Here is a 72,089-nt window from a genome sequence, read left to right on the forward strand (position 1 = left end):
CACCACCACATGACTGCTGACTTTCATTTACCTTTGCTGTTAGTATTTCATTGATTGCTTCAAAGGACAGATCTTCCATTCCAAGATACTTCTTAGCTGCTCGTATGATGATATAGGTTTTTTGTGTCCTACTTTCTACTGTTGCTGAACAATTAATACATTCCACCACAAATGCAACAAATTTCCATTTGTCTACAATGAGGGTGTTGTCGTTGACATTGTGTCTCGGAGTTTGAACAAATGTTTGCGGTAGAGGCTGGGAGGCAGAAAATACTCGGGCGATGGGCTTTGCTTTGCTATTCACTTTCTTAATAGCTTCGGCGTAAGACAATTTCTCCTTTGCTCGCACATTCTGTACTTGCACTGCTTTTTTGTGTTCCTCGCACCCTTTATATGCCGCACTATGTTCGCCCCCACAATTACAGCATTTTATTTTTGTACCTTCAGCGCATTTGCCATAATCATGTTCGCCCCCACATTTGGCGCAGCGGGGTTTAGCACTGCATACCGCGGCAATGTGTCCGAATCTTTGGCATTTGTAACACCTCATGGGGGGGGGGGGGAATATATAGTCTAACGCTGTAACTGACATACCTAATTTTAATCCTGTCTGGCAATTTATCCTCATCCATCACCAGCATAACAGACAGACTTGCACTTTTAATTCCATTTCTTGTGATAGGTAGACGCTTCACTTTAATAACTCGTGCACCCCTCACATTAGTTTTAATCTCTTCTTCAGACATGTCGGTCGATACTCCTGAAATCACCCCCAAAACTTTTCCTCTCTCTTCCCACACCTGTGGTTTAATCGCTTTCCCCAAGAATATCTTACGCTTCATTAAACCTTGTTGCTGGTCTCTATCTCGACAAACAATCATTAGATTACCATCTCTCAAAGGCAAGACTGCAAGAACATTTCCGACCAGTTTGTGAACTTCTTCACTGGCCTTTATGGGATTGACAGTACACGGGGATTGAAATCAAAGTATTACTTTTAATTCAGTTGGTTTACCTTCCTCCCTACTGCTCTCGTCAAATTCAGATGATTGTCCCTTCCTTCTCTTGTTATGATTAACCGTCTGAAATTCACCTGCTTCAGTGCGTCTTTCATTAGCCTGTATCGGGTCAATGCCTTGCTCCATACCATCTATTTCTTCTCCCTCATCCTCGCCTGCCATCCTGCTTCCTCCCGGATCACACCTCAACCCCCCTCTGGATATGTTCTCGGACAACTTGAACAATTTATATTAGTGAATAATTACGAAAACACACACAGCACCAAATGTCTGCTCGCCCAGCAGCTGCCCCACAGCCGCTCCGCCTGTGACACTAGCGATGCATTTGCGGCTATTTATTTTCTCATCTCATTATCTCTAGCCGCTTTATCCTTCTACAGGGTCACAGGCAAGCTGGAGCCTATCCCAGCTGACTACGGGCGAAAGGCAAGGTACACCCTGGACAAGTCGCCAGGTCATCACAGGGCCGACACATAGACACAGACAACCATTCACACTCACATTCACACCTACGGTCAATTTAGAGTCACCAGTTAACCTCACCTGCATGTCTTTGGACTGTGGGGGAAACCGGAGTACCTGGAGGAAACCCACGCGGACACGGGGAGAACATGCAAACTCCACACAGAAAGGCCCTCGCCAGCCCCAGGGCTCGAACCCAGGACCTTCTTGCTGTGAGGCGACAGCGCTAACCACTACACCACCGTGCCGCCCGGCTATTTATTTTGTCGCACTAATTTTCTGAACATGTTCAAAATATCAGCGATGAAGGAGCGACACTTTGCGACTCATGCGAGGAAATTGAGAAGCCCCGCGAATGTTTCAAGACACTTTTGAAACTCTCTCGCGCATGACGTTCGCAATTTGTCGCAGCCCAGTGAGATACTGGCTTCTGGGTTGGGCTGGGATAGGCGTCCTCCACCCTGAAACTCCGCTCCAGTCCAGGTGGTGGCGGTAACGCGTCCAGTAGCTGCTTCTCCAACCGCCAGAAAACACTGGAGAAGAAAAAACCGCCGCTCGCCTGAGCCGCTTTAGCCCCTCGAGTTATAAAAATAAAAACACGTTATTGTGTCTGGCTCTGAGGATTTAAAACCCTGAGGTAAGTTAAACTGAAGGTGTGTGGTCGAATCCCAAATATATCTCCACTTTACTGTTTCAGGAACTACGTTCAGTATGAAATAATGCCGTGTGCACCCTAGATAGTGCACTATTTATCCACTCAGGAGAGAGTTGTAGTTTGGCTAACCTGTTTAGTTGTATATTGAAAGTATTTAAATCTTCACTTCAAGTTTATTTCCATCACGGGTTGTTTTTTTCCCCTCTTTCTCTAAATTGCGACTTCCTCGCAATTCCAACTTTTTATTTCTCAAAATTTCAACTTGATTTCTTACAGACTTTTTTTTCTCGGGGTTTTTATTTTTAAAAATTATTATTATTATTATTATTATTATTATTGTTAAGCTAATCAGGCAGAATCACCCCCTCTGCAGTGTGCTGAACAGAAAGCTTTACACACTGAAAATGAAAATGGATGAAATCATAGGGGACTGTTTTAGGCATGGTTTCCCGAACCGGGAGGTCTTGTTGTTGGAAGAATCGTATGGTGTTGAGCTCGAAGCCTCTGATCCCTGGAGAGAGAGAACTGTGTCTAACAATTAGCTCTGGCAGCAATGAAACCTCTTACTTTAACTCAGGGCTGGTTTTATACGCAGGGCTTTATTAGGCACTGCAAACTCTTCTTCTTCTGCGTGTTTCTTCTTCTTCTTAAACTTCATCTTCCATACAAATTTCGATTTCGAATAACCCAATAACTGTACATCGCACACAGAAACAATACATCAAAACGTGCGGCTCGATCGGACTAGGTGTGCTATTACTTTGTTCAGCATTCTACGATTTTTTTGCGACGTAGTCGCGAAAAAATCACGCAAAATTTCCCATTCATTTCAATGGGAATAAATGAAGAAAAAATCGCACATTTTCAACGTTTTTCAAACATCCGCTGCTCTGGCATGCTTTCACCTAGAGACATGATTCAAACTTTAAAACGGAGACAAATTTATCCTGTGTGGATCTGGCATTCAACTTTTTTGCTAGGTTGTATACTTTTTGATCAGTCGCAGATCAATCACCATGATCAAATCTGGAGAAATTCAGACTTTATAATGGGTGTCTATGCAGTCGAGCTAGAGTGTACACAGCTTTAAAAAAAATGCTCTACATTTCTCATTAAAACTGTGTTTTCAGCCACAAATTTCACTCTACCAGAGCATTTTTTTTAACATAGTTACTGGGAGACCAAATGGTCTCCCAGTGGCCATATTTGGTCTCCTAGTCAATGCCAAACCAGCTTCACAGGGAGACCAAATTTTAAACCAAGTTATGTCTTATCATTTGGTTCAATCAGTTGCAATTAATTAACCAAGTACCATGTAAGTATACATTTAACAAGGAAAATGAAGATCTATGTTATAAGATATACACACAAGCTCATTTTGGTTAAGAAAAACAAAACTAAAATTTGGTTACTGAGATGGCTGATGTCAGAATCCGATGTCATTACTGTGTAACTTTGAGTGTCATTGACATAACACAAGGGCAAATACAGCCCCAATTACATACTGTATAATGGCGCCCAAATTACGGGCTTGTCAAAAGGCCCAAAATAGAACTTACGAAAATCGCCCAAATTAGAAGAAAATATCCTGTTTCATAAGGGTGGAGAACCCAAAATATTTTTAAATTATTGTTAAATGTCATTTTTTGGCATATATATTTCAATTTGTTGTTCAGTCACTTCATAACATGAAGTGAACATGAAATGCATCTAGCGATTACCGTAAACCGTGTCTGAGTCTCTGACGTCTGAATGTTGTAAAATATGCTTCCTTTGTTCATGTTGTGAAATTCTCAACGATTCATGATAACACGTGGCTGTCGGTTTGTGATACTGTTGATAGTATACAGGGTTTTTTCTAGAAAAATTTAGTATGAGGGCGCTCACCATGGCGAGGGAGCGAAGCGGGGGGGATGGTGCCGGTTGCCCCCCCCCCCCCCCCCCCCCGCCGTGCAAAGCCTTTGAAAAATGCTCCAATGGGACATTCTGAGGCTATCTGAGAGGGAAATTGTAACAAATTGTCTGTCAACATTGAAAAAGAAAAAAGTAAGGCCAAAAAAAAAAAAAAAGTGTGTTTCTGGTAACATGAAATACTAAAATAAGGTCAGTAGGTAGGAAAGTTTTTTTTTTTTTTTCTTTTTTTAATTTTGTTCGAAAAAATTAACACAAGTAAACATCTTACAAAATAGTATTTTGGCACAGAATCCTTTATACCACACATCATAATAAAATAAGTGTTTTAAATCTTTAAACGAATAAAAAAAAATATCGCGAGAGTTCGAGTTATGATCTACGGAAGCGATATTTCATGATATTTTCATGTAATAACGTGAAAACACCTTATCAAGAAATAACGTGAAAATAACGTCCTAGGCTACTTCCATTAAAAGCAGACGGCCTAGCCCAGCCTACTGTAGAACTTGGGTCGAGCAAAAACATGGCTGAATCCTGAATGACTCCTATTTGTATAAATAGGGGACTACATAGGTGGCAAAATGTAGTGTTTTTCCCTGCCATGGAAGTGCACTTGTATACTGAAAAGTAAGCAATTTGCATTACAGCCTTGAATGAGGATTCAAAATGGCGGCTCGGCTCAGTTTATGCAGGAGGGCTGATAGAAGTGGCAAAACATTTTACTTTTTATTGTTTCTTTCACAACTTGAATGCATTGAAACAAAAAATTATGACAAACTAACGCCGCTTACACTAAAATATCGAGGGAAATTTGTAATAACTTTACGGTCGGCAATTTCGACGTGGAAATTCTCGATCGGTTGGGTTACCGGAAACACACTTTTTTTTTTTTTTTTTTTTTTTTAATTTGGCCTAATCTTCTTCTGCCCTGGACAGTCTTTGGCTTTCTTCCGCTTCGTGCCGCGGGATGACATCTTTAAATGCCCAAGTGTCAACAAAAACAACTCGCGAACTACTTCTGTCAAAAGCTCCCATGCCGGTGGGTGAAAGGTCATTCAGTCTCGAGAAATCTTGCGCTACAAGTCAGCTGACCTTGTATGTAACCCATGTCAAATCTCGCGAGAGCAGCCGCGACAAGTAAACAACTAAACAACATGGCGCCTCAGTCTGGAAAACGCCAATTTGGATTGTTTTTGCACCGTCTGGCGGTGTATCTACTATGATTGGAATATTTTTGGAGCAATTATAACGTATTTGATGATCAGACACATTGTCACGTAGTGTTGCTGGGATGTTTTCACGGAGTCGGTAAGGGGGCGCACGCCGAGAGTAAGAGGGCGCAGCGCCCCTGTTCCCCCGTTTAGACGAAAGCCTGGTATAGATTGCAGGGATTAAAGTATTCCGGCCCCCTGCCGGATTTCCGGCGTGCAGTGCTTGACGCGCAGTCAAACTTGACATGTGGGTGGGTTGTCCAGGAATGCATTCCCATTGTCTAACTTGTTTGACTGACAGCTACGCTCAGCCATTCCCTACTCGGATTTTGGCGGACTGTTTGCCGAGTGACCGATCCATTGACGGTAAACAAGGATCGAGTGGACTTCAGTGGCGACTATGATATTGAATTTACACTTTGTTGAATTAATTCAATATTATAGTCGCCACTGAAGTCCACTCGATCCTTGTTTACCGTCAATGGATTGGTCACTCGGCAAACAGTCCGCCAAAATCTGATTAGGGAATGGCTGAGCGTAGCTGTCAGTCAAACACAAGTTAGCCAATGGGAATGCATTCCTGGACAGCCCACCCACACGTCATGTTTGTGCCAAAACTGCAAGCAAAAAGTCAGGGAGCACAAATGAGAAAGCTGGAATCGCAACCAAAATAAATTACGTCAAACAAAGCTGAGAAAGACGCGGAACAAAAATAAAAGGTTTCTGAAGAGTAATAGACTGATATTTTGCACGATTACACGAATAATTTGTTTGCCAGTCTAAAAAAAGTACTTTTTTTCTTTTTGTGTATTTTGATTTGTCGTTTTTGTTTGATATTTCAAAAGTATTGTATGAATATTTTGGCACAAAATTGATTCCATAAGATTCTACCGTAACTGGATCCATTAACCACTTGCCCACAAAATAAGAGATTTTTCTTTGTCCTTTTTTCAGTGAGGTAATATTTTCAAGATTGAAAATATGGTATTTGGTCTTCTAAAACAGCACCTGTCATTTAAAAATACACTGAGTATATCAATAAAATATTTTTAAAGAATAAAGTTCTATTTCTTTGACCTATCTGACAGACATAACTCCCATTTTAAAAATCACTTTCATTATCCCTGTTGCTATCGTCAGTGAATTTCTGTCAGATGACCTGATGATAGACTCAGCCATTATGGATCTTTGGTAGTTATCGTGTGGAAGCAGACTTTATAATTTTTGGGTGTCGACAGATAGAGTTTAAATAAATTAATAGCGAAAAAACTATTTCGTTCACGAGAGAAGCCCACAGTTATTTTTAAAAAATGCTATCGTCAGTCTGTCAGTCAAATGCACCTGACGATAGCAAAATTCAAGCCCTCACCACGCACATGTTGACTGACGCAAAGAGGAAATTCTACTGCGCATGATTTTTGTGACAGCAGACATTTACTTCCGGGCAAGACTTGGAGTTCTGACAGCTAGATTTCATCAAATAAATCAAGGTAAGATTTTCTGTCAGCTATCCTGACGATAGAAATTTTTGACGATAGAAACATTGAGAATATATTTGTGCATTCATATTTAAATTTTTCTGGAGGAAAACTATCGTAAGTTGAGATAAATCAGAGCCACTTGAGACCCTTTCAGCCGACAGGCCATTTCAATGTGTTATTTCCCCGCAAAAGTGACACAGTCGTGTCTATCGTCACTGTTCTGACAATTATTGTTGATATTTCAATTTTGAAAATAAATTTTATCTTTTTTATTTCAATATTTTATTTTATTATTTGGTTCTAGTGATGAGGTATTTAATATTATTACTAAATTTGTCAGATTAATAATCAAATCAACAGTTTTGTTGCTATTGTCATCTAGAGTGTCTGTCAGAATATGATGGTAGACGTTAGTTTGTCTGTCAGATTTTGATGATAGAAACTGATGTGTTTCTATTGTCATTTAGCATGTCTGTCATGTCAGGCTTTTATTAATTAGTTACCAGGACTACTGTCCTAAAATTTACTGTGAATGTCCAAGACCCCAAATGCTACTAGAAAAACTTAATAGAATGATCAAAATAATCAATTCAGCAATTTAAGGAGATGGGACTTAACTGGCCTCTGTTATGGTAGAATCTGCCCATAGCCAATGCTGCAGCACTTGTCCAGGAATTAAAGGATGTGTTGCAGTCCTATGGTTTAGGGCTGCAGCAGGTGACCAGTATTTTACTGGATAATTGTGCGGTTATGCGGGGAAAGAAGGCAGGCCTCGAAATGGAGCACTTTGTGTATTTCTTTGTGAATCTAACTATCTGATTTAAGTTATCACTTCATGTAGAAGTTGATGTTTGTTATTTATACACTTGACTTTCTATTTTCTATTAATATCTGTGTATTTAATTTGCCATTATTTCTGATGAACAAAGTTAAAAGTTACTGAAATGTTGAAATTGTTTAATTATTTGAATTATTAAAACTGTTTAAAAAGTAAACCACTGTCCTTTTAACATACCCTAAATTAAATGGTTACAAAGAGTTTATTTTTCCAATGCTAGACTGAATTTCACATACCCTTGTAACAGTTCACTTTGTGATTGTAGGTCAATTTGTAACCTGTTAAGGACAAAGCTTAGCAGCAAAACTTGATATCAAAAGAAATCCTAAATGCTACATGTAGCATATTTTGGTGAGGTGCACTTATACCATCTACTGGCCGTTTTTGGTATTGCATTTTCAAAAGTCAAACTTAAGGCCAATTTATGCTGACAACGCAGTCCTCGCAGATGGCGTTGCAGATGATGTCTGCGTAGCCCCCCCACCTTCGCAGACGCTCTGTGCGCACCTCCCAAAAATTGTGACCACCGCAGAAGCCTCGCAGACAGCGTCACAGACAAGAGAGCTCTGATTGGTCCACTCTACATCCGCTGTACACGCACTTCCGCTTCCCTACTTTCCCGGTTTGGTTTGTTTTCACTACCGCCATTTTTAAAAACACGAGCGAAGATGGAGCAGCACGAAGAGCGGTTGATCGAGGAAGTACGTACATCTATACGACTCCAGTTCTAGTCATTATAAGCAATCGGAGGATAAACACTCCACTAACCACACCCACCAACTACTCCTAGCGACTTCGCGCCCCCTTGCGTTGTGGCAGTGAATAACATCGCGCACACCTATTACTCCCAGCTCAAAGATAAATTACAACTGTCTGCGAAAAGCTATCTGCGAAAGCCTTGTCGCAAGAGCATGCAGAGGCCCTTAGTCTGCAATCATTCATGCAATCTTTTTGACCCTGTGAATGTGTTCCTGTCACATTATGACCCCTGCAACCACATAAAACGTATATATATGCCTATATTGTGTGCGCCAACTCTTCCAACCGACCGGCCATATGGTGAATAGAGTCGTTTGCATGAGTCTAAAAAGTTCAGGCTCAGGATTTTTTTTTTGCTTTAATCCCCGAGATTGACAAGTGATCATCATGCTGGGTCATGGTAGACCTAAGACAACTGGTAAATCACATAATAAGAACAGCAGTTCATATATTCATGGAAAACGCACAATCGATGGCATTATTAAGTCTACAGGCGGGGGAATGGGGAGGTTTATCACACAACAGAACAGTCAGAAGACATCAGACGATATTGTTGACAAGGTCGAGGTCATTGACTTGTCGTCTGCAACAGCTGCCTAACAGTTGCCAGGTACGCTATGGATTTTTATTACATATTTTGTGAGACTTTTATGTAATCTGCTTTGTACCAGCTTATTTTTAAACTTGAGTGAAAATTATTGTTATCCCATTTATGCCCAAATTAATTTAAACCAAATTATATTGGAAGTTGAATTGAAATAGATGTGCGCCCAAATAGATGCTGTGATCATAATTAGGCTTACAAAATATTTTTATCTTTTTTATTTATTCAGAATGTTGGAGAAAACTTTTGACTTTTTAGATACAGCACGACTTTATACTTGCACATGATTATGTAATTTCTATTATTTTTATTGCTCGATATATTTATAATTGGTTAAAAAAATTACTAAAAATGATGCGTCAAAAATTTTCGGCACGCTATGCGCGAAAATGGTAAAAAAAAAAATTTTAGGCTCGCCATGGTGCCCAAATTAAAAACCTGTCTTTGCCCCTGTAACATTTGTGGTTGGTAATTGCTCTTGATAGCTGTGTAGTCACTGTAGTGCGTTTGTCTGTATGGTGATTGGTGAACCATTTTGCATCGCAGAATATGCCTCAGCGGTGCAACCGCATGGACTCTGGGGCCTGTGATTGTATTGCCCAGACCAGTTGGTCTCCTAGTGGAAAATCCTTAAAAAATGCTCTGCACTCTACACATTATTTTCTCAAAAGTTGGAGTCACACTTGTCTTGATTCACACAATGTGTCTACCTAAACAATAGGATTTACAGTTTTCACACAAGAAGCCTCAAAGTGACAGGTTCACAGCCCAACTGCTCCATTGACTCCCATTATAATCCCAACAGTGCTTTTACTACAAAATCAGAAATGTCAGTTGTTTTCAACTCGCTCTGTTGTCCACATTTTTTACACTAGGGACAAAAAAATTACATCAGTGTGTTCATGAGAGCCTTGTAGCGCTCAATGTGAAAGAATTTTGTGAATACCTCCTTTTGTTTTCGTGTAAATCACCGTTGTTTGAGGAGAAGGAAATTTTGAGAAAAGGCTCTCTTTGCCTGTAATCTTATGTCTATGCTCTTCACCTGAGCACAGTCACCAAGGCAACCAGCTCCAGTCAGGGAGCAGATGGGGGAGGGGCTGCTCTCTCTCTCTCTCTCTCTCTCTCTCTCTCTCTCTCTCTCTCAAACACACACATGATCATAGCATCATAGCAAGTCACACATTCACACAGTACAGTACAACTCCTGCAATAGCGACTGCTACGCCCACTGCATCACTCTCACGATTTCCCACAGGGGAATTGTCTAGTTAAACTTATTCATTCAGGGATGTGTTCTCTCTCCCTCACTTTTTATCCTTTATACAGGAGTGCCTATGAAAACAGGCACATTTTAAAATTTGCAGACGATACCGTCATTGTAAGTTTGCTACACAATAATGAATACAGCCATGGTCCAGTCTTGGAGGATTTTATTAGGTGGTGTGATCTTTCTTTCTTGGTGCTTAATACATCCAAAACAAAGGACATGATTATTGATTTTAGAAATCAGGCTCCAAACCATGGTCCCACAGTCATCAAGGGCCAATCTGTTGAACGCGTGGATAATTACAAGTATCTTGGGATTGTCATTGATGATAAATTGACTTTTAACAAGAACTGCGAAGCAGTATGCAAGAGGGGACATCAGCGGTTGTTTTATCTTCGGAAATTGTTCCGTTTTAACATTGATAAAACTATGCTGACCCTATTTTATTGTGCTTTTACTGAGTCATTGTTATCTTTTGCCTTCGTGTCTTGGTTTGGTAATCTGTCACTACAGGACAAAAACTCCCTGAACCAAATAAATGGGCTGGGTGGCTAATTGGGAAGCCTCAACCCACCATGTCTTCTCTTTATGACATAGTTACAACGTAAAGCTACCTGTATTCTTACAGATGACTCACACCCTTTGCATGGTGAGTTCCAGTTTCTTCGCTCTGGTCGTCGTTTTGGGGTCCCTAAGGGAAGGACAAAACGGTACAGAAAGAGCTTTGTACGAACAGCAATTGTATTGCTGAACAGTAAGGCCCAGAGGTGAATAATTTTGTTCATACTGAACAATTGATGATGAAGCACTTTTTAAAGATCACACTTTTAAGGATTGTATATGTTAGGATTAGGGATGGCGAAAACTAAAAAAAATCTTGACCGACCACCGAGCCTCATTAGCCGGTTAAAGTCGGTTAACCTATGCGTTTAAACAGGGATGCAAACGGCGCGCCTTTTGGCAGATGCCGCCTTTTTCACGGCTCGTGCAGATCCGATTTTTTTTTGGGGGGGGGGCGTGTTGGAGTGTCTGAATAATTTCATCAGAGTAAATTCTGTATTAAAATTACTACATAAGCAAATGCCGTTACAGTCCATGAAAAAGTCGGCATCTGCGCCTTTAGTTCGTGTGGAGAGATATGATCTGCAATAACATGCATTGTTGGCTGCAGACTGAAACATACTTTCAGAATGCACTGGCCAAGGCAGGACTAAACTCGATGTGTCTTCTAATAATAATTTAAAAAAACCAAACAGAATAGTAATTTGTAAGCTAAAAAGCCTGTCTACACTTTTTTTTTTTTTTTTTTCTTTCGCCGAGTGGCAGCTGTGTTCAACTGGGGCGGGACATGACTGAATGGGTGTTTCTGATTTGTCAGCTGTCTTTAACTGGGGCGGGACATGACTGAATGGGTGTTTCTGATTTGTCAGCTGTCTTTAACTGGGGCAGGACATGACTGAATGGGTGTTTCTGATTTGTCAGCTGTCGTCCTTACACCGCATGGCATGGCCCAAGTGTTTACAACACAGAATTCCAGGTTATCCGCTCCAAAATCGGCAGCTTCAAAACGATTGATTTTTTTTTTTTTTTTTTTTCACCGACAACCAAAACAAAATTAACCGGTTGACGTTGATTCGGTCAACCACCTGTCAAACGGTCATTGGTTAACATCCCTAGTTAGGATGTGTGTACTGTTGTTTTGTCTGTTACAATGTATTTTATGTAGCTGTTATTTTGTATTGGGATCGCTGAATTCCTGCCTGTACAACGAATTTACCAGTACTATGGTATGGTACAAAAAAAGAAACCTTGGACCCGCCCTCCATTCTCAAACTGCCGCTAGGCCATGTCCCCACTGCCACATACATACCCCCGCCGGTCGACTTGGGCCGAGGAGCCATCCATCCTGCAGTGGACTCCCCCTTCAGTGGAACAGGAAGTCTGCCACCACCATCTGTGCCCCAGCCTGTGGACCACCTCGAATGTAACCATGTAACCTCCTGGAGGGTGAGATACCAATGGGTGATCCGCACATTGGCATCCGTCATGCGGTGGAGTCACTGGAGGGGCACGTGGTCCGAACAGAGAGTGAAAGGGCACCCCAGCAGGTAGTATTGGAAGCTGAGGACCGCCCACTTGATGGCCAGGCACTCCTTTTTAATGGTGCTGTACATACTTTCGTGCATCGAGAGCTTGCAGCTGACTTACAGTTCTTTGCTCTCCACCTTCTGGTACAAAACGGCCTCCAGCCTTCTGTCTGATGCGTCTGTCTGTAAAATGAAGGGGAGAGAGAAGTCAGGGGAGTGTAAAAGTCCCCCCCCCACGCACACTGCACCTTTTACCTTGGTGAAAGCCTGTTGGCACTGCTCCGTCCACTGGACCGGATCTGGTGCTCCCTTTTTAGTGAGATTAGTCAGTGGGCTGGTGACATCTGAATAATTAGGTATGAACCTAGGATAGTAGCCAGCCAACCCCAGGAACTACCTCACCCCCTTTTTGGTCTTAGGCTTCAGGCAAGCCGCAATCGCAGCAGTCTTGTCAATTTGGGGATACACCTGCCCATGACCCAGATACCGTACTTCCACCCACCCACCCAATTGCACATTTTTTTTGGGTTAGCTGTGAGACCCACATGCCTCAGTGACTCTAGGACAGCCCTAAGGTGTTCAAGGTGCCGAGGCCAATCATTGCTGTACGCGGTAATGTCGTCAAGGTACATTGCCACATAGGCAGTGTGGGGATGGAGGATATTCTCCATGAGCTGCTGGAATGTGGCGGGAGCTCCAAATAACCCAGAAAGAAGCGTGACAAACTGGTGTAATCCAAACAGTGTGGAAAAGGCCATTTTCTCTCAGGATAGAGGAGTTAAGGGGATCTGCCAATATCCCTTTATTAAATCCAGTGTCGAATAAAAGTGAGCAGCATCTAACTGATCAAGCAACTCATCAATGCGAGGCATTGGGTATGTGTCGAATTTAGACACCACGTTGACTTTTTTCTATAGTTTACAAAGAACCGGACCGATCTATCAGTCTTGGGTACCAGGACCGCCGGGCTGCTCCAGTCACTGTGTGATTCCTCAATCACAGACGTGGAAGGAGAATACAGGAGGACACCATTGGTGCGGTGGGCCAGCTGTGGGGAGCCAGCCCTCGTCTCTGGTGGGGGAATGGGTTGGGGACGGGAAGAGAAGGGAGAAGAGGCGACCCATCCGCTTGCTGTCGGAACCGGCATCAGATGGCCCTCCACCAACTTGATGGCTTGCTCCAGGGACGCTGAGCGATGATGCTGGACCCAGTCTGCTGTTACTTCAGGAAGTTGAGCGATAAACTGTTCCAGTGTCACCAGATCGATGATCCTGTTAGTGTCATGGTCTTCCACCCTCAGCCGCTATTGGTCGAATGCTGGCAGCTTGGCTGGCTGACCTCTTCCAATGTCCGTGTCCAGAAGCACTGGCGATGTTGTTCCGGAGAGTGGCCGACACACTGCAGGATGGCTCTCTTCAGGTCGGTGTATATGAGCTGGCTGCCGGCAGCGAGCTGCTGTGTGGTGGGCTGTGCCTTGCCAGTCAGGAGCGGAAGTAGGCGTGCTGCGCGCTGCTCGACTGGCCACCCCCACACTTCGGCTGCTGGCTTGAAGTGAGCAATTAAAGCCTTCCGGATCGTTGTACAGGCCCATCTTTGTGAAGGTGCTGTGGGGAGGGTCCGCTGCGGTCGAGGTCCCCGACAACACAAGCAGATGCCGGAACGCTTGGCAATCTTCCTGCTGGGCCAGTATCAAGGCTTCAAAGCATTGATCTTGTTCCTTCCGGAGGGCGGTCAGCGCTTGATTCTGGTTCTGCTGGGCAGTAGCGAGGGCATGGATGAGATCTTTCAATGGGGAAGACTTCATGTGGTGGTTCCCTTCTGTACTGCCGGTTTTCGGCACCACTCTAATACGTCCCTCATGTGGGTGGAGTACAGAAGCATGGCAGGCGAGAGATGACGTTCTCACACACCTTTTTATTTTCGTGTTGTTTTTCAGCTTTAATGTCCGTTTAGGTACACAGACGTGTGCGTACACACAGTTGTGTTTTGGTCTGGGGAAATCTGTTCTCTCTGCTCTCTCCCTCTTTTTCTGTTCTCCACAGTCACTGCAACAAACACACACACACACACACACACACACTTAAGTGACAACAGGTGCATTGACTTTGCCACTCACCTTCCCTGGCCCCGCCCTACATTCACAAACTGACACTAAGCCACGCCTCCATTGCCACAAATGTTTGAAGTTCTTCATACTAATGGCCCTTTTCCACTACCCTTTTTCAGCTCACTTCAGCTCGCTTCAGCTCACTTCAGCCCGACATGGCTCGCGTTTCGACTACCAAAAACCAGCACGACTCAGCTCGTTTCAGCCCTGCTTAGCCCCTAAAACTCGCACCGTTTTGGAGTGGGGCTGAAGCGAGCCAAACCGTGCCGACTGAGGCTGGGGGCGTGAGTAGACACTCCCCTGTGCACTGATTGGTGAGGAGGAGTGTCCTCACATGCCCACACACGCCCCGCGATCTGTAAACACCGTAAACCCGGAAGAAGGAGAATTACGAGAATTTCTGAAGCCTTATGCGCCTCGCCTCATCTATACGCTCTTGCCAGTATCTGTTGGCGTTGTCGGTGACAACAAGCCACAGCACCAAGACCAGCAACACTAACGACTCCATGTCCTCCATGTTTATTGTTTACTATCCGGGTCGTGAGACTACCGCTTAAAAGATCACTGAATCAGTGACATACAGAGCATCGTGGACGAGTTCGCGGAGCGCAAGGCTCGTCGTATGCCCTTCAAATAATGCGCGCAGTAGGCTATTGATGTTTTATTATGAGCCATGTACAGTATGTCGCCTAATGTTTTTTTGTTTCTGAGTTACATGTTCGTTTGAAGGACTTAATGTACAAAATAACATAGTTGCACCCCGTAGTGTTGAAATTGGTAAACACAGTGCATTCAGTGAGGTTTGCACCGCCCTCCTTTTATTTCTGACTCTTCCTGTCACCGTTGCAACCTCTGAGCGCTCATTCGTATGCCCTTCAAATAATGTGCGCAGTATAGGCTATTGATGTTTTATTATGAGCCATGTACAGTATCCTAATGTTTTTTGTTTCTGAGTTACATGTTCGTTTGAAGGACTTGATGTACTAAATAACATAGTTGCACCCGGTAGTGTTGAAATTGGTAAACACCGCAGTTGCGGACATTTTGTAGCCTAAAATGATGTTATGATAAGCTTTAATAAAGGGCCCGGTCATTTGCCCCGCCCCCGGCCCGGCTCTGACTTGTTCCGCCACTGTCACTGATGTCACTGTTTGCGCTGCTTAACGACATCACATGACGTCCACCCACTTTCGCTAACTCCACCCAATGTGTCCACCCACTTCCAGCCAGCACGGTTCAGCGCGGTTGTAGTCGAAATGCAACTCCAACAGCCCCGCTCAGCTCGACTCAGCTCGACTCGGCACGGCACGGCTCAGCCGCGTTTGTAGTGGAAAAGCGGCATAACTGTCCAGGCTTTTGTGCCATGCTGAGATAATCATTATAAAGAATCGTGATGCCTTCTCTGCCAGTTAGATGAGGCTGGTGTATATAACTGCAACCAGGAGGACTAGTTTCATTTAATGCTACAGACTCCTTTGGTTTAGTCCATGTTTCTGTTTAAACACAGTACATTAAACTGCTGATCAGTAAGAAGTTCATTAACAGTTCGTGCTTCAGACATAAGAGAGAAAATATTTAAGTCTTACCTTTTACAGTAGGTCAAAGATGCTGGCAGCGGCTGTACAGTCAGTATGATCTAATTTTATATTAATTAAATTATTAGAACAAACTTTGAGTACTTCTACTTTTTTGTATAGCTCGGGGAACAGGCACAGTCTCAATGTAATGAAACCTGTGTGATGACTCTGTGCAGGTAGCAGACAGACAGTTTAGCCTGTCTGTCTGCTCCCTGGCCTTGGCTCTGGATTGTCGTGGATTAACTAGGCCTGTTCTGAGACTATGAGCTATGCTGCAAGAAATGAGAGCAGCATCTTCCCGAGTGGGATGGATACCGTCCTGCCCTAACAGATTTGTTTGATTTTTAGCTGTGTGAGGACATGAAAACAGAGACATCCATGGATGGAGAGACCTCAGAAGCCTGTGTGAAGAAAGAGGAGACGCTGGAGCTGAATATCTACAGCTATGGAGACAATCTTGACAACCCACCTGAAGGTCTCTCCATTAAAGTGGAAGATCCTGACGATAAAGACTATCTCTGTAAGACATTAGGCCACTCTGGCGCTCAGTAACACTCGCTGTTTATTCTACCCTGCACACTATCTGGTGCACTAAAAGTGCAATATAGTACATTTGGCATGTAGCCTCAGTCTCTCTTATAATTTTAATCAACAATTTGACATTGAAATTTAGATTTTTTATTGATTAAAGTATGAACTTTGTTTATAGAGCATGTAACATGGTAGCGAGGAGTGAGAGAAACTTTGTTTGTTTATTTATTTAAAATACTTTAGTCGTTATAAACCGAGGATGTTAAGCTGAACAAAAAAAGCATGGAATATCACACAATGGGTGTGTATTAAAAAAATCTATGCTGCATGGTTTTATTTTCATATCACAGCATGGCCCAAAATGTATGATTCCCCTCAAACCATAGTGATTTGCTTGTTATTGCAATTTTGAATTTATTAATGAATGACACATTCAGTATTTAATTTGTTTCTGTTTACATTTAATGTTGCAGAATGTCTGTCATTCTCTCCAGCCAGTCCTGTGTTTTATTCTGAGACAAAAAAAAATGTGGGATGTCGTGTGACTGAGAAACCAGAAAGCACAAAGTCCTCTGTCCTGAAGACTCTTCCATCTTGGGAAACTTACTGACTGATACCTGGGTCTCCTTCCATAAATGTTAAATAAATGTGTTGTAACGTATTCACCACATTAGAAGATTATAGTTTTTTTCCCCTCTTTCTTCCACCCATTTGTCGTCCAGTGTGGTCACCTGCTAGTATCCACCCACTAGCCAGGTCTCTCTAACCATGTGAGTGAAGGCTAACACGTACTTCCTCCAAGACATGTAAAGCCATCAAACTCCTCTTTTTCAATTGCAGCTCATGCTGTGTCACATGATGGCAAAACGCACCTGGAGGACAGTGCTATGTGCTCTGTTCCCCACATGCATAAGCTCGCAGAAGATCCCAACCAGCTGTGATTTAATAGGGGACAGAGAGTATGCCCCTCATTATGCCTCTGGAATGGAATATTCAATAAGAGACAGTGGGTGTGAGAGACAGGAGTCCAAATATATGGTTTTCGGGGCATCACAGTGGCGCAGCTCCGGGGTCCTGGATTCGATTTTAAGCTCGGGTTGCTGTCTGTGTGAAGTTTTGCAAGTTCTCCTCCCCGTTGGACTATTTATTTATTTACTTTCTTACTGTGTGGACAGAAGAAGAAGAAACTTTTTGTCACATGCACATTTCAAGCACAGTGAAATTCATCCTCTGCATTGAACCCATCTGAAGCAGTGAACACACGTGCGCACGCACACACCCAGAGCAGTGGGCAGCCACACCAGAGCACCCGGGGAGCAGTCAGGGGTCAGGTACCATGCTCAAGGGCACCTCAGCCCAAGGCCGCCCCACGTTAACCTAACTGCATGTCTTTGGATTGTGGGGGAAACCAGAGCACCCGGAGGAAACCCACGCAGACACAGGGAGAACATGCAAACTCCACACAGAAAAGCCCTCACCGGCCGCTGGGTTCGAACCCAGAACCTTCTTGCTGTGAGGCAACCATGCTAACCACTACTCCACCGTGCCACAGTTAATTTTGTTTGTACCTGCATGTGCTTTTCATAACAAATTTGGGAAATTCTGTTCTCCAGAAGATAAGCAAACAAGTAGCTGAATTTAAAACAACCCTGACCAGGCAAGTTCTAAGAGAATACTGTAAATACGTCATGCAGTGCCACAGTCATGTTAATGAACATTCGTTTTATTTTGCCCTGCAAGCTTCGTATCTGACCATTTGTTTACTCCCACAAGGAAGTAAAAAAAAACCCTCATACTCGTATCCAGTGCTGGCACAAAATATGGAAATGCCTAGGAAAAGATCGATTTTGCATACTTAGTCTGTGCAAATGACATCAGAATCTGCACTGAAGGCAACTGAAATACATTGTGAAGATACAGAGACACCTTTTAACCACACTTTTATACTTTACCCATGAAAATACTAGCAGTTGTGGCCATCGTTGTGTGATAAACATCATAAAAATATTGGAAATAGTATCTCTTTTTGTTTAGTTTAGCCCCAAAAACCACCTTAATCACTCCTTGTTGGGCAATCCTACCATGATATGCTAATTATTCCACAGGTGAAAACCATTAACTCAATCATGTGGTCTCTACAAAGAATTCATTAGAAAAAGTATTTATCCTCTGACTACAGCCAGGCAACAGGCAGAAATGGCATCAGAGAGAGAAACTACAGAAGAGCAGCGTATGAGGATGAAAGTTTTGCGGGAGGAGTGTCATTCATAATGAGCCATAGCAAAGAAACTGCATGTGACCCACAGTGCTGTCTGGAAATGCCTCAAGCATCACCAGAAGACTGGGAACTTCAAGAACATTTCAGGCAGAGGAAGGAAGAAAAAGTTGACTAAAGCTGATGTCCAGTACCTCAAGACTACATCCCTACGAGAGAGGAAGAAATCCAGCAAGGAACTGGCACAGGACCTCCAAGATGCTACAGGCAAGGATGTCTCCCCACACCTGGTTAGGAAGATGCTCTCAGCAGAAGGCCTCAAAGGTCATGTGTCAGTGCGCAAAACTTTTGTTGAGAGGTGGAAATAAGCAGAAGAGACTTAACTGGGCAAAAATTCACAGGAGTTGGACTTCTGAGCAGTGGAAAAGGGTCATGTTCTCAGATGAGAAGAAATTTAGAATTATTTGGCAACGCTATGCAACAGTAAGTCAGGTGCAGAAAGGGAGAAAGATACAAGGCAAACTGTATTTCTCCCACAGTAAAACATGGTGGAGGGGTCCTGCAAGTATGGGGGGCCATCACCTACAATGGAGTTGGTCATCTCTACAAAATAGATGGGACCCTCACTGCTGACAAGTACAGACAAATCCTTATCCATCATGCTGTGCCTTCTGGAAGAGCTCTCATTGGCAACAACTTTATCTTCCAGCAAGATAATGACCCAAAACACACAGCTGGGATGGTTAAACAGTATTTACAAAACAAAGAACAAGATGGCAGCTTGGCAATTCTTGATTGGCCAGCCCAAAGTCCTGACATGAATATAATTGAGCAAGTCTGGAACTACATGGAGCAAGAGAAGGTGAAAAGGGCTCCTTCAAACCCGCCACAGCTCGGGGAAGTGTTGCAAGACATATGGAGATCAATTCCACTTGATTTTATTCATAAACTTTATGATAGCATGCCTGATCGTGTCAGTGCACTTCAGTGTCAAGGGGTTCCATACCAAATATTGATAATATTTTAGAATGATTTACTCTGGTTACTTGTAACTGTTTATGATGAAAATGTTTAGTTTATTAAGAGAACTTGAGAACAAAAGGTCAAATTGTGGTGTTTTGCCATTTTGGTAGGTGTTTCCATATTTTTTGCCAATACTGGTACTTTGTTGTGTCCTGTTTGATCCCAGTCCTGATGGACACCTCTAGTCTCAACCAGATGCTTAGTGAACCTTACTGGCAAGCTTTCTTAGGATAATCTTTATACAGTACTAATGTACTGTATATGGTCTTGGATGGAACACACAGATTGCACACACATTTGGGCCTCATTTCTTCCTGTTGTGTTTTCTCTACTCCTAGACTGTGAAGTTTGCAAAACCTTCTTCCTCAACAAATGCGAGGTTCATGGACCACCCCTCTTCATCCCTGATACTCCTGTTCCCATGGGAGTCCCTGACCGAGCCAGACAAACCCTTCCTCCTGGGCTAGAAATCCAGAAGTCCAGTATTCCTGATGCAGGCCTGGGAGTGTTTAATAAGGGGGAGACTGTTCCAGTAGGTGCACACTTCGGCCCCTGCCAGGGAGAGCTGGTGAACCGAGAGGAAGCCAAGAACAGTGGAGACTCCTTGGTTGTGAGTTTGTCATAAATTTTATTATAAAGATTGTATATTTTTATGTAACAAAATATGATGACGAGATGAAGGTAGCTCCAATTAATATCAATTTCTTCTTGCAGATGATATGTGGAGTAGTGGTGTAAATTGCAAGTTTGAGCACAATGCGGTCCGACATCGGTTCTTTTAGCCAGTGTGGTGGAACTTGCCTGTTAATAAAAATACTAGTAACACCTCAGTGCTCAAGTTGTCTGTGTCTATGCGTCAGCCCTGTGATGACCTGGCGACTTGTCCAGGGTGTACCCCGCCTTTCGCCCGTAGTCAGCTGGGATAGGCTCCAGCTCGCCTGCGACCCTGTAGAACAGGATAAAGCGGCTAGAGATGATGAGATGAGACAGTATATACCCGGTGTGCTGTGAGACAAAGTGAAGTGTGCTGTGGAATTTTGAGCAACCCCATGCATTTTCATGCAGTCTCATGAAATAATATTTTTTTAAAATACAACAATGACTGTACTTTTTCATTAAAAATGTTTGTAGGTAGTCACTTTTTTTTTTTAATCTAAATGGCCTTTAATTCCATTTTGAAAATAAATTTGGCTCCAGGGAGGAAGATTATTATTGTAGCGACCAGAAAAGGCAGTCGCTTTAGTTGTTGCCAGTTCCACGGAGCCTTGCCAGAGTGCAAAGGCTTATGGGGCTGTTAATGTTAAAGCTTGGAGAACATTAGGGGCTAAATAGCAATGATCCACCTTGACCAAGACTCCTGCAGTAATTGACCACCTCTGTCCAGTATTTCTGATAGGCATGTATCTTGTAGTAAAATAAAACATCTAGAACCATGTTATGTATAGAGCATAGGATGTCACATAAGTCAATCAGTCCCTATCCCAGTCCACCATCCCACCCTGCCTGAAGTCCTCTACCATCTTCCATTGCCAAAAAAAGACCATTAGCAGCCTGAATGACCACTGACCAGTGGCACTTACTCCTGTCATCATGAAGTGCTTTGAGCAACTGGTTCAGACTTGCATCATCTCAAGTCCCCCACCCATGTTAGACACCAGTATACTTGTAGAGCTAATGGGTCTACAGAGGACGCCATAGCAACAACTCTCCACGCTGCCCTCACTCACCTTGAGCAGCAGGAGAGCTATGCTAGACTGTTCTTTGTGGACTTTAGCTCAGCATTCAACACCATTCTCCCTCACAGACTGGTGTCCAACCTGACAGACCTGGGACTGTCTTAATCCATCTGCCTCTGGATAAAGGACTTCCTGTCTGATTGCCTCAGCAATGGCTCCCCACTCTTCACCCTCTAGTCAAGTCAAGTTTATTTGTATAGCGCTTTTAACAATAGACATTGTCGCAAAGCAGCTTTTACAGAATTTGAATGACTTGAAACATGAGCTAATTTTATCCCTAATCTATCCCCAATGAGCAAACCTGTGGCAACGGTGGCAAGGAAAAACTCCCTCAGACGACATGAGAGAGAAACCTCGAGAGGAACCAGACTCAAAAGGGAATCCATCCTCATTTGGGTGATGAGAGACAATGTGATTCTAACATTTTTAACATGAAATCAGTTTTGTTGATGTTTTAACTCTTCATTGATGGAAACTTGAGTGCAAAACTGTTCATGACAACTGCAGTCCTAAAGTTAGCAAGTCAGCTGTAGTCCTCAGCCATAAAAGCATTACTGTAAGTGTCCAGAGCATCTGCCAAGTGTGACTTTCAACTGTCCATATGGGGCCATCCTCCACAGGAGCGATGTGATGAGACTCCAACCAGATGTAGGGCATCAGAATGGATCAGGCAGGTCTGCGGAGCAGAAGAGGTCAGGATTGCCATGTAACTCAGAGGGACAGATGGGGGGAGAGAAAGGGAGAAAATGCAGGTTGTTGGGTATGCCCAATGTCACCTGATGCGTAGGAACAGTATACATTTTGCACTGAGTACAAGCAGGGACTCCGGCAACTAACTATGACGGCATAACTAAAAGGGGAGAGCCAGAAGGTAGCACAGGCATGAGGGAGCCCTGGGACATAAAGCAGCAGCCACTACAGGATCAACAAACTCGAGCGAGCAAGTGAGTGGGGAACTGACAGCATCCATACATCCCAGTTTACCAAAACACTCTGTCTGAGGACCCTCCAGATTTACACCTTTACCTCATAAACACTATTAACAAAAGGCTTGACTAAACATATGTTTTCAGCCTAGACTTAAATGCTGAGACTGTGTCTGATTCCCAAACATTACTTGGAAGGCTGTTCCATAACCGTGGAGCTTTGTAAGAAAAGGCTCTGCCCCCTGATGTAGCCTTCACTATACGAGGTACCAGCAGATAGCCTGCACCTTTTGATCTAAGTAGGCGTGGTGGGTCATAGAGGAGCAGAAGTTCACTCAGGTACTGTGGCGCAAGACCATTCAGTGCTTTCAATGTCAAGAATAGTATTTTACAATCAATGTGAAATTTGATTGGGAGCCAATGCAGTGTGGATAAGACAGGGGTGATGGGGTCATATTTTCTAGCTCTAGGAAGGACTCTTGCTGCTGCATTTTGAACTAACTGGAGCTTGTTTATGCACTTATTGGATCATCCAGACAGTAAGGCATTACAATAATCCAACCTGGAGGTAACAAAAGCATGAACTAATTTTTCTGCGTCGTGTAGTGACATTGAATTTCTTCTCTTAGAAATATTTCTGAGATGAAAGAAAGCGAACCGGGTAATGTTATTGATGTGAGTTTTGAATGAAAGTCCAGGGTCATTAATCACTCTGAGGTCTTTTACTGCTGCACGTGAAGAAACAGAAAGGCCATCCAGAGTTACTGTGGAATCGGAAAACTTACTTCTAGCTGCATGTGGTCCGAGTCCAAGTACTTCAGTCTTGTCAGAGTTAAGCAGAAGGAAGTTAATAAGCATCCAGTGTCTAATGTCCTCACATTCCTCAGTTCTGTTAAGCTGGTGTCTCTCATCTGGTTTTGCAGAAACATACAACTATGTGTCATCAGCATAACAGTGGAAACTAATATCATGTTTATGAATATCACCCAGAGGTTTTATATATATATATATATATATATATATATATATATATATATATATATATATATATATATATCTCAGAGCTTTACATTAACTTTTTGCTCACCGGCCACTGTGGCTAGTGGTTTTCCTGAGTCACTAGCCATTCAGCCTTTTCACTAGCCACAATTTTGTTGCCAGGAAATCGCAGTTTTTTTCTTCACCATGATATAAAGTTCGGAAGATCTAGATTTAATTATGAATGGCAGCGTATAATGTATCTGTACAGTAGCACTCAAGTATTCAGTGCTGTTAAGGTAGCTCCCTCTATGAAAACATGGAACCAATTCAGACAAAAATATAAGCAGAGTATTCTGTTTATTGAACTCAAATTCAAGCCCCTTTCAATATGAAATCGTATATGAAAAATAACATTCAGTACAACTGAACTGATTCTAATATTAAAAGTCCAGTTCAAAACATTTATCATTGAAAAACATTTGATGCTTTGATATGCAAGTATTATGTGTATTATCAAGTATTATGTATATTATGTATTATCTATTAAGTGTGTGTGTGTGAACATGTGTAGAGAGAGACATTAAATGTCCTCATTACATTCATCATCAGATGAGTCTGAATGGTCCATGAAAAATGGTCTTCGTGACCTGAGGCTTCCAGCAGGTCATAAGTTGATAGCTGGGGCGAGATCAACTTCTTTCCAATCGCGTGAACGTTTCTAAACGGCAGCTCCATCCTCTCCAGCTCAGCCGGCTTCATGACAGCCAGGGACTGAAAGCAACGCTGTCCTGTAGTGAACCAGCCGTCTTTGCCGGTTTTGATGTTCTAGTACCGATGTGTGCATTTGACTTTTCGTGGTCCTTTATAGTTTCGAGTTTAAAATTACTGGTGCCTGTCTTTGCTAGACTTTCTACAGTCTTCGCAGTACATGGTATTTTCGGTTTTGCTATGAACGAGCCAATCTGGGTGGCACGGTGGTGTAGTGGTTGGCGCTGTCGCCTCACAGCAAGAAGGTCCGGGTTCAAGCCCCGTGGCCGGCGAGGGCCTTTCTGTGCGGAGTTTGCATGTTCTCCCCGTGTCCGCGTGGGTTTCCTCCGGGTGCTCCGGTTTCCCCCACAGTCCAAAGACATGCAGGTTAGGTTAACTGGTGACTCTAAATTGACCGTAGGTGTGAATGTGAGTGTGAATGGTTGTCTGTGTCTATGTGTCAGCCCTGTGATGACCTGGCGACTTGTCCAGGGTGTACCCCGCCTTTCGCCCGTAGTCAGCTGGGATAGGCTCCAGCTTGCCTGCGACCGTGTAGAACAGGATAAAGTGGCTAGAGATGATGAGAAGATCTCTTGTGTGCTGTGTAATTCACTCCTCTCATTTAAATATGGCGAACATTTTTCGGCGCACGCTTTGCGCATCACGGACCTCGGCTGTGCTCACTCTAGGACCCAAATTGTTTTAGCGAAAAGTGCTAAAGACTCAAATTTTTCTTTAGCAATTTGCAATTTTGCTTAGCAAGAAATGCTAAAAGAACAATTTTCTTTTTAGCAAAGTAATTTTTTTAGCAAGATATGTTATACTTCTAAATGTTTCTTGCACTGACATAATATTGAAAAATGAATTGTTATTGTAGTTTGTTGGTGAATCCTCTTATTTTGATCATTTCATCAACTGTATATATGTAATGAAATTGTGTGTTTAATTTTAACCCACTTAATCTGGTTTACGGAGTCCATATTTTTCATTATAATCATATCTAACATCTGGTGTGATGTGCTTTGCATTCTTTGCTATCTATGCACCTTTTCGCCCTTAGTCACCCTTTGTAGTATGCTGACTGGCCTGTGTGGGTATGAGTGTGTGTATAATTGGGATCCGTGTGTGTGTTTAGGGGGAGGGGGGTGTCTTTATGGGTAGGATGAAGGGAGCTCAGGGAGTTAAAATCAATGGTTGTTTCTTATAAATTAATCTCATAACCCAAATATAATGATATTCACCATTAATTTCTCAAATGAAACAATTGCAGTCAAAACTTTGAACCATGTGCGTCAAAACGCTCTGAAAACAAGGTACACTTGGTCGATATATCCTGGTTCATCTGTGAGTTCTTCCAAAGTTTTGTCAGGGTTGATATTATGTAGAAAATACGTCTTTAGAATGGTTATATCGTGTTTTTATCCCTAACTGAGAAAGCTAACAGAATATTCTAATATGTTCTCACTTTTTAGATAAGTTTTTGTCATACGTAAAGTCGGATAATTTTAAACAAACCTCGCTATAATCTTGTTCACTAATGAGCGAGAATTGCCGACATTATCAGCGCAACTCGGAAATTGATCATTTTATATGTAAGGTCCGATGCTATGGGAAGACGTAATTTGCGGTCAACCAATAAGAAGCTTCGAAACTCGTGGGCGTTGGTTATAAATCAAAACATCGAAGGTGGACACGAAAGGCAGGGCCTGAATTTCATTTTTCAGAATGGGGGGGAATTCCCCCCTCAGTGACTCAAATGGGGGGGATTTACACAGTTTGGGGGGGATTTATACAGTTTGTGGGGAACGCTACTTGTGGGCTTAAATAGCTTAGGTCTTACCTTCTGCCACTACTCAGATTGAAGATCTCTACAGTATGTAACCTTTTGTCACCATTTGAAGTATCCTTTTTAGTAGACTTTTCATTTTGATATCTCCAAATTTGGATAGCATTGTCAGACAAAGGCCGGGTGGATAAATGCAAGTATTATTCCCACCAGCCGTCTAAGATATGGACTGTTCAGTTTCGGGTGGAGGGTAGAAAACCACCACAAAATGAAAGGGATCCTTTACAGCATGACATTGCTGACTGACTGTATTATGCCATCAAACACCAATAGCCTTTTTCTAGCAGTGCGAGTAAGGCTCTAGGAAGAGTTTGGAAGGTTGTGTGCCTTTTAGTTAAGCTAATTTTACAACCTCCTTAGTGTTGCTTTACACAGCTGCTTCTTCCTCATCTTCATGCACTATTCTTTAAGTGTCACTGCTTTGTTTAATTATAAAAAAAAGAAAAAAAAATCAGTCTGTTCTTAATAGCACTCAATGAATTTATTGACACAACAAGTCTAACTTAAAATCTAACTTAAACCAGTCTGCTGACTTTTCAGGATTCTCTTAACTGTTTGTATTATTTGTCTCTTCTTTTAGTTACCATCTCTTTAATCAGTGACCTTTGCTTTTTCCTTTTATAACATTTTTATATCGGCTTTTTTATCAGCTTTTATATCATTTTTCTATTCTCATGTTTGATCTGATCATCCCTGTCCTCTGTTTAATGTCTACAATTAAAATAAGAAAACACTATCAAACTGTTCTTAATACTGAATGAATTTACAAACTTTTTCAGTCCACATATAGAACGTTAACATGACAACAGTCTTTGTTGACTTTTCAGGATTCTCTTGTACCATATAGCCCTGTCTCCTGTGTCATATGCCATCTTTAATTAAAAAAAAATCAAATTGTTCTCAACACTGAACAATTCATCTTTGCTGAGTGCAGGATTCTTGTACATATGTAGTCTTTCCTACTCTTTCTCCTAGTGGTCATCCCTTTTGTCAGCATCAGTGTCCTTTGCTTTTTCTTGTAAATACTTTTTTCTTATAGCCATGCTCTGATCTAATCCCCTTCGCAACGTCGATGTTAACGTTAGCTGTCTCGTCCTGTGTATTCTCAACGATATCACTCACACTGCTATTACCACCATCGGATTCAGGAGTTTTCCTCTTAGCAGGGGAAACTTCTGCCACTGCACTTGTACATTTTAGCCAGCGGTCCAGGTTTGTTTTACAGCTAAAGTCCGAGAGAGGAAGAGTGCGTGCGCTGTGTGTGTGTGTGTGTGTGTGTGTGTGTGTGTGTGTGTGTGTGTGTGAGAGAACTGTCTGTGTCTGATGTGTTTTTTTTTTTCCTGAGTAGGCTACAGGGGGAGAGGGGGGCCAGTCAGTAAAAGAACGGTTCAATTCAAGTAACCTTGAGAACAGAAGGTAGTCGCGCATTCACACTGATCCATTATTAGATTGACGTTGTCAGGCAATGCAGTAATGTGTGCGGGAATCTCTTGCATTGGAATCGTTAAAGGTGTGGGAATTTAAAAAAATATATATATATATGCGCGATACCCGCAATCCCGCGCCCAAATTCAGGCCCTGAAAGGTACTGTTTATCTTGAGGAATCGCAATTGTTTGATGGATTTTGCTTAAACTTTAAATGACTTTCGCATAAAATGCGAATACAGATGATTTTCTTTTCGCAAATTGGAATAAAACTTCGCAATTTGCGGACATGCGAGCGGCTAGCGTGAGCCCAGCTCGGTGATTTTAAAATGCTGCTCCGGCCCTGCTCATTTCTGCCCCTTTTTTCCTGAGCAGCAGGGTTTGAAACTCCAGCTATATGCTGCCACACAGTGCGCTTGTCAGTCGTCAGCAACTTTGTTGCTTTGTTCATTAACCGCAGATTACCATATCATTTGATTTTATCTGAGACGTTAACGAACGTTCTAAACAATTCTAACATGTCAGAATGTTTACGCAGGTGCTCACGGGAGGTATAGGCGCGTAATATTACATTGCAATGTGTTTATTATATCAGATGCCTTCAGAGAAAACTACAATTAAAATATATTGTCATACCACAGAATAAACCACCCGCCAAAGTGGCTAGTGAGACTAAAGTTGTTACCCGCCAAAGCCGAATTTTACCCGCATTTGGCGGGTGCTAATGTAGAGCCCTGAGATATTAAAAATGCAGTATGTCTAGAAAAATCACCATTTGCATCAGCATACTGATAGCGATCAGTTAAATAAGAGCTGAGCCAGGAGAGGGCCGTTCCCTTAACTCCCACAACATTTTCTAGTCTATCCAGAAGAATGGAATGATCAATGGTATTAAATGCTGCACTAAGGTCAAGCAACACAAGCAGCGAGACACAGCCCTGATCAGATGCCAACAGTAGGTCGTTTACTACTTTAACCAGAGCGGTCTCTTTGCGATGATGAGGTCTAAATCCTGACTGATACATTTCATGGATGTTATTCCTATGTAAATATGAGCATAACTGCTGTGCCACGGCTTTATCTAGGATTAAACAAGTTGTTCTTCTACGCTTACAACTGCACCCTGCTCGCTCCCGTAATGGCATCATATTTGCGGATGATACTACCATAGTGGGGCTCATCTCTGGGGGGAAGGAGTCTGCTTATCAGCACAAGGTTGAGCAGCTGTCTGGGTGGTGCTGAGTCAACAAACCTGGTCCTCAACCACCAAAACCAAGGAGCTGATCATAGACTTCAGGAAAAAGAAAACGGACTTTCAGCCTATTCTCATCAGTGCGCAATATGTGGAGAGGATCCTGGACTTCTGGTTCCTTGGGGTGCACATAGAGGAGGAGCTGACCTGGAGCTCTCATGCCACACAAGTGATAAAGAACACACTTTACTTCCTGATGATCCTCAGGATGAACGACCTCCCTCAAAAACTGCTTGTGTCCTTCTATTGTTGCTCCATAGAGAACATACTTACATACATACTGCATCAGTGTGTGGTTTGTCAGCTGCACAGGAGCAGAGAGAAAAGTTCTCCAGAGGGTTGTCACCACCACCCAGATGATCATCGGTTGCCCTCTTCCCTGCCTGGAAGAGCTTTACGGTTCCTGCTGCCTCAAAAGAACCCTCAGTATATTAAAAGATCTGTCCCACCCCAGAAATTCTCTGTTTGAACTGCTGCCCTTGGGCAGGCAGTTCAGGTCAATTAAGAAATGGACAAATAGACCCCTTGCACATGACGTTATGCATCACGTGATAATTGACCCCCAGGTGAAAAGACACCAGTTTTCGTGTAAGCAAGGCTTAACCAGTCTTAAATATGGTTCATTTTTGCGCTGTTTTTGGTTGTTCCAATCATTTAAATCGAGGAAAAAATAAAATATCTTACCATTTCCCTGCTATGAAGAAAAATGTTAACAAAGAGAAGCAAATGCTTCAAGAACAATGAAGAAATGAGTGGTTAAAGAGAATACAGCGAGAGGAGCTAACCCTGAAAATTGCAGAGAAATTTGCGACTATTTAAAATGTATTTTTTTAAAAATAGACAGGCGCAACAGAGTATGGAAGAGTTTGTTTAAGAATCTCCTTTTATTTCTGCTCACATTTGAATTGGCTTCTTCATGAAGGTGTTCAGACAAAATCAAATGATTTTTCTTCCAGATGAACCAACTTCCTCATTCAACATGGAAAACCCAGATTGGGCACCAAACAAACAACGCTGACTTAATTCGTTAAAGGACCCATGGCATGGTGGTTTGTTGATGCTTTAAACGGGCTCGTGGAGGTTTCCGGATGTTATATCCGCAGCCTTTCTCGAAATGAACCCTCGGCACGTAGATATAGCCTCCTGGGAGAAAGCCCCATTTCAGCGCTTTTCCCAGTGCGTCGTTTTGCTAATGAGAAGCAGGAGGCAGGGAAGGGTAGAGGGTGGGGGCGGGTCTTATCATTAATATTCATGACATGTAAACGTGTTACCTCTGATTGGCTAACAGCATTGTGACGCTACCTCCAGTGGGTCAGAACAAGCGGATGTGGGTGTCTTACTATGGCGAGAGAGAAGGAACAAACCGCAAAGGGAAAAATACCGTGCGCTGACGTCATTAAGGTGCGACGCGAGGAAATAAAATAAATTCAACAAATGTTTGGGTTTTTACTGAACAAACAAACAAATAAAATGAACGAGTGACTTAAAAAAAGAATGTGGATGTCTTTGTAAAAACTGTTTTGATTGGCTATTATAACAGAGCATGCTGCATGCTTTTCGGTTTTGTAGTGCAGAGTACCTGGCTAACTGCAGGAAGCGGTTAGCTGCACAGCTAATGTAGCCATTGCAAGGCTAACGTGGCACCAATTTTAAATCACGGCAAAACGACTTAACAGTTATACACTTACTTGTTCGGTGTTTGTTGCTGATGCGGCAGGGATGCTTGGTACGGACCCAGGCTTCAGTGACAGTTGATGTGCAAAACCTGCACTGTACTGTCCCAAGTTGTGGAAACATTCCTCAGGAAAATGCTTCCGACAAACATACACCGTCTTAGGTAGACTCGACGGCGTATTATTGAAGTAAATAAAATTAAGCCACTCCGTCTTCAGGGGCTCTCCCGTCGGCAGTAAAAACAGACTCTTTTCTGTGTTGTCACATCCATGTACAGCGCAATTTCCATGTTTCGCTCGCTTAGGTGATGCCATGTTGTGTCCTCTATGGTCTCCTCACTACAACTGGGCGGGCAATTCATACAGTGGGTGGGAATCCAGAGGGGGGGGCATGGGGATCATCTCCCTTGCTGACGTAGTAAAGGGAAGAGTTTATCAACGCGCCGTTTTGACGTGCCATTCTCAAATGTTGGGCATAGTTTGGTTTACACATTATGAAATTTCTAGCCACTGGGGTGACCTTAAGAAGGTCAGAGGAATTCATTTTAACGTTAAAAAACCTCAAAGTGAAAATTTCATGCCATGGGACCTTTAAAAAAACAACAACAAGGAGCGACATGCTCCTGATGTATCCTGAAAGAACAGAAAAGATTAAGAGCAAAAAGCGCTGAAGCTTTGCTTCTGTTATCAGAGGAACTCAGTCCTGTGCAAAATGTCAACTTGGAGCCAGAGTGTAGTAATGAACCTACAGTTTGAGTGTGTTCTACACAAACGCACTGAACTTTACAACAGCTGCAGGCATGTGAAATGGAAATCAACTAAGGCAGGAAAAACTATTTTGGATAAAATTGTTACTGTCTGTTGCACACTTATCAACCTGTGTGACTCAGTTGTGCCTTTTGAATAGAGAATAAATGAAGAGGGAACTGAACATGAACAGTTTATTGAAATTATTATTACAAGGGTGATTATAGTTAACTATATGATTATAGTTAGCTATATGACTACAGCTGCAACTGGAATGTGCCGATTCTGTTTGCATTTGTAATTATTGTACCATCCACTATTAGATAAAATTAAAATAAAATATTACAACATTGTTTGAAAGTCTAGAGCAAGATAACGTTATTTTACAAATAATACTTCAGAGATTTGTTTCTTTTTTAACAAATCATAAATATCAATGTATAAATGAGTGCAAATAGCTCTGTAACTTGATGTCCTTGAGGTTGTTGAGACATGGCGGGCCGGGAATACCATCTAGCCCACAGTTCAAGTTGTAGTCCTTTGAGAGTAAATGCTCAGGCTTTTGCAGCATTCTGTTCCCTAAAGCTGATGTCAGTAAAAATTCTTTACACAAAGGTTTTCTTGTTTATATAGTGGGGTGTGCAGTTTTTTTTTTTTTTTTGAACTGTTCTTCCATGTCCGGATTCTTCCGGAAAAGGAAAGTACATTCCAACATGTAGCTAACACTAGGCCACAAATCTGCACCGTCACTCCATTGGTTTTGAGGAATTTTGTACAGATCATAGCCACTAATAAACTCTAATTTCCATGTATCCTTCACTTCTTTATAACTAAGATTATCCAAGTAATACGTTAGTAGAGCTTTTTTAGCTGTAGTTTTCTTCAGACAACAGCAACGGACGTCTGACATCTTTGCTTGGCTTCAGTATGTGAACAGTATGTAAACAAAGTTTGCTTGTCCCCCAGGTATAGGGTAGGGTAGTGACCGTTGCTAACGTAAATGTGATGTCAGTGTAAGGGGTCTATAGACCGAAAAAGAGCTTCTACCCAAGAGCCATAACTGCACTAAACAGTGCTTGTTTTAAAGGGCTGATGACACGAATATGACTCTATGCAATTTCTTAAATAAACTATACAACATGGCAAACATGTTAGATTTCTGTTATAATTACGTGAAAAGAAGCTGTTACGCGAATATCCAACTTTTAATTGCACAGCGCAAGAAAACTGGGTCCGTGGCTCACGGCCATGTTGTGATGTCAGCGGAAGAACACACTGCGGTTCACTGGCTGTCTACTCAATGGAAATGGCGCATGAAAACGCCGGTGAACTCTCTAGCTCTTCCTCTTCTGGGAGTCTAGAATTGTGTTGAGTGGGATAGATCGGAAGAATCAAGTGATGACGAACATGGGTGCATCCAACCGTACAGGTTTGAACCTGTTACTGTGCAATCTGAGAGCGACTCCGACCCCGAGATGGACAGCGGACAGGCAGACAGCCCAGCATTGAACACCACAAGGTTGGATAACAAGGATTGGTAGGTCAACCTGTATTTGTTCAAAATGTTACAGAATCAATATTTTAATATTGTGTATTGTTGTCTTGCATGTGTAAACACTGCTTATATCATGTAAACCGTATGCTACACTGAATACATAGTTCCTAATGGAGCATGCAAACGGCTAACATAATAAGCTTACGACTATGCCTGATCCGTGATGCATTTAGGATAATATTGGCAGGCATGTCTTCTAGTTTATGGCTTCTTAGTTTTATCCTTGAATGAAGCAAAATATTTGATAACCTACATCAGCGTAAGCAAATGACAATCTGTAGCCTGCTTGTCTGGCTAAGTTAGCTTTCCCTCAGTGTTTGCTTTGAGAAACAAGCTTTCACAAGCAAATACATGACTGATATCACGCCAACTTTGATTACATTTATGATTATCATGAATGTGTACTCTATATGATGTGTACTCTATGAGCGCTCTGGAGCGAGTCACTTCCAAGATGGCCGCGCAGACCGCATGGTTACTATTTTTAGCATCATGTCGGAGCACTCTATAGCTCTACATACCTTTTATCTTATGTCGTTTCTCAACACGTGTTCTGACAGTTGGACTGTCTTTGGAGGAGTCGTCTTGTCCCAGGCGACTGCTGGATCCGGCATAGCTACTAGTAGACCCCCTCCAGAATACTGTAGGCACTGCTGATGGTAGCAGCACACGTTTGTGCTGAACTGCACACCCAAGAGATTCCTTTAAGCTGGGAAGGGTGTCAAAACAATCCAAATCGAAGTGTTCAGAGCAGCACAGGACGGATGTTGGTGAGGGCTCCCACTTGTCACGAGTGTGCCTGACTTGCTTCACCCACTTCGCATGCAGCTCGGGATCTCTGGGAAACTTGAATAAACTTACCCCATCCTTGTGGGTTTTGGAGCAAAAGCCGGCAACACAACGCGAAGGCATAATAACTAATATATATATTATATAAGCGAAAGAATCTTCCTCCTAACTTACCAGTTTGTTGTTGATGCGAGAGGTGTTCAGTTTATCATCATATATGATGATGATGATGATAAACTGAACACCTCTCGCATCAACAACAAACTGGTAAGTTAGGAGGAAGATTCTTTCGCTGACGTCATATAGCCCCTCCTCCTCATTCGTCTCCTGGGTGCTGCAGCCCCGTCAAATTTGCCCAAATAGCTGCGTTTTTTATCATAACTTGTAAAATGGGTGCCTTCGTGAATTAATATATGGATCATCGGAAATTACTTTTTATGTTATAAAACATCGCCAAAGATGTCAAAAACGTGTCATCAGCCCTTTAAAGGGACCATGCAATTTAAAAAAAACAGCAGTGTGAATAATTTTGTGCGTGTATGTCTTTTTAGAGTTTTTGAGTTGTTAATACATTATATATTAACAACTCAAAAACTCTAAAAAGACATACACGCACAAAATTATTCACACTGCTGTTTTTTTTTTTTTTTTTTTAAATTGCATGGTCCCTTTAAAGGGCTGATGACACATTTTTGACATCTTTGGCGATGTTTTATAACATAAAAAGTAATTCCCGATGATCCATATATTAATTCACGAAGGCACCCATTTTACAAGTTATGATAAAAAACGCGGCTATTTGGGCAAATTTGATGGGGCTGCAGCACCCAGGAGACGAATGAGGAGGAGGGGCTATATGACGTCAGCGAAAGAATCTTCCTCCTAACTTGCATTCGCATGATATGGAACTAGTGGGGAAAAAAGTGCCGTCACGGCACGAATTAGACCCTCCGAGGGTCTAATTCGTGCCGTGACGGCACTTTTTTCCCCACTAGTTCCATATCATGCGAATTCCCTTTACTGTCTATCTGCGCATCTCAGAATGACACAGGACAATGGGTGAACTAGATTTTTTTTTTTTTCCCCAGCCACGGTACGCCATAAATCCGGCGCGGCGCCGGAACGCTATCACCCCTGTATATATTATGTGGACATATTTCTTTATTTTTAATAAGCAGATGTTGCACTGGTAGGATGGCATCCAATTTCGTTGTACGATATGCAATGACACGTTTTTATATTCAAAAGTGGAGCTCTCCGTCTCATGATTTCTCCTTCCACACACACTTGCCACATTTAGTTCACTACCTGTCAAGTTAAACATGCAAAAACAAAAATGTCCAAGTCTATTGCAATACTTCATAAAACTAAACACATTCTAAGCCAAAAATCATTGCATGCACTTTATAATTCTCTGCTTGCTCCATACATAACTTATTGTGTGGAGGTCTGGGGAAATGCATGTAAAACAATCACAAACCCGATCTTCATATTGCAGAAAGAGCTATTAGGATCATACGCAACATATGTTATAGTGAACCAACCAATCCATTGTTTATAAACTTGAATGGCCTTAAATTTCGTGATTTTGTGGATTACAAAATTGCTCAATTTATATTTAAAAGCAAAACTATCGCTGACTGTATTCAGAGGTTCTTTCAAATCAGAGAGTCATTATGAATTAAGAGGAACTCGTATATGTTTGTTAAAACAAAGTTCAGAACAAATGTGTAACAGGTGTATATCTATAACAGGAGTTAATTTATGGAATGGTCTTGAAAATGAAATTAAACTGTGTAACACGCTTAAAGGCCTTAAAGCGTACAAACATAAGATTATCAGTAAGTACAAAACTGAGATATGAAATATGTTTGGAAAAAAATGGTTTGATTTAAATTTGATCCAGCTACTTGATATTTAACGCTACAGAATACAAAAACGGCAAAATCCAATATGTTTTGGTGTTCATTTGAAATTAAAAGCTGTAAAATTGTATTGAACAAAATGTAACAGATACTATTGTTACTATTTTTTTCCTTTTTCTTTCCTTAATTCCTTTGGCATAAAAAAGATGTATTAATTTATGAAATGTGATGAGGGTAGACGCAATAAGCTTTTGCTTCAGTCTAATCCTTTTCGGTCTTTCTTGCTGATATGTATGTAACCAGTGTGTAGGTTATTGAAAGTTGAAATGACCGAAATAAATAATTAAATCTAAAATAAGCAGATGTTGCACTGGTAGGATGGCGTCCAATTTCGTTATACGATATGCAATGACACACTTTTATATTCAAAAGTGGAGCTCTCCGTCTCATGATTTCTCCTTCCACACACACTTGCCACATTAGTTCACTACCCGTCATGTTTATTTTTGAACATCAACATGCTTCTAGGATATGTTGCGTAATCACGGTCACCTACTTCTACGTTTGAGTTGAGAGAGATTTCTTTCACAGCTACCCTAACTTGCAACAGAACAGGTAGCTTTTCCTCTGGCAGTAGTTATTAAAAAAAAAAAAGACAATAATAGTGTTTCCCTCAGGATTTTGTGAAACTAGGGTCATTGGCCCTCTCTCTGGGGGCATGCTCCCCTGTGAGATAATTTTGTTTATTTTAAAGTTAAATGTATCAAACTGGTGCACTTTGAGAGCAAAATTAAGAGTTTTAGATCTATGAAGAACTTGCACAAAACAATTTTGTGCTTGTGTAATTTAAGCATAAACACACTGGTTGTATCGATATGAATGGTGATGCCACAGCAAAAAGGCCACACCTGCAAAGCATGGTTAAGGAGTTTAACAGTTTAAAAAATGACTAGAGCATACATTTCAGCCCTCAAAGAAATGAAGCAGAAGTGGTTACCTGTGTTCAACTGGTTTATTTATTTATTTTTTAATTTAAAATATTGAATAGAGAACATGCAGAATAATTTCATTTTAGCCAAAAATAAACCTATTTTGAACTCTGGTTAGAGCATGCACTTGTGTTTTGAATGACATACATGCTACCGGATGTGTTAGCAGCTTTTCTGACTCAAATAAGCTAAAACTCTACAAATTTAACCGTGCACTGTTTTAAAGCAAGGAGATGAGTCGGACATGCTGACGTTAACGTTCTCTAAGCTCAAGTTTGATGAACGCTAATTATCAATGCTAACTTCTCCATTGATATCTGTTTGCTGTTTTAAATTGATAACCATCGTATTGTGTTTGGACTAGTGGATGACTGGAGTGGACACTTCATGTTATCAGTCTCAAATCAAATGGTGTTTGTGTTCTGAAAATGCTTCCTTCACTCACTACAGTCTAGGTAACTCATGGAAAACACTGGTAATGAGCGTTGCCTGACGTTTTTAAAAAAAATTATACAATTGCCTGTCTGATTTACCTATCTGTTTTAATAATTATTTGATAATCTGCTGTAGTGCAATCTGGGTCAAATTTTGCAAATGACCTTCTAGCCCATCATAATGTGTGTGACATTCTTCATAATCAATAGCCAACTTTTAATTTGGTGTGCCTTGACATTCTGATTTGACCTTTGATGTGCTTCAGCCCCAACAAGCTTGGAAATCTCTGGTACATATGATAGTCAGTTATGGTGGGGCAAGTTACAGCAGTTTTAAATGAACATGCAGCCTAGCCCATCTCTAAAGTCCTTCCCGCTCCATGCAGTCAGGCACATTGGGCGGCGCTGACCTTCGTTTCCATAGCCCTCGGCCTCTCACCTATACAGCTAGGGTTACAGGGGGGCTAGTCCTCTGGTAACCGCGAGAGGCAACAGCCTAGTCTATAGCTATGTTTTAATGTCCATTTTAAGCTCTTCATTCTGGTCCTTGAAAATGGGATTGCAGGCCAATTCAGGGTGCTGATGCCCAAACAGTTTGTAGATTTATTTTTTTTTAAACATTTGGAAGCCTATGCCTCTAATGCCTGGTTTGTTTGTTTTTTTAGCTCCTCCTTAAATTTTTGACCTTTCCATGGCTTTTGTTTCACTGCTGCACACTGCTTTTGCATTAGTGTAGAATGTTAATGTGCATTCGCTAACTTGGTTGTGATTGACCGGTGAGAACACGTATGCTGTCATGTGAACCTGAAATGACAGGTCCACAGACAGGGCCGGTAAAAGCACGGCAAAACAAAATCTCTGTTCATTATGCCCTGACGAATAAACATGACCCAAGATAGCTGGTTCTGTTCAGACAGTCATCCAAGCTTACTTCTCAAGGGAATTTTTACAGCTAGGGTAAATATCCTTAGCAAAATCCATTCCAGTATGTTGCCTTCCCTCTTTTTCATGTTGCTGACCGTAGTTGGGAAGCGGGAGTGAATCCGGTTTGCTAGACTCGCTCACTTCCCTGCTCGTATGGCTTTCATAATGCTCCTGGATTCTAACGGGTATATGAGTCAGGACACACACACGGCATTGGTCTGAACAAAGTAACGTCTTTATATGAAAATAGTGCTCATCACCATTACAGTTGTGGCTAACTCCACATACAGTGCTCAGCGTAAATGAGTACACCCCCTTTGAAAAGTAACATTTTAAACAATATCTCAATGAACACAATTTCCAAAATGTTGACAAGACAAAGTTTAAAATAACATCTGTAACTTATAACTTGAAAGTAAGGTTAATAATATAACTTAGATTACACATTTTTCAGTTTTACTCAAATTAGGGTGGTGCAAAAATGAGTACACCCCACAACAAAAACTACTACATCTAGTACTTTGTATGGCCTCCATGATCTTTACTGACAACACCAAGTCTTCTAGGCATGGAATGAACAAGTTGGCGACATTTTGCAACATCAATCTTTTTCCATTCTTCAACAATGACCTCTTTTAGTGACTGAATGCTGGATGGAGAGTGATGCTCAACTTGTCTCTTCAGGATTCCCCATAGGTGTTTGATTGGGTTCAGATCAGGAGACATACTTGGCCACTGAATCACTTTCACCCTGTTCTTCAGAAATCCAACAGTGGCCTTAGATGTGTGTTTAGGATCATTGTCATGTTGGAAAAGTGCATGACGACCAAGGGCACGGAGTGATGGTAGCATCTTCTCTTTCAGTATAGAGCAATACATCTGTGAATTCATGATGCCATCAATGAAATGCAGCTCCCCGACACCAGCAGCAATCATGCAGCCCCACATAAGGACACTGCCACCACCATGTTTCACTGTAGGCACCATGCATTTTTCTTTGTATTCCTCACCTTTGCGACGCCATACAGTTTTGAAGCAATCAGTTCCAAAAAGATTTATCTTGGTCTCCTCACTCCAGAGTATAGAGTCCCAGTAGTCTTCATCTTTGTCAGCATAGGCCCTAGCAAACTCGCGCCGGGCTTTTTTGTGCCTGGGCTTTAGGAGAGGCTTCTTTCGTGGACGGCATCCATGCATGCCATTCCTTTGCAGTGTACACCATATTGTGTCACCGGAAATAGTCACCCCAGTTTGGCTTTCTACTTCTTTAGGTAACTGTAGAGAACTTGCATGCCAATTTTCTTCAACCCTTCTCATCAGAAGACGCTCCTGTCAAAGTGTTAACTTCCGTGGATGACCTGGACGTCTCTGTGAGATGGTTGCAGTTCCATTTTTCTTAAATTTTTGTACCACTTTTGCTACAGTATTCTGACTAAGTAAAGCTTTGCTGATCATCTTGTAGCCTTCACCTTTGTGGTGTAAAGAAATTATTTTCTTTGGGGAATTCTGAAGAGACAAGTTGAGCATCACTCTCCATCCAGCATCCAGTCACTAAAAGAGGTCATTGTTGAAGAATGGAAAAAGATTGATGTTGCAAAATATCGCCAACTTGTTCATTCCATACCTAGAAGACTTGGTGATGCCATGAAAAGTCATGGAGGCCATATAAAGTACTAGATGATGTAGTTTTTGTTGTGGGGTGTACTCATTTTTTGCACCACCCTAATTTGAGTAAAACTGAAAAAAATGTGTAATCTAAGTTATATTATTAACCTTACCTTCACGTTACAAGTTAAACAGATGTCATATTAATCTTTGTCTTGTCAACATTTTGGAAATTGTTTGTGTTCATTGGGATTGTTTAAAATGTTACTTTTCAAAGGGGGTGTACTCATTTATACTGAGTACTGTAACTTCTGCATAGTGACAAAACCAGCCATATGCTGGGGGGGAATCCAGCTAAACCCCTGCTGCTACAGGCCCTCTTAAAACTGCAGGGCATATTTTACAAGTACCATGCAACTATCTGAGGAAATTATGATTAAAACATTGATGAATTAGACTAAAATTAAAATTGAGTTCCATTGATGAAATCTTGACCAAAAAAAAGACTAAAATGTAACTACTATTTTCAGGACACAAGACTAAAAGTAAATGTAAAATAATTTAAATTAAAGATGAACACTGCTACACTGAACTAAAACAACATTGGCACCCAAATCAATATTACTTGTACAGATCAAAAATATTTTATATAAAACCCATTTAGAGACAGAACTGACTTAAAATTGTGTATTTTTGTAGCTGTCTGTTTAGAGATCAAAACACAAGGGACAGATATTTATCAGAGAGGTCTGATTCACAGCACAGCTTTGCCATGTCAGAAGTAAAGCCTTTTATGAGAAACCTTTCCTTTGCCTAAATTCTGATAAAGCCTTGCCTGCATTTTCCTATAGTTACTAAATTCATCTTGGAGCTTGTCAGCTGTTTTGTGAATCTTACGATACAGTCAAAAACCTTTAATTCAGCCTTCATGAGGCTTAATAATATTGGCATGAGCCATTGTTCTTGTTTGTGTAAACCTCATTTAAAGCCATATACAGTGGGGCAAAAAAGTATTTAGTCAGTCACCAATTGTGCAAGTTCATCCACTTAAAAAGATGATAGAGGCCTGTAATTTTCATCATAGGTATACCGCAACTATGAGAGACAAAATGAGAAGAAAAAAAATCCAGAAAATCACATTGTCTGTCTGATTTTTAAAGAATTTATTTGCAAATTATGGTGGAAAATAAGTATTTGATCAATAACAAAAGTTCATCTCAGTACTTTGTTATGTACCCGTTGTTGGTAATGACAGAGGTCAAACGTTTTCTGTAAGTCTTCACAAGGTTTTCACACACTGTTGCTGGTATTTTGGCCCATTCCTCCATGCAGATCTCCTGTAGAGCAGTGATGTTTTGGGGCTGTTGCTGGGCAACACGGACTTTCAACTCCCTCCAAAGATTTTCTATGGGGTTGAGATCTGGAGACTGTCTAGGCCACTCCAGGACCTTGAAATGCTTCTTATGAAGCCACTCCTTCGTTGCCCGGGCGGTGTGTTTGGGATCATTGTCATGCTGAAAGACCCAGCCACGTTTCATCTTCAATGCCCTTGCTGATGGAAGGAGGTTTTCACTCAAAATCTCACGATACATGGCCCCATCCATTCTTTCCTTTACACGGATCAGTCGTCCTGGTCCCTTTGCAGAAAAACAGCCCCAAAGCATGATGTTTCCACCCCCATGCTTCACAGTAGGTATGGTGTTCTTTGGATGCAACTCAGCATTCTTTCTCCTCCAAACACGACAAGTTGAGTTTTTACCAAAAAGTTCTATTTTGGTTTCATATGACATTTTCCCAATCCTCTTCTGGATCATCCAAATGCTCTCTAGCAAACTTCAGACGGGCCTGGACATGTACTGGCTTAAGCAGGGGGACACGTCTGGCACTGCAGGATTTGAGTCCCTGGCGGCGTAGTGTGTGACTGATGGTAGCCTTTGTTACTTTGGTCCCAGCTCTCTGCAGGTCATTCACTAGGTCCCCCCGTGTGGTTCTGGGATTTTTGCTCACCGTTCTTGTGATAATTTTGACCCCACGGGGTGAGATCTTGCGTGGAGCCCCAGATTGAGGGAGATTATCAGTGGTCTTGTATGTCTTCCATTTTCTAATAATTGCTCCCACAGTTGATTTCTTCACACCAAGCTGCTTACCTATTGCAGATTCAGTCTTCCCAGCCTGGTGCAGGTCTACAATTTTGTTTCTGGTGTCCTTTGACAGCTCTTTGGTCTTGGCCATAGTGGAGTTTGGAGTGTGACTGTTTGAGGTTGTGGACAGGTGTCTTTTATACTGATAACGAGTTCAAACAGGTGCCATTAATACAGGTAACGAGTGGAGGACAGAGGAGCCTCTTAAAGAAGTTGTTACAGGTCTGTGAGAGCCAGAAATCTTGCTTGTTCATAGGTGACCAAATACTTATTTTACCGAGGAATTTACCAATTAATTCATTAAAAATCCTACAATGTGATTTCCTGGATTCTTTCCCCCCCATTCTGTCTCTTATAGTTGAAGTTTACCTATGATGAAAATTACAGGCCTCTCTCATCTTTTTAAGTGGGAGAACTTGCACAATTGGTGGCTGACTAAATACTTTTTTGCCCCACTGTATTGATTTTGTGTAAAAAAAAAAAAAAAAAAAGTAAATGTGGTATTTTTCTACAGGTATACAGGAGCATGCAGTGTGAGGAATACATCGATGCCAAAAGAGAGACGCATGTGAATTGGATGAGGTGAGCAGTACACTAGCTGTTGGGTCGTTTTAGTGATTTTGATTTTACAGCTCCTCATTTGTTGGAAGAAATTTATCTTCATGTCATTGATATCTCCACCATGCTTTCTCCAAGTCTGTAATTCTGATCTAATTTTTTTACCTTTTTCTGAAACGTTGTCTCACTCTTTTAGGTATGTGAATTGTGCCCGTAATGAAGAAGAACAGAATCTTGTGGCATTTGAGTATCAAGGGGGAATTCTGTATCGTTGCTGTCGATCCATTAACCCAGGACAGGAGCTCTTGGTGTGGCATGAAGAGGAGTACACCAAAGAACTCCGTCCTGCACCTACAGGAACAACCAGACAGCAAGGTGTTACTTTTGTTTAAGAGGTTATAGAGGTTATTTTCTGCATCATTTTGTGACATTTCTGAGCCTACCAGTGTTTCTGGGATGAAAGCTGTTGTACAGTGCAGTCTGCAATAACTAGAGCATTCCCCAGAGAACTCATTTTGGCCTGTTCCACCAACCAGGTAGGTCTTCTTGATCATATGACTGTGACCAACCAGAGAGGGTGAAGTCTATCAGCTTCCTTTGAGACACGTGAAGTCCGCCCACTGCATATCTTGCTATTGCAAAACTGACTACTGTACAGTGGTGCTTGAAAGTTTGTGAACCCTTTAGAATTTTCTGTATTTCTGCATAAATATGACCTAAAACATCATCAGATTTTCACCCAAGTCCTAAAAATAGATAAAGAAAACCGAGTTAAACAAATGAGACAAAAATATTATACTTGGTCATTTATTTATTGAGGAAAATGATCCAATATTACATATGTGTAAGTGGCAAAAATATGTCAACCTTTGCTTTCAGTATCTGGTGTGACCTCCTTGTTCAGCAATAACTGCAACTAAACATTTCCGGTAACTTTTGATCAGTCCTGCACACTGGCTTGGAGGAATTTTAGCCCATTCCTCCATACAGAGCAGCTTCAACTCTGGGATGTTGGTGGGTTTCCTCACATGAACTGCTCGCTTCAGGTCCTTCCACAACATTTGGATTGGATTAAGGTCAGGACTTTGACTTGGCCATTCCAATACATTAACTTTATTCTTCTTTAAGAATTCTTTGGTACAACAACTTGTGTGCTTAGGGTCGTTGTCTTGCTGCATGACCCACCTTCTTATGAGATTCAGTTCATGGACAGATGTCCTGACATTTTCCTTTAGATATCACTGGTATAATTCAGAATTCATTGTTCCATCAATGATGGCAAGCTGTCCTGGCCCAGATGTATCAAAACAGGCCCAAACCATGATAGTACCACCACCATGTTTCACAGATGGGATAAGGTTCTTATTCTGGAATGCAGTGTTTTCCTTTCTCCAAACATAACGCTTCTCATTTAAACCAAAAAGTTCTATTTTGGTCTCATCCGTCCACAAAACATTTTTCCAATAGCTTTCTGGCTTGTCCACATGATCTTTAGCATACTGCAGACGAGCAGCAATGTTCTTTTTGGAGAGCAGTGGCTTTCTCCTTGCAGCCCTACCATGCACACCATTGTTGTTCAGTGTTCTCCTGATGATGGACTCATGAACAGTAACATTAGCCGATGTGAGAGAGGCCTTCAGTTGCTTAGAAGTTACTCTGGGGTCCTTTGTGACTTCGCCAACTATTACACGCCTTGCTCTTGGAGTGATCTCTGTTGGTTGACCACTCCTGGGGAGGGTAACAACGGTCTTGAATTTCCTCTACTTGTACACAATCTGTCTGACTGTGGATTGGTGGAGTCCAAACTCTTTAGAGACCGTTTTGTAACCTTTTCCAGCCTGATGAGCATCAACAACGCTTTTTCTGAGGTCCTCAGAAATCTCCTTTGTTCATGCCATGATACACTTCCACAAACATGTGTTGTGAAGGTCAGACTTTAATATATCCCTGTTTTTTAAATAAAACAGGGTGCCCACTCACACCTGATTGTCATCCCATTGATTGAAAACACCTGACTCTAATTTCACGTTCAAATTAACTGCTAATCCTAGAGGTTCACATACTTTTGCCACTCACAGGTATGTAATATTGGATCACTTTCCTCAATAAATAAATGACCAAGTATAATATTGTTGTCTCATTTGTTTAACTAGGTTCTCTTTATCTACTTTTAGGACTTGTGTGAAAATCTGATGATGTTTTAGGTCATATTTATGCAGAAATATAGAAAATTCTAAAAGGTTCACAAACTTTCAAGCACCACTGTATTTTGTAAACCACAAGATATTGTTGTAGTTTTATTCATCATGCCCAGTTTAACCAGAAGTAGTGTAAAATGCATGCCCTGTGGATCCCGAGTTGCACAGCAGAAAAGTGTTGTCCCCATCATCCTCCCCATCATCCAGATATTGCCACTTTCAAATCCTGATGACGCCACAATCATCTGTGGTTGGGAGCTCAAGAGAGCAAAATTGTCTGGGCTCTCCGGGAGGGAGAGATAGCATGCTCTCTCTTCTCTGCCCTGTCAGTTACACTGGCCAGTCACGGGTGTGAGAGAGCACATTTAATAGGAAGTAAGTGGATTGGGCTTTCGTCCGAGTGTGCTTTGCAGCCCCCTGACATTGTATGAGTAAAACGTGGTCAACTGGTGTTTCTTGTCTTGGAGGAGGCACATGATAGCCCTCCCTGGTTGGTAGCTGTTATGTGAGTGATACTGGAGAGGAGTCTAATGGGTGGGAATTGGCCATGGCTAAATTGGGGAGAAATCAGGGGGGAATGCCCTGTCACAGCAAACACATAATATAGGATGATGTCAGACCTCCCCATATTACAGAAACACTGGGGGGGGCGTGGCGTCATTATAATACCTTCAGTGCAATATAACCAGCTGGCTGGAAAGAAGTTTGTTGAACACACGTGTGTAATTGAAATTAATAAGTGTTTTTAAACTTGACAACCTAATCCATATAAAAAATCCAGATAGAAAATACATATTTGCTTGTGTAAATGCTACTAGAAACTATTTGCAAATAAATCTATCCATATCCAGTTTGATAAATAAGGCCCATTTTTGGATCTTTCAGAACCTTGAATGTGAGGGCTGAGTTTCCTTCTCAATCCTGGATGAGATGTAAATAAGGCTAGGCTTGCCATTACCTAGACTTGACATGATGTCCAACAGGAACCAACAACTCCCCTTTGGTTGCTCAGACCCATGGGGCTATGGCCAATGCTGTGCATAGCTGCTGTTCCAGGACCTTATTGAATCTCCCAGTATTCCAAGCTAGAGGCTGCTATATCTTTTAATTTATGTAGAATCTTGATTAAGTTTCAGTTATAGCACTCCTTACATTGCGTTAGTGTTGTTATATTTTATAATCTTGTTGCATTTCATGTTCAATTTGTTATTTTTGTTGTTTCATTTCTCCAGAAGTAAAGAACACTCTGCTGCAAGTCTTTTCATGCTCCACATGCCCTCGTTCCGATGCATCTCCAATTTACCTCGACAAGCATATCCGGAGATGCCACTATGAAGAGTACATGAGACTGCGAGAATCAGGAGAGATTAAATATAAGCTTCAGATCCCCTCCAAATGCTCCAGTCGTCAACCAACATCAACTGATGTTATCCATTCTGATACTTCCCATAATGATATACAGAAGGAAATTCACCACTGCTCAGATTGTGGAAAGAGTTTTAGTTATCAGAATGCACTCAAGACACACCAGCGCATTCACACAGGGGAAAAGCCGCATCACTGCTCACAGTGTGGGAAAAGTTTTACTCGTCAGAGTCATCTCCAAATACACCAGCGCATTCACACAGGAGAGAAGCCGTATCTCTGCTCACAGTGTGGGAAGAGTTTCTCTCAGCAGAGTTCTCTCCGACTACACCAGCGGATTCACACAGGAGAGAAGCCGTATCACTGCTCACAGTGTGGGAAGAGTTTCTCTCAGCAGAGTTATCTCCGACTACACCAGCGGATTCACACAGGAGAGAAACCGTATCACTGCTCACAGTGTGGGAAGAGTTTTACTTGTCAGAGTCATCTCCAAAGACACCAGCGCATTCACACAGGAGAGAAGCCGTTTCACTGCTCACAGTGTGGGAAGAGTTTTACTCAGCAGAGTGCTCTCCAAATACACCAGCGCATTCACACAGGAGAGAAGCCGTATCACTGCTCACAGTGTGGGAAGAGTTTTACTCGTCAGAGTGCTCTCCAACAACACCAGCGCATTCACACAGGAGAGAAGCCGTATCACTGCTCACAGTGTGGGAAGAGTTTTACTCGTCAGAGTGATCTCCAAACACACCAGCGCATTCACACAGGAGAGAAGCCATATCACTGCTCACAGTGTGGGAAGAGTTTTACTCGTCAGAGTGATCTCCAAACACACCAGCGCATTCACACAGGAGAGAAGCCATATCACTGCTCACAGTGTGGGAAGAGTTTTACTCGTCAGAGTGATCTCCAAACACACCAGCGCATTCACACAGGAGAGAAGCCGTATCACTGCTCACAGTGTGGGAAGAGTTTTACTCGTCAGAGTGCTCTCCAACGACACCAGCGCATTCACACAGGAGAGAAGCCGTATCACTGCTCACAGTGTGGGAAGAGTTTTACTCGTCAGTATGATTTCCAACAACACCAGCACATTCACTCAGGAGAGAAGCCGTATCACTGCTCACAGTGTGGGAAGAGTTTTACTCGTCAGTATGATCTCCAACAACACCAGCGCATTCACACAGGAGAGAAGCCGTATCACTGCTCACAGTGTGGGAAGAGTTTTACTCGTCAGTATGATCTCCAACAACACCAGCGCATTCACACAGGAGAGAAGCCGTATCACTGCTCACAGTGTGGGAAGAGTTTTACTCATCAGAGTGCTCACCGACGACACCACCGCATTCACACAGGAGAGAAGCCGTATCACTGCTCACAGTGTGGGAAGAGTTTTACTCATCAGAGTGATCTCCAACACCAGCGCATTCACGCAGGAGAGAAGCCGTTTCACTGATCACAGTGTGGAAAAATGTTTGCTTGTTTAGTTACATTTAAGACCTTCAAGTGCACTAACTCGGAGACACTGCATGATTTAAAGTTGTCAAATTAAATATGGTTGTTACAGTTTTGACTGAAAATGACTGTACTTTGAACTTTTATTTTTCATGTTACGCTGGTCAACAATTTTTCAGAAGTTGTCTGCTTCAGAGATGAAATTGGCTATTATGAAATTTGGTGTGTTGAATTAGAAGTGACAGTTAATCAGCTGATTAGCTATGGCTTCCAAGATATTTAAGATTTTAAATTTTATACTTATGTACATTGTGTAGATCGTAATGTTTTAAATATAAATTGTAAAACTAGGTCTCTTCATGTGTTTATGGTCGGTTTACATGATATTTCACCTGTTCTCTTTATGTAACACTAGAAAATCAGCAAAAAGTTTATATAAATAAAATGTATTATGAACCAAATTGCAAAAACCGATGTGATTTTTCCGCGAATTCGCGGAATTCCGCTTTTTTCACCTCAAATTTTGAAAAAATTTTTTCCGATTTTTTCGCTCAAAAATCTGCATTCATATCCTATTCGTTCCGACTTTCAGTAATTCCGTCATTGAGATGAAACGAGGTACGTGATTGGCCCATCGCTCTGTAACAACCATTGAATGCGCTTGTTAGATAGCTGTACGTAAGCTTGCTTCAAACAAAGAGTTGAAAGATGGCAGCCTCCGTGATCGAGCGTAAAGATGCACCTGATCATCAGTTTAGTGTGTGTGTGTGTGTTTTTAAAGTAAATAAACATGGGGAAGAAGAAAAAAACAACCCAGCTCATTTCTTTCCCCATAATAAACCTGTGAGTGGTGATGGTGTCACTGCACGTGCGACAGTTGGGTATGTTTTCGCGGGGTGACGAAGGTTGCCGTGGCAACGGGGCCTCGCTTCATCTGTTGCTTCCTGGATGCGCATGCGCACGCTATGAAAGCTGTGGTGAAAAGGTTAGCATTGGAGGCTAAACCTTCTGAGGAGAAAAGAAGGGGCGGTTTTTCAGTTTGTTTTAGTTACGTCCGAAGAAACAGCAGTTTAAATCACGGCTCTAGTTTACAAATCAAAATGGTTACTCAATGAAGAAAAAACAAAAGCTTGAGAGAGGGGGAGTAGTGGGAGTTTAACCCGGGAAAGTGAGTCTGTGAGGCGGCAGTGATGCTTGACCCTTCCCGCCTCCTCTCACTTTACCTCAGTCTCTGCCAACTTCATCACAGATTATTTCACCTTTTTCACTCGAAGTTAGTTTTAATTTTCGCTCAAAACTTTTCCCACAGCGTGGATGTAAGGTAATTATACACAATTTTGATTTGTTTATTCAATATTAAAATGTTAGTGCAAATAATACATACTTGCCAACTTTTCAAAATTCTCATGAGGGAGAAAAGTGCATGAAAGACATTTTCAATTGGCCGAGGGTCTGATGCGCGGTTGAAATGATAAAAACAGTGGATCCCAATTAATTGCAAACACATTTTTTGTGACTGTTGTTTAGTGAAAAAGTGATTTTTATTCTTGCATATGAAAATCCTCGAGTGAGTGAACACTGTACAGTTCTGTATATGAGTCAATTTCACAAATGTTTTTTTTTTTTTTTTTTGGCCGGACGTGTTTTGTTTACATTTTGAGATTTCTAAAACCTTTTTATGGTCTCATATGATAAAACATTATCAGTTCTACCTTGCATTTCAAAATTTGAGTGGAAAAAATTTGGTGGATGAATTCTTATGTTGTATCATGTTTGTTTGAAAAGGCACATTTTGGTATGTTCAACTTGTACAGTAATTGAAAGTATAAATTTTGTTTTTCCTTATACAATTTTCTATTTATTCTAATGCAGATGATTTAATTTAGAATGACATTTTTAGATTTCATGTTTTGGGTTTTTGTCAGTTAAGAATCACTGAATTTACTATAGGGGCTCAGAGTTGCATGTTGACCATTAAATTGGCTTGAATTTGTTAATCATGACAAGTTTTTTCTTGTGTGTTTGCTTGCCATTTTAGTACAATTTTTAAGTCAGAAAACCCCAGAACCCAGGAGCTTCGGGGGGCTTCGCCCCCCCCTTGTCCCCCCACCAGGGCGCTGCCCTGGACCAGCTGGGGGCCTGTGGCCCCCAGACCCCCGGCTAAAATTTTCAGATAATTTCACCAGCCCCAAATCACATCCCTGTGTGTGGTAGGCTCGCCGAGACGAGAGTCCTGACATCAGGCATAATACAACAATGGCATGTTAATATGGTTAAAAAATATTATGACCTGCTCTGGCTGGATGCTTGATTGGGTGATGGGTGCACACTCCTCAGCAATGAAACAGAATTATAGATCAGAGTGAGTGCAGGCAGATGCAGATGGGGCCCTTAGGGCTGGCCAAGACAATTCAGTTACATTTCACTGGGTCTGGGACATGTGACAGAATGTCTGACGGCCGATTCCCTGCAGGCTATGAGACCCAGTCGAGGTCTCCACCCTCTCCACCAAAAGATTTCCTGTTGACTCCATGTAACTCAGAGGGACAGATTTGGGGGGAGGGGGGGGAAAAGAGAGAGAGAGAGAGGGAGAGAAAACAGGTTGTTGGGTATGCCCAATGTCACCTGAATAAATAGGAACAGTATACATATTGCACTGAGTACAAGCAGGGACTCCGGCAACTAACTATAACAGCATAACTAAAAGGGGAGAGCCAGAAGGTAACACAGGCATGAGGGAGCCCCGGGACATAAAGCAGCCAGCCACTACACTGTCAACAAACTTGAGTGAGCAAGCAAGTGGGGGACTGACAGCATCCATACATCCCAGTTTACCAAAACATTCTGTCTGAGGACCCTCCAGATCTACACCTTTACCTCATAAACACTATTAATAAAAGGCTTGACTAAACATATGTTTTCAGCCTAGACTTAAATGCTGAGACTGTCTGATTGCCAAACATTACTTGGAAGGCTGTTCCATAACCATGGGGCTTTGTAAGAAAAGGCTCTGCCTCCTGATGTAGCCTTCACTATACGAGGTACCAGCAGATAGCCTGCACCTTTTGATCCAAGTAGGCGTGGTGGGTCATAAAGGAGCAGAAGTTCACTTAGGTACTGTGGTGCGAGACCATTTAGTGCTTTAAAGGTCAATAGTAGTATTTTATAATCAATACGGAATTTGATTGGGAGCTAATACAGTGTGGATAAGACAGGCGTGATGTGGTCATATTTTCTAGTTCTAGTAAGGACTCTTGCAGCTGCATTTTGAACTCACTGGAGTTTGATTATGCACTTATTGGAACATCCAGACAGTAAGGCATTACAATAATCCAACCTGGAGGTAACAAAAGCATGAACTGGTTTTTCCACGTCATGTAGTGACATTAAATTTCTTATCTTAGCAATATTTCTGAGATGAAAGAAAGCTATCTGGGTAATGTTATCAATGTGAGTTTCGAATGAAAGACTGGGGTCAATAATCACCCCGAGGTCTTTTACTGCTGCTGCGAAGAAAAAGGCCATCCAGAGTCACTGTGTAATCAGAAAACTTACTTCTAGCTGTATGTGGTCCTAGTACAAGTACTTCAGTTTTGTCAGAGTTAAGCAGAAGGGAATTAATAAGCATCCAGTGTCTAACGTCCTTAACACATTCCTCAATTCTATTAAGCTGGTGAATCTCATCAGGTTTTGCAGAAACATACAACTGTGTGTCATCAGCATAACAGTGGAAACTAATACAATGTTGACGAATAATATTACCCAGAGGGAACATATATAAAGAAAAAAAAGCAGTGGACCCAAGACAGAACCTTGTGGAACACCAAACTTTACTTCAGTACATCTAGAATTATCACCATTTATATCAACATACTGATAACGATCAATTAAATAATAGCTGAGCCAGGAGAGGGCAGTTCCCTTAACTCCCACAACGTTTTCTAGTCTATCCAGAAGAATGGAATGATCAATGATATCAAATGCTGCACTAAGGTCAAGCAACACAAGCAGCGAGACACAGCCCTGATCAGACGCCAACAGTAGGTCGTTTACTACTTTAACCAAAGCTGTTTCTGTGCTGTGATTAGGTCTAAATCCTGACTGATACATTTCATGGATGTTATTCCTACTGTATGTAAATATGAGCATAACTGCTGTGCCACAGCTTTTTCAAGGATCTTCGAGATAAAGGGGAGGTTTAATGTTGGCCTATAATTGGACAGCTGACAGGGATCAAGGTTAGGTTTTTTAATCATGGGTTTGATAACTGCTAGTTTAAAGGATTTGGGTACATAGCCAATCGTGAGAGAAGAATTTATTTTTAGAAGCGGTTCAATTATTTCAGGTATTATCTGTTTGAATAGACATGTAGGTAAGGGATCTAGTACGCAAGCTGAGGCTTTTGATGCCGAGATTAATGAAAGTAATTCAGTTTCTTTAAGGGGAGTAAAACATTCTAATTGATGATCTGATACAGTTATATTGTTAACTACAGGGTCACTTACATTGTCTGACCTTAAATTAGTAGTTTGAATTTTTTGTCGGATATTCTCAATTTTGTCATGAAATCATGAAATTGTTACTATTATACACTGCAGGTGTGCATGTGTCTATAGTGGACTTATTCCTGGTTAATTTTGCTACAGTACTAAATAGGAATCTAGGATTATTTTTGTTATCTTCTATTAGGGAGGAGAGATACAGTATGTTGATCTTGCAGCACTAAGAGCTTTTCTATACTTCAGGAAGCTCTCCTTCCACGCTAATTTGAACACTACCAATTTTGTTTGATGCCATTTACGTTCCAATTTTTGAGTGGTCTGTTTTAATGTGCGAGTGTCATCATTATACCAGGGCGCTAATTTTTTGTCTCTGACCATTTTTCTTTTTAAGAGGAGCTATATTATCTAAGGTATGGCGGAATGTTGACTCTCAGCATTCAGTTGCCTGATCAAGTTCCGCAGGGGCTGACAGTGACCTAATCAAAGTTGATAACTCTGGGAGATCATTTATAAAGCTCTGTGCAGTAGTTGACATGAATGTACGTTTAATACAGTAGCGTGGTGAGGTGCATATATTATTACTCAGACATAGTTTGAATGAGATGAGATAATGATCGGAGATAACTTCAGACTGTGGAAGTATGACTATATTGTCTATGTTTAACCTGAATGTTAGTATTAGATCAAGGGTGTGACCACCATTATGGGTTGGTCCTATGACATTTTAATTAATCCCTACTGAATCTAAAATGGACACACATGCTGTTTTTAAAGGGTCTTCTGGATTATCGAAGTGAATATTAAAATCTCCGACAACTAAAGCTTTGTCTAAGGAAATAACCAGATCTGAGATAAAATCTGCAAATTCAGAAAGAAACTCAGAATATGGCCCCGGGGGCCTGTAAATAATAAGCAATGGAGTTAACTGGGTAGACTTATTTTTCGAGGCTACTTATATTATATGAGTATGAAGAACTTCAAATGTATTAAATTTATAACCAGGTTTTTGTGTTACACCTAGATAATCATTATAAATAACCACGACACCTCCTCCTCTGCCAGTTAGACGAGGCTGGTGTATATAACTGTATCCAGGAGGACTCGCTTCATTTAATGCTATATATTCATTTGGCTTAATCCATGTTTCAGTTAAACAATGTACATTAAACTCCTGATCAGTAATGAGTTCATTAACCATTAGTGCTTTAGATGTAAGAGATCTAATATTTAATAGCCCCACCTTTAGATCAAAGGTGCTGGCAGCAGCTGTACAGTCAGTATGATCTAATTTTATATTGATTAGGTTACTGGAGCAAACTCTCTGAAAATTTCTACCTTTTTGTTTAGCCCGGGGAACAGACACCGTCTCAATGTAGTGGACCCTGACTGATGACTAGCAGACAGTCGGTTTAGCCTGTTCGTCTGCTCCCTGGCCTTGGCTCTGGATTGTCAGAAATTAACTAGGCCTGTCCTGAGACTGACCTATGCTGCAGGAAATGAGAGCAGCACCTTCCCGAGTGGGATGGATACCGTCCCGCCCTAACAGGCCAGCAGTGCCCTCAAAATTAGTCCAAATATCTATAAAGCCCACACTGTTTTCAGAGCACCACCTGGGCACTGTACTATGAAGCGGGTTTTCTGGCTTACCAGGGTAACTTCGAGAGTAACTTGATCACGTGCAGCGTAACTTCCCGATTAACCCATACTACGAAAGTTGGCTATGTTCAAACCGAGGTATGCTGCCATGGCAACTTACGCTGCATCTCAAACCTGCTCGTCTCAGGTTATGTTCTTGGTTAACCCGAGGTTTCCGATTAACCACACCCTTTTTAAACACCACCTCTCCACCGACATTTCCTCTAGAGACAATGCCAGCATACCTGGATGACCCATGCGATATCGGAGCGCAGATTAGAGATGGGATTTATAGCTCTTTGATGGGATCCACATCTTTGTGATCCGTTCTTTGAAAAGAGCCGTTCAAAAGACTGGCTCATTTGGCTCTTTTTAAATATTTATTCAGTTTTAAGAAGACAGCGTCTAAAGAAGCCAGATCCCTCTGCTTAGACAGTGACATCAATATTTCTGGACATACCTTTTGTATAAAGCAACCTAGACTTACATCATTGTAACCCCTTAACGCTCATAAATAACCATTAAAAAACAATAAGGGCTTCAATGAATGTCCATGCAGAACGGCTTTTCTGTAAAAAAAAAAAAAAGAACCCACTCAAGAACATATGGCCCTTTTCCACTACCCTTTTTCAGCTCACTTCAGCCCGACACGGCTCGCGTTTCGACTACCTCAGAACAGCACGACTCAGCTCGCTTCAGCCCTGCTTAGCACCCAAAACTCGCACGGTTTTGGAGTGGGGCTGAAGCGAGCCAAACCAAGCTGAGTGAGGCTAGGGGCGTGAGCAGACACTCCCCTGTGCGCTGATTGGTGAGGAGGAGTGTCCTCACACGCCCCGCGAGCACGCTGGGATCTGTAAACACCGTAAACCCGGAAGAAGAAGAATTACGAATTACAAGAATTTCTGAAGCCTTATGCGCCTCGCCTCATCTATACGCTCTTGCCAGTATCTGTTGGCGTTGTCGGTGACAACAAGCCACAGCACCAAGACCAGCAACACTAACGACTCCATCTCCTCCATATTTATTGTTTACTATCCGGGTAGTGAGACTACCGCTTAAAAGATCACTGATGTCACCGTTTGCGCCACTTAACGACATCACGTGACGTCCACCCACTTTCGCTAACTCCACCCAATGTGTCCACCCACTTCCAGCCAGCATGGTTCAGCACGGTTGTAGTCGAAATGCAACTCCAACAGCCCCACTCAGCTCGACTCAGCCCAACTCAGCCGCGTTTGTAGTGGAAAAGCGGCAATAGTTATCAAGAACGCAAGAATATTTTATAGAAAAACACTTGTTTTACAAAAATATTTAAGTCTGAGATACAAAATCAATACAACTACAATAAATATAACACAAGAACTAGTTATCACACAAGAACATTTTAATAGAAAAAAAACAAATTTTCTATATTAAAAATATTGACAAAAATAGATACAACTAAACAGTCAGATAAGTAGATAGTTATAACAAGAACACAAGATTATTTTAATAGGAAAAAACAAACTATTAATGCAAAAAAATATATTATTATTAGAAATAGATACAACTAGACAAACAGATAAATAAATAAAATACACAAAAATAGAACAAACAAAATGACGATAGAATAAATTAAATGAACGTCCGTGCAAAGTAGTTTCCCACAATATTATCATTAATATCACACAACATTATAAACTATATACAAAACAATTTGAACTATTAGGCAAACAGATAAAACTTGAATAAATAAAAAGCAAATGAATGCTTGCTTGCACGCGCGCGTGCGCGCGCACACACACACACACACACACACACACACACACTTACCATTATGAATGATGTTTTTATATTTCATTTTCACCTGTTGCCAGGTGCGTTTGGCACTGCTGTTGCCTCTGAAATGTTCACAGGACATACACCAGCTTAGTCAAAGGGACTGAACAGTCAGTCATCCTAATTCATGTGACTCATGTGCACATATCAGCTTAAGTAGGCTACTCCATGAATTTACCATACCAAATTTTATTCAGGATTTTTCGGACATTAAACAAGCTATATATGACTGGGGCCACGTCGAAGGACCATTTTCTGTGACTTGTGATTGATCATGAAGCTTTCTCTCATCCTATACTTCTGTTCTGGAACATGTAGAAGGGAGAATGTACTTGCACATTTACCCGATCGGCAATTCGTTGCCAACATGTTTGCCGCTCCTTATTGGCAGCCGCTGTGTTAGATTTTGCTCTTAATGTTGTTTTGAACTCCTCGTAGCTTTGCATTATGACAACGCATTCTTCCTCCATGAAGCACGGCGACCGTGCCATTGTGAACAGTGGTGATTTGCGCTGATAACCTCCCCTTTCACGTGAATGCGCATTAACCCTGATTAGGTTAACACAGGTTCAACAAATCAACTTCATAACTAGCGTCGTAGTACCGTTTAACCCCAAACAAGATAACCAGGTTTTGTCAACCCCAGTTTAGCGGGGGAACCCTGGGTTACTTCTGGGTAGGTTAACCTCTGTTCGTAGTACAGGGCCCTGGACAGCCAGCAGTTCAGCATACTACAGCATCGGACATCGCCTTCGCTAATTTACCTCTACAAAGTTACTCTTAGTAACCTCAGACTGATGAAGGCATATACCATTTAGCTCCTGCATGGATAACTATATTTGAGAATCTGTGCTTGCCTAGGACCCTAAGATTACCTGCTATGTCCGGCACCCTGGCTCCCGGTATACACGTGACTAAAGCTGCTGGTGCCCCTAAAGGCTGAGGTAATTTCACGTGCTGTATGATAGAGTCCCCTATAACCAGAGCTCTTTCAGGTTTCTCAGTGGGTGCGTCACTAAGGAGAGCAAACCTGTTCGACACGTGACGCGGAGAGGAGTGGTGCTCCAGTGAGCGAGCCTCAGCTGTAGCTTTGGCTCTACGCTTATGCCGCCGAGTCATCACCCATTTGCCCCCACTGTAAGGGCTCTAATGCCGGAGTTGGGGGATTACTAATTCGACCTAGGGCATCCAGACTTTCCCCTACAGAAACTACACTGTTCTCACACTCACTGACCTTCTCTAAAGCCTGGACACGCGCTTCTAGCACTGTAATCTTCTCCGTCAGAGAGCTAACTAATCTGCACTCATCACAAATAAAGCTAATAAAGCTATCACTAGTGACGGAGGAAGAATGACTAAACGTTAGAGTTGAGCCACACACTCGGCTGAAACGAGTATCCGGTACGGATAAAACACTTTTGCAGAGTACGAGTATTATACGAGTAATACGAGTCAATATCTGTGCTTGGACTGAATGAAAATCCTCACACAGCGTCACAGTGCCCCTCCCCTACACACACCGCTCTGCTCACTCACACAGAGAACAGTTCGCTGTCTGTCACTCAGGTTCGCGGCTCTTTTCTGTTGTTTCGGGTTTCTTCAGCTTCAAGTTTGTTTATATTTCAGTTTGTACTTATAACCAGTAGAGTTCTGGTAAATGTGGGTTCGTTCAGACGTGGTGCTTGGTAGAAAGTGACTCGCGTTGCGTCTCTGCCTGTTGGAGATTTTTTTTTCTTTTTTTAACCATCGGTTAAAAACAGTTTTTTTGACTTCATGCATTGTGTCTGACACTTTCTTGATGTAAAAATAAAGGTAGTAGTGGTATAAGTATTACAAATTAAGCCACACACACACACACTCCCTCTCTCCGCTGGTCGTCGGAGTTTTTTTTTTTTTTAAACCATCAGTTGGCTCTAACCAGTTTTATTTTACTTCACGCAATGAGTGTCTGACACTTTCTAGGTAGTAGTGGTATAAATAATATTAGAAATTAAGCTATCCCCCCATCTCTCTCTCTGTCTCTCTCTTACTCACACACACACACACACACACACACACACTCCCCCCCTCTCTTACTCACACACACTCCCCCTCTCTCTCTCTCTCTCTCTCTCTCTCAGGCCAAGTTTACATTAGACCGTATCTGTCTCGTTTTCTTCGCGGATGCACTGTCCGTTTACATTAAGACGCCTGAAAACGCCGGGAAACGGGAATCCGCCAGCGTCCACGTATTCAATCTAGATCGTGTCTGGTCCGGTGCTGTGTAAACATTGAGAATACGCGGATACGCTGTGCTGAGCTCTAGCTGGCGTCGTCATTGGACAACGTCACTGTGACATCCACCTTCCTGATTCACTGGCGTTGGTCATGTGACGCGACTGCTGAAAAACGACGCGGACTTCCGCCTTGTATCACCTTTCATTAAAGAGTATAAAAGTATGAAAATACTGCCCATTGTGTAGTTATGATTGTCTTTAGGCTTGCCATCCTTCCACTTGCAAGTGGTAAGTGACGCGCATACCCGATATGCACTGAGAGCACACACACAGCGGCTCAGTCCCGAATTACTGCTCATGCACTTCACTCGCGCGCTCTGTGAGCTGCGCAGGGCCGGAGTGCGCACCCTCCAGAGGGCACTCGCTGTTCAGGGCGGAGTGATTTGGAGCACAGGATGCCTGCGGAGCCGAGCGTATCCGTGTATTGGCGTTGCTGTGTGCAGGCGAATCGTGTATTGGTGTTGCTGTGTGCATGTTAATCGTTTTAAAAACGTTAATCTGATGATCCGCTGATACGGTCTAATGTAAACCCCACCTCACTCACTCACTCACTCTCTCACACACACACACACACACACACACACACACACACACACACACACACACTCCCCCCATCTCTCTGTCTCTCTCTTACTTACACACACACACACACACACACACACACTCCACCCCCCTCTCTCTGTCTTTCTCTTACTCACACACACACACACTCCCCCCCCCCCCCCCCCCCCGTCTCTCTCTAATGCCGCTTTTCCACTACAAACGCGGCTGAGTCGGGCTGAGCCGTGCCGTGCTGAGTCGGGCTGAGCGGGGCTGTTGGAGTTGCATTTCGACTACAACCGCGCTGAACCGTGCTGGCTGGAAGTGGGTGGACACATTGGGTGGAGTTAGCGAAAGTGGGTGGACGTCAGGTGATGTCGTTAAGCAGCGCAAACAGTGACATCAGTGAGCTTTTAAGCGGTAGTCTCACGACCCGAATAGTAAACAATAAACATGGAGGACATGGAGTCATTAGTGTTGCTGGTCTTGGTGCTGTGGCTTGTTGTCACCGACAACGCCAACAGATACTGGCAAGAGCGTATAGATGAGGCGAGGCACATAAGGCTTCAGAAATTCTCGTAATTCGTAATTATTCTTCTTCCGGGTTTGCAGTGTTTACAGATCCCAGCGCGCTCGCAGGGCGTGTGTGGGCATGTGAGGACACTCCTCCTCACCAATCAGTGCACAGGGGAGTGTCTGCTCACGCCCCCAGCCTCACTCGGCTCGGTTTGGCTCGCTTCAGCCCCACTCCAAAACGGTGCGAGTTTTAGGGGCTAAGCAGGGCTGAAGCGAGCTGAGTCGTGCTGGTTTTTGGTAGTCGAAACGCGAGCCGTGTCGGGCTGAAGTGAGCTGAAAAAGGGTAGTGGAAAAGGGCCATTACTCACACACACACACACACACACACACACACACACACACTCCCCCTCTCTCTTACTCACTCTCTCACACACACACACACACACACACACACTCCACCCCCCCCTCTCTGTCTTTCTCTTAAACACACGCACACACTCCCCCTCTCTCTCTGTCTCTCTCTTACTCACACACACACACCCTCTCTCTTACTCACTCACACACACACACTCCACCCCCCTCTCTCTGTCTTTCTCTTACACAGACACACACACACACACCCTCTCTCTGTCTCCCTCTTAGGCCAAGTTTACATTAGACCAGGGGTTTTCAAAGTGTGGGAGAGTCAGCCCCCCCTCGGAGAGCAAATAAACAACAGCGCCCCCCTTACAATTTTTGTTGTTGCTATACTTAATGTTCCATTCGTATTTTTAAAAAATGGTTGTACACATTTTTATTTTTTTATTTTTCACATTTTAAACATCTGTGCTTTTTAAAACATCTTGTTTTACACATTTTAAACCTCTCATAGCATCGTTAGCAAGCACCTCTTGGCAGACAACACACTGTGGCAGTGGAGCATCTTCAGATCCAGTCCATGAAAATCCAAACTTTAAATAATCGTGGTCATACTTCCTTCTTTTTTCAGTCCCCCCAGGATTCAGCGGGCCTTTTTTGTGATTGTTGCGGGCTAAAATGTCTGATGTTGCAGGGGGGTTCCAAAAAATTGCGATGAAAGTTGCAGTGTTTTTTAGGTTTTTGTTGCGATTACATTGCGGGAGGAAGTGAAAGTTGCGAGAAATTGTTGCGATTTTCTCTTTTTGTGATTAAAATTGAGTGATATGTTAAATATTAAGTTATTACCGAAAAACTATTGATTAAAAAAACAAAGACACTGAGAAATGGTCCTATAAACAACTTTACCAATATAAAAGATTACCAGGACTACAAAAATGCAGAAAAATAGGCTTTACTTATCCAAATGCACCTGTTGGTTCAAAAGTTAAAGTGCAGAGAACCTCACAGCACAACATGAAGTTACCTTAAAATATAATATAAATGCCTCAGCTTTCATGTAAGAAAAAAAAAACTATTAATACTAGTACTGTGTGCAGGCAGTCTCTCCTGAAGACTAAATTAAACAATAATTATAAACTAATAAAATAAATAGCTCAGGCTTCATAGAAGAAAAAAAAATTGAACAGAATCTCACAGTATGATGCTGAAGCTGTCTAAACAATGGAAAAATAAAATACCATTTTGGCAAAAATGTTGGCATCCATTAATTTCTTGTATTAAGTAAAAAAAATAAAGTGCACACAGTCCTTCACTGTAAACATAACACACTTTCAGTAACAGAATTTAAGCCTATATAAACACTGACTCGCACATCATGCAATGTTGCCAGATACTGCTGACGTTTTCCTGTCCAAAATATGTTCAAAACCCGCCAAAATGCACTTGAAACCGCCAATCTGGCAACACTGCGCACATGCTGCTTCTCTTGAACATAGACATCCGGAAGTAAGGCGGAAGGTAGTTTGTCGACGTCACCTCAAGACGACGCCAACGATTGGTCAAATTTGCGGGAAAGTTGTGGTGATTGGATATAATTGCAACACCGCCCTGAATTCGCGGGGATTGGTTGAATTTGCGCTGAAGTTGCAAATCGCAACATCCTGGAGGCTCTGTTTTTTTGCTTGGCCCAGGCTCTGTCTCCTCACTCACTGTAGCTTTAGGTACTAAAAACCGATCCATTTTGTCTCTCACGTTGCGCCCCCCCTGAAGAACTCTGGCGCCCCCCAGGGGGGGTGCGCCCCACACTTTGAAAAGCCCTGCATTAGACCGTATCTGTCTCGTTTTCTTCGCGGATGCACTGTCCGTTTACATTAAAACGCCTGGAAACGCCGGGAAACGGGAATCCGCCAGGGTCCACGTATTCAATCCAGATCGTGTCTGGTCCGGTGCTGTGTAAACATTGAGAATACGCGGATACGCTGTGCTGAGCTCTAGCTGGCATCGTCATTGGACAACGTCACTGTGACATCCACCTTCCTGATACGCTGGCGTTGGTCATGTGACGCGACTGCTGAAAAACGACGCGGACTTCCGCCTTGTATCACCTTTCATTAAAGAGTATAAAAGTATGAAAATACTGCAAATACTGATGCAAATACTGCCCATTGTGCAGTTATGATTGTCTTTAGGCTTGCCATCCTTCCACTTGCAAGTGGTAAGTGACGCGCATGCCCGACATGCACTGAGATCACACACACAGCGGCTCAGTCCCAAATCACTGCTCGTGTGCTATACTCGCGCGCTCTGTGAGCTGCGCAAGGCCGGAGTGCGCACCCTCCAGAGGGCACTCGCTGTTCAGGGCGGAGTGATTTGGAGCGCAGGATGCCTGCGGAGCCAAGCGTATCCGTGTATTGGCGTTGCTATGTGCACGCGAATCGTGTATTGGCGTTGCTGTGTGCACACTAATCGTTTTAAAAACGTTAATCTGATGATCCGCTGATACGGTCTAATGTAAACCCCACCTTACTCACACACACTCCCCTCTCTCTGTCTCTCTCTTACTCACACACACACACTCTCCCCCATCTCTCTGTTTCTCTCTTACTCACACACACACTCCCCCCATCTCTGTCTTTCTCTTACTCACACACACACTCCCCCCCCCCGTCTCTTTCTCTCTCTCACACACACACACACACACACACACTCCCCCCTCTCTCTGTCTCTTTCTCACTCTCACACACACACTCTCCCTCTTACTCACTCACACATACACACAAACTCCCCCCCCCCCCCTCTTACTCACACCTGGTGTGGAAATAAAAAAAAAATAAAAAAGAACCAAAAAGAAAATCACACTGATCATAAAAAATTAAAAGTTAACAAAAGAAAGTTATGTTGAGTATGAAAACTCTTGTTCATTACATTTCATTTCATAATTGCAACCGCATGTGTTGTATTCATTGTTGCAAAACTTGTTCTGTAAATAGTTTGTTTGCTATCGTGATCAAAACCATTGATCTGAAGCTCAATGCTGATGCTGTCCTGTAAATAGTTTTCTAATCAGCAATAAATATAACAATTTCTGATCAAGCCATATCAATTGCATGCTTAAAATAACATACTGTTTAAAACCCCGCCCGTTTCAAGACAACCAGACCCACTTACGGGTTAAATCCCGCCCACTTCCGAGTACAGATACGGATACAGATAATTCATATGATTAACAGATACAGATAATGCTGTACTCGCTCATCCCTACTAAACATCCTGCACTCAGCACACTGAACAGGCTGAAGGTGTGCCATGATGAAAGGATTCACGCACCTTAATCGAAGATCTGTCGATATTAAAGCAGATCCGATGTGGATGGCCTCCGCTTGTGGTCTTTACGCAGGAGGAGAAAAAGAAAGCTAACGGTCTCGGCGTTCTTCTGAAAAAAAAGGAAAGAGGAGAGCGAAAGTGGAAAGTACAAAAAGGAAAGCGACAGTGCAGTAAAAATGAAGATAATACTGGAAAATTATTTATAGAAAAAAAAAGAAAATTAAAAAAAAGATTAGTAATTAACAACAACGCTCACGGAAAAAAAAAAAAGGACTCGTTGCAAACAACTCAGGAACCACGAAGTGCATAGCAACAACCAGGAAGTCCTCTGTCCGCTGAAATAATAATAGAAATAATAAATAATAGAAATACTACAGACAAACTCTTTAGAATTTTCTATATTTCTGCATAAATATGACCCAAAACATCAGATTTTATTATACTGTCGCTTTCATTTTTGTACTTTTCACTTTCGCTTTCCTTTTTCCGGTTTTTTTCCCGGTTTTTTCTCTTTCTTTTTTCGGAAGAACGCCGAGACCGGAAGCTTTCTTTTTCTCTCCTCCTGTGTAAAGTCCACAAGCGGAGGCCATCTGATCTGCTTTAATATCAACAGATCTTCATTTAAGGTACGTGAATCTTTTCATCATGGCACACCTTCAGCCTATTCAGTGTGCTGAGTGCAGGATGTTTAGTCATTCTTCCTCCGTCACTAGCGATAGCTCTATTAGCTTTACTTGTGATAAGTGCAGATTAGTTAGCTCTCTGACGGAGAAGATTTCAGTGCTAGAAGCGCGTGTCCAGGCTTTAGAGCAGGTTAGTGAGCGTGAGAACAGTGTAGTTTCTGTTAGGGAAAGTCTGGACGCCCTAGGTGGAGTTAGCAATCCCCCAACTCCGGCATTAGAGCCCTTACAGCGGGGCGAATGGGTGACGGCTCGGCGGTATAAGCGTAGAGCCAAAGCTACCGCTGAGGCTCGCCCACGGGAGCACCACTCCTCTCCGCGTCATGTGTCGAACAGGTTTGCTCTCCTTAGTGATGCACCCACTGAGAAACCTGAAAGAGCTCTGGTTATAGGGGACTCTATCATACGGCACGTGAAATTAGCTCAGCCTTTAGGGGCACCAGCAGCTTTAGTCAGGTGTATACCGGGAGCCAGGGCGCCGGACATAGCAGGTAATCTTAGGGTCCTAGGCAAGCACAGGTTCTCAAAGATAGTTATCCATGCAGGAGCTAATGATATACGCCTTCGTCAGTCTGAGGTTACTAAGAGTAACTTTGTAGAGGTGTTTAAATTAGCGAAGGCGATGTCCGATGCTGTAGTATGCTCTGGCCCCATCCCAATGCGGCGTGGCGATGTAGCTTACAGCAGGTTATGGTCGCTGAACTGCTGGCTGTCCAGGTGGTGCTCTGAAAACAGTGTGGGCTTTATAGATAATTGGGCTAATTTTGAGGGCACTGCTGGCCTGTTAGGGCGGGACGGTATCCATCCCACTCGGGAAGGTGCTGCTCTCATTTCCTGCAGCATAGGTCATAGTCTCAGAACAGGCCTAGTTAATTTCTGACAATCCAGAGCCAAGGCCAGGGAGCAGACGAACAGGCTAAACTGACTGTCTGCTAGCTGCACAGAGTCGTCACTCAGGGCCCACCACATCGAGACTGTGTCTGTTCCCCGAGCTCAACAAAAAGGTAGAAATTTTCAGAGAGTTTGTTCCAGTAACCTAATCAATATAAAATTAGATCAGACTGACTGTACAGCTGCTGCCAGCACCTTTGATCTAAAGGTGGGGCTATTAAATATTAGATCTCTTACATCTAAAGCGCTAATGGTTAATGAACTCATTACTGATCAGGAGTTTAATGTACTGTGTTTAACAGAAACATGGATTAAGCCAAATGAATATATAGCATTAAATGAAGCGAGTCCTCCTGGATACAGTTATATACACCAGCCTCGTCTAACTGGCAGAGGAGGAGGCGTCGCGGTTATTTATAACAATTATCTAGGTGTAACACACAAAGCTGGTTATAAATTTAATACATTTGAAGTTCTTCATACTAATATAATGTATGTAGCCTCGAAAAATAAGTCTACCCAGTTAATTCCATTGCTTATTATTTACAGGCCCCCGGGGCCATATTCTGAGTTTCTTTCTGAATTTGCAGATTTTATCTCAGATTTGGTTATTTCCTTAGACAAAGCTTTAGTTGTCGGAGATTTTAATATTCACTTCGATAACCCAGAAGACCCTTTAAAAACAGCGTTTGTGTCCATCTTAGATTCAGTCGGGATTAAGCAGAATGTCATAGGACCGACCCATAATGGTGGTCACACCCTTGATCTAATACTAACATTCAGATTAAACGTAGACAATATAGTCATACTTCCACAGTCTGAAGTTATCTCAGATCATTGTCTCATCTCATTCAAAATATGTCTGAGTAATAATATATGCACCTCACTACGCTACTGTATTAAACGTACTTTCACATCAACTACTGCACAGAGCTTTATAAATGATCTCCCAGAGCTGTCAACTTTGATTGGGTCACTGTCAGCCCCTGCAGAACTTGATCAGGCAACTGAATGCTTAGAGTCAACATTCCGCCATACTTTAGATAATGTAGCTCCTCTAAAAAGGAAAATGGTCAGAGACAAAAAATTAGCACCCTGGTATAATGATGACACTCGCACATTAAAACAGACCACTCGAAAATTGGAACGTAAATGGCATCAAACAAAATTGGTAGTGTTCAAATTAGCTTGGAAGGAGAGCTTCCTGAAGTATAGAAAAGCTCTTAGTGCTGCGAGATCAACATATTTCTCCTCCCTAATAGAAGATAACAAAAATAATCCTAGATTCCTATTTAATACTGTAGCAAAATTAACCAGGAATAAGTCCACTATCAACACATGCACACCTGCAGTATGTAGTAGCAACGACTTCATGAATTTTTTTAATGACAAAATTGAGAATATCCGACAAAAAATTCAAACTACTAATTTAAGGTTAGACAATGAAAGTGACCTTGTAGTTAACAATATAACTGTATCAGATCATCAGTTAGAATGTTTTACTCCCCTAAAAGAAACTGAATTACTTTCATTAATCTCTACATCAAAAGCCTCAACTTGCGTACTAGATCCCTTACCGACACATCTATTCAAACAGATAATGCCTGGAGTAATTGAACCGCTTCTAAAAATAATAAATTCTTCTCTTATGATTGGCTATGTACCCAAATCCTTTAAACTAGCAGTTATCAAACGCCTGATTAAAAAACCTGACCTTGATCCCTGTCAGCTGTCCAAGTATCGGCCAATATCAAACCTCCCCTTTATCTCCAAGATCCTTGAAAAAGCTGTGGCACAGCAGTTATGCTCATATTTACATAGGAATAACATCCATGAAATGTATCAGTCAGGATTTAGACCTCATCATAGCACAGAGACAGCACTGGTTAAAGTAGTAAACGACCTACTGTTGGCGTCTGATCAGGGCTGTGTCTCGCTACTTGTGTTGCTTGACCTTAGTGCAGCATTTGATACCATTGATCATTCCATTCTTCTGGATAGACTAGAAAATGTTGTGGGAGTTAAGGGAATGGCCCTCTCCTGGCTCAGGTCTTATCTAACTGATCGTTATCAGTATGTTGATATAAATGGTGATATTTCTAGACGTACCGAGGTAAAGTTTGGTGTTCCACAAGGTTCTGTCTTGGGTCCACTGCTTTTTTCTCTATATATGTTACCTCTGGGCGATATTATTCGTAAACATTGTATTAGTTTCCACTGTTATGCTGATGACACACAGTTGTATGTCTCTGCAAAACCTGATGAGAGACACCAGCTTAATAAAATTGAGGAATGTGTTAAGGACATTAGACACTGGATGCTTATAAATTTCCTTCTGCTTAACTCTGACAAGACTGAAGTACTTGTGCTAGGACCACATACAGCTAGAAGTAAGTTTTCTGATTACACAGTAACTCTGGATGGCCTTTCTGTTTCTTCACGTGCAGCAGTAAAAGACCTCGGAGTGATTATTGACCCCAGTCTTTCATTCGAAACTCACATTGATAACATCACCCGGATAGCTTTCTTTCATCTCAGAAATATTGCAAAGATAAGAAATTTAATGTCATTGCATGATGCAGAAAAACTAGTCCATGCTTTCGTTACCTCCAGGTTGGATTATTGTAATGCCTTACTGTCTGGATGTTCCAATAAGTGCATAAACAAGCTCCAGTTAGTTCAAAATGCCGCAGCAAGAGTCCTTACTAGAACTAGAAAATATGACCACATCACACCTGTCTTATCCACACTGCATTGGCTCCCAATCAAATTTCGTATTGATTATAAAATACTACTATTGACCTTTAAAGCACTAAATGGTCTCGCACCACAGTACCTGAGTGAACTTCTGCTCCTCTATGACCCGCCACGCCTACTTAGATCAAAAGGTGCAGGCTATCTGCTGGTACCTCGTATAGTGAAGGCTACATCAGGGGGCAGAGCCTTTTCTTACATAGCCCCACTGTTATGGAACAGCCTTCCAAGTAATGTTCGGGAATCAGACACAGTCTCAGCATTTAAGTCTAGGCTGAAAACATATCTGTTTAGTCAAGCCTTTTGTTAATGGTGTTTATGAGGTAAAGGAGTAGATCTGGAGGGTCCTCAGACATAGAGTGTTTTGGTAAACTGGGATGTATGGATGCTGTCAGTCCCCACTCGCTTGCTCACTCGAGTTTGTTGACGGTGTAGTGGCTGGCTGCTTTATGTCCCGGGGCTCCCTCATGCCTGTGTTACCTTCTGACTCTCTCCTTTTAGTTATGCTGTCATAGTTAGTTGCCGGAGTCCCTGCTTGTACTCAGTGCAATATGTATACTGTTCCTACTTATTCAGGTGACATTGGGCATACCTAACCACCTGTGTTTTCTTACCCCCCCCCCCCCCCCCAATCTGTCCCTCTGAGTTACATGGAGTCAACAGGAAATCTTTTGGTGGAGATGGTGGGGAACTCGACTGGCTATCGTAGCCTGCAGGGAATCGGCCGTCAGACATTCTGTCGCATGTCCCAGACCCGGTGAAATGTAACTGAATTGTCTTGGCCAGGCCTAAGGGTCCCATCTGCATCTCATCATTGCTGAGGAGTGTGCTCCCATCACCCAATCAAGCATCCAGCCAGAGCAGGTCATGATATATTTTTTACAATATTAACATGCCATTGTGTGTTATGCCTGATGTAAAGACTCTCGTCTCTGCGAGCCTACCACACAGATTTAATACTTGTCATTTTTAGGGCATACCTAACCACGTGTTTTCTTTCTCTCTCTCTCTTCCCCCCCCCCATCTGTCCCTCTGAGTTACATGTTGATCCTGGGATTGAGATGCTGGCCTCTTCTGCCCCTCGGACCGGCTTGATCCATCCTGGTGCCCTGTGTCTGGTCGGAGTTTTATCGCCCCACTCCTGTGAAGGACGGCCCCATGAGGACAGTTGAGGGTTATATCTGTTAAAACTGTTAATATTATAGTCAGGCTGTCTGTTGTTGCCCAAATGAGGATGGGTTCCCTTTTGAGTCTGGTTCCTCTCGAGGTTTCTTCCTCATGTCGTCTGAGGGAGTTTTTCCTTGCCACCGTCGCCACAGGCTTGCTCATTGGGGATAGATTAGGGATAAAATTAGCTCATGTTTTAAGTCGTTCAAATTCTGTAAAGCTGCTTTGCGACAATGTTTATTGTTAAAAGCGCTGTACAAATAAACTTGATTTGATTTGATTTGATTTGATTTGATTTGATTTTCACACAAGTCCTAAAAGTAGATAAAGAGAACCCAGTTAAACAAATGAGACAAAAATATTATACTTGGTCATTTATTTATTGAGGAAAATGATCCAATATTACATTGTAGGGACAGTCACAGTCCGTCTAAGAACTACAAATCCCACCAACTAGCTTCCGCGATGACCTACGTCACGCCTAGGCGGGATGACCTACGTCACTTCCTCCATGACTCTTTAAGTGACCTTTAAACTTCCTGTTCGGTCTCTTTGGCGCGGATGTGACTTGGGTCACACAGACATAAAGAGGCACTCTCTCTTTGGCTCTGTGAACCACGCGGTAACAGACAAAAAGAGACATTCTCTCATCCGACCGTCCGAAATCACTACTTCTGCCTGGCAAGAAAGAAATTCAGCGCATTTTTCGTCTACCACTGGCCACGGTAAAACTACTTAAATCGCGCTATTTCACTCAGATTGCGTATAACCGGTTTTTATTTGCTCATTATAAGTAACGTTATGACTGCCGCCCAAAGCAGTTAATTAAAAGTTAGAAGCAACCGGATTCCTTCTGACTTAATCACTGTGCACATTGTTTGATCAGAGACTTTTCCTCACGAACGCTGAAGTTCGGACCAAGAAATTCTCTGCGCTTCCACGGAAGCCTCCACAACCTCTGTGAACTCCAGAAGTTTCAGAACATCTCTATAATCTTGCATAGCAGCAAGATACTGGAAGTAAGACTGGCATTTTGGGCAAAACTAGTCTTAGGAATTAGCTTTATGAAGTAGTGTGAATTTAAACTCAGGAGTTGTTTAATTATGCACACTGTAGACACTCAGAGTGTTGAATTGATTATTGTTCTATGTTCTCTCAGTTGTTTTGTTAATAGATAGGCTGTTGCATGCTTTCTCTATCTGTTCTAACATCCTTTAATTTCATTATTACACATAGTTTGATCTCATCAAGATTTCAGTGGATTTAGTAATGTTATAAGCTAGTGGGTTAGCTGCTACGGCTAATTCCTTTGTCTCAGAACACAAGGTGGGTTGTCACCCTCCCCCAACACACACACACACACACACACATAGACACCTTAGATAACATTCCAAGGCCTGATTTATTCCAAACTTTACAGCGCATTTTCCCGCGCTCACATTCAAACCCTCTTTGTCTCCTCCTTCCCATACTGCGCAGTCGCGCCCAGGACACACCCCCTTTTCTCTCCCACAGACACAGACAGACACACACACACATACACACACCCTTTGCTCTCTCTCTCTCTCTCTCTCTCTCTCTCTCCTCGCACACACACACAGAGACACGCGTGCACACACATATTGCTGATCATATTTGAATGTATTCAACTGCTATTATTCATTTAGTATCTGTGTTATAATAAATTCAATTATTATTGAAACTGTGTGTTTATTTGTTGCTCCTATATACTGGAAGTCACACAATCTAAAAGACCTCCAAATTACCTTCAGTGTGCCATTGGCTGTAGCATTTACGTATGTAGCTTGGTAAGTGATACATTATTGCTGCATTGGTAGTGATCATAATTTGGAATATACCATAATTTAGCTGTTTAGTAATTTATTATTAAACACCAAAATTAATGGTATTATTAATGAGATTGATCACTTAAGACTAATTGCACCTACATGTACAGTACCTACAACATATCTGTGAGTGGCAAAAGTATGTGAACCCTTGCTTTCAGTAGACGCATTTTTTTAGGCTTGCTTTTAATCTATAGGTTTTTTAAATAAATTTATTTATTTTTTATTTAGTTATTAGCCTTTTTAATTAGTTATTGAATTATTTATTAGTTTGTGATTGTAAAGTGCTTAGAGCATATTTGTATAGGCACTAAATAAATTGTATTATTTTAATTTTTGGTAAAACTATAGATAATTAAAAAACAAAATTCATATCAGGTTGCTGGTCACCTTCGTTATGTAAGAATCTAAGGACATACAGAGACTTGTTTGCTTCTATGAGTTTTCCCTTAACATGCTCTTTAAATTTATTATTATTCTGAAAAGTTACTCTTAGTATTTTAAAGTGCATATCCTGGACCAATTTTTTATTTTTTTTTAATATACATGAAAGTATGTCCCTTTACACACTCATCCAGAAGGGTAATTTTGCACAAGGCCATCTGTCTACAGCAGAAAATAATAAAATAACAAAACACATCTGGAAAAATCCCAAGGGAGTCTGGAGCCAGATTCGTGATGTCACCTGCGGAAGCGCCAGCAGGCTGCGCGAGCTTTGCACGGTTTCAGTGCACAGCCTGTGTAGACCAAGTGCTCCCATTTCTCTCTCATTGTCTGGTCTTTTGGGAAACGCTAAGTACTAATCCCATCAAGATTGGTGTTGCTACACCCTCCTACGATACATCTGTGTGGCAGCGGGGGCGTGGTCAAGTGCCGGTCTGTGACAGGAGGGCAGAGTCAGGGAAGGTAAGTGGCAGAATCACTACACCTGAGAGCAATTAACCTGTGTTTGTGTGTCTTCCCAGTGACCGCGCCCTACTTAAGGAGGGAGAGCGAGAGCAGAGGAGCTCTCTCCCCAACCAGACGACTTGTGTGCGTGTGTGGCTGGGAGAGTAAAAGTTTGCACTGAAAAGTGAAAATAAAAAGAGTTTTGTGAACTCAGTTCTGGCCTGCTGTCTTCTGTGCTCCGCCCATACATAGGAACTGCCACAGTGGTGCCGAAACCCAGGAACTGGAGCACAGAATGCCGAACCGCCCCATGGAGTCTTCCCCGTTTGCCGACCTGGTCCACGCCCTCACCACGGCCCAGCAAAGCCAGCACCAGGTGCTCATCACGCTCCGTAAGGAGCAGGAGCAGCGCTTCAAGGCCCTGGCGTTGGCCCAGCAAGAGGACCGACAGGCGTTCCAGCACCTCCTCGCGTCAGCGGGGACAATCGACGCTTCCACCGTGGGCCCGTCTCCCCCCCCCCCCTCAGGTGAGTGAGCCCCAGAACACTGGTGCAGAGAGGAAGCCCGGGCCGGTTTGCTGGCGCTAGCGGGGAACTGGACCACCTCCAACAGCAGTGCACGGCAAAGTAGGTGGGCGCGGTGGTTCGGATCCCCGACGCACCAGAAGCCGCCCTCGATTGGGCCAGAGCGTATCGCATACCGGTAAGTATCCAAGGGGATACATATCAGGCGTTGATGGATTCTGGTTGTAATCAGACCTCAATTCACCAAAGCCTGGTGCAACACGAGGCATTGGGGGGTGCACAGGGGGTGAAGGAGTTGTGTGTGTGCACGGGGACATTCACAGCTACCCTTTGGTGTCAGTCCACATTTTTTTCCGAGGGGAAAAATTTATAGTGAAGGCGGCGGTTAATCCTCGCCTTACCCACTCTTTAATTTTGGGGACTGATTGGTCGGGATTTCGGGGTTTAATGACACACTTAGTAGAGAGTGGGTCCTGCCATTTAACAGGGGGAGGTCCCGGTGTCGCTTTGGCAGGAGCAGCTGTCACAGAGCAGTCTATGTCATCTCCGCGTCAGAGTGAGGAGCTGCCGGCCCCTCCTCTCTATATTGGGGAATCCCTCGCAGATTTCCCATTAGAGCAGTCGCGAGACAAGACTCTGCGACATGCGTTTGACCAAGTGAGAGTAATCGATGGTCAAACGCTCCAGCTGAACGCCACCCCGTCCTTCCCCTACTTCGCGATTATGAAGGATAAGTTATACCGAGTGACGCAGGACACTCAAACTAAAGAGCGAGTCACACAGCTTTTAATTCCAAAGAGCCGCCGGGAATTGGTATTCCCGGCGGCTCACTTTAATCCCATGGCTGGACACCTAGGGCAGGATAAGACACTAGCCCGAATAATGGCCCGATTCTATTGGCCGGGGATTCGCAGTGATGTCCGTAGGTGGTGTACGGCGTGCCACGAATGCCAGTTAGTGAATCCAGCGGCCATTCCAAAAGCGCCTTTGCGCCCTCTTCCATTAATCGAGACCCCGTTTGAAAGAGTTGGGATGGATCTCATCGGGCCATTAGATCGGTCAGCATGAGGGTACCGCTTTATATTAGTTCTGGTGGACTATGCAACACAATACCCGGAAGCAGTGCCTCTGTGCAATATCTCAGCACGCAGTATTGCGGAGGCGCTCTTCATTGTTATCTCCTGAGTTGGAATCCCAAACGAGATTCTGACTGATCAAGGCACCACGTTATGTCACGGACACTGCGCGAACTGTATGGGTTATTGGGGATTAAGCCGATCCGCACCAGCGTGTATCACCCACAAACGGACGGTTTAGTGGAACGGTTCAATCGCACCCTTAAGAATATAATTAAAAAATTCGTAAGTGAGGACGCACGTAATTGGGATAAGTGGCTCGAGCCCTTGCAGTT

At 42.4% G+C, this 72,089-nt stretch overlaps 1 protein-coding gene across 3 annotated transcripts; it reads left to right on the forward strand.

Annotated features, from left to right (window-relative positions):
* The first annotated feature begins 1,962 nt into the window (after positions 1-1,962).
* LOC132867689 (zinc finger protein 345-like) lies at positions 1,963-48,759 on the forward strand. Of its 3 annotated transcripts, none has more exons than XM_060900700.1 (6): positions 1,964-2,118; positions 16,330-16,501; positions 20,089-20,360; positions 41,898-41,965; positions 42,138-42,316; positions 45,372-48,759. In XM_060900700.1, the coding sequence occupies exons 2-6, from the start codon at positions 16,342-16,344 to the stop codon at positions 46,958-46,960; spliced, it is 2,268 nt and encodes a 755-aa protein (XP_060756683.1). In that variant the 5' UTR covers positions 1,964-2,118; positions 16,330-16,341; the 3' UTR covers positions 46,961-48,759. The 3 variants fall into 3 exon arrangements, with proteins under 3 accessions (XP_060756684.1, XP_060756683.1, XP_060756682.1); XM_060900699.1 differs by lacking the exon at positions 1,964-2,118 and adding an exon at positions 8,809-8,949; XM_060900701.1 differs by lacking the exon at positions 16,330-16,501 and having other exon boundaries at positions 1,963-2,118.
* The last annotated feature ends 23,330 nt before the right edge of the window (positions 48,760-72,089 follow it).

The sequence above is a fragment of the Neoarius graeffei genome, chromosome 19 (assembly GCF_027579695.1).
Source record: "Neoarius graeffei isolate fNeoGra1 chromosome 19, fNeoGra1.pri, whole genome shotgun sequence".
Classification (NCBI taxonomy): domain Eukaryota; kingdom Metazoa; phylum Chordata; class Actinopteri; order Siluriformes; family Ariidae; genus Neoarius; species Neoarius graeffei.

Excerpts from the sequence above, each read along its gene's own strand:
- LOC132867689 (XM_060900699.1), top strand. The coding sequence starts at position 8,812 with ATGGCATTATTAAGTCTACAGGCGGGGGAATGGGGAGGTTTATCACAC. Across the intron at positions 8,950-16,329 it reads AGCTGCCTAACAGTTGCCAG|CTGTGTGAGGACATGAAAAC; the intron begins GTACGCTATGGA and ends TTTGATTTTTAG. Across the intron at positions 41,966-42,137 it reads ACGCATGTGAATTGGATGAG|GTATGTGAATTGTGCCCGTA; the intron begins GTGAGCAGTACA and ends TCACTCTTTTAG.